A 71631-nucleotide genomic window follows, 5' to 3' on the forward strand; every position below is an offset into this window, starting at 1 on the left:
TCCCCTCGGTAGAGAAGGGGTGGGTGGGATGTCCAGAGTGCAGCCCCTCGACCCCATCCCGTCCCTGTCCCATCCCTGTCCCCGTGGCTGTGTCGCCGGTCGGAAGCCGCCAGCCTGCGCTGCCCCCGGCTGCGGTAACACAAAGCTTCATTTGCATTCCCCGCCCGAGTCGGAGGGGAACAGAAAACGTGTAGGGGCAGGGGGCGATGGCATGGATTTGGGGTCGGTACGGGGGTCGGACACACGAACCTGCCCCGTACAAAGCGCCGTGAAGGAGCTTGCCCTGCCCCAGCTTGGGCTGGGCTGGCACTTGGGACAAAAATAAATAAATGAAAAAGAAGAAGAAAGCTAAATTCTCGTCTGATCTCATTTATTTAAATAAATATAAATATAAGTTTTATATAAAACTATTCACAAACAAACCGACGTCCCAAACCCAAATGACTTGAGCTTTATTGCTTTTCTTATTCGCGTTAAGGAGTCCGTCCGGGGGGGTGTCAGCCCTACACGTTTCGTGTTTGCTTTTCAGGTTCCGAATATGCTTCTTCCTTCTTTCCTTCCTTCCTTCCTTCTCCCTTCAGACTGCCCCGGGAGGACCCCTGGGCAGTGCGGGTTCTGTCCCGCGATGCAAGCTCGGAGGAGCAGGTGCCTGCTGCCGGGCTCACGGGGTGGCTGAAGCATCCCCAGGGGAACACCGGCGCCCCAAAAGAAGGCTGCTGCCGGGGTGGGGGACCGAGCGGCCCCAGGTGTGCCGCCCTGCACCCCGGGGCTGCGGGGGGCTCATAGCGGGGAGATCTCCTTCTCCTCGGTAGCCGATGAGGGGGATAAAGACTCCTCGTCCTCCGACCTGGGGTAGTGCCCCTGGCCGGTGCTGCACTTGCAGCCCCCATGGGAGTTTCGCTGGGTGCCTTTGCCTTCCTTCTTGTGCTTCACCCGGCGGTTCTGGAACCAGATCTTCACCTGCTTCTCGGAGAGGTTCAGGTAGGTGGCTATCTCGATCCGCCGCAGGCGGGACAGGTACATGTTGGAGGAGAACTCCCGCTCCAGCTCCAGGAGCTGGGTGCTGGTGAAAGCCGTCCTCATCCTCTTCCCGTTTTGAATTTGGCTGGCGTCGGACCCTCCTTGACGGGAGAAGAAGCGAGAATTGGGGAAAAGGGGAAAAGAGAGAGACAAGCGGCAAGACGCCCTCGCCGGAGGAGCATCCTACACCTGGCGACCCGGGGGGGGGGGGTGGGGGGAGGGGGGCGCGGGTCACCCTGGGGACCCCCCCTTGTCCCACCGCCCCCCTCCCGGCCCTCCCGGTGGCCGCATGGCCCCTACCCATGCCGAGGCAGTGAAACCTCCGGGGGTCGCTGACGCTGTAGGCGGTGGCGGCGCAGGCAGGTGGGTGATGCGCTGGGTGCCCCAGGGCGGCGGCGGGCACTGCGGGCGGAGGGTGCTGAGGAGGGTGCTGAGCGTGGCCGGCCCTCGGGCAGCACTGAGCCTCGGGGGAGCCGGAGGCGGCGGGGAACTGGCCCTTGAGCAGGGGGATGGCCCCGCCACCTCCTCCCCCGCCGCCGCCGCCGGCACCGCGGGAGGAGTGCAGGTGCGAGGTGACACAGAGCGGGCAGACGCAGAAAGCGCCGCTCTTGCGGGACGGGCAGCCCGGCCCCGCCACCGACATGACGAGGGGGGAAGGCACGCCGAGGGGGATGAAGAAATCCTGGCCGTGGTGGTGATGCTCAGGCAGGGACGGAGCCGGCCTCGACGAATCCTTGATGATGAGGGAGTCCACGTAGAAGGAGCGGGACATCGCGGCGGGGCTCGCCGGGGCCGCTCGGCCAAAGTTGCCGCTGAAGTCCCGGCGAGGCGAAGAAGGTGCTTATGTTCGAGAGCCAAACAAAAGGGTCCCTGGAGAGGGCTGGTCTTAAAGTCCCCCCGCCTGGCTCCCCTGCGCTGGGGTTTTATATCAACTATTTAAACACGTGATGGCTGAAAGCCTCGCAGATCTAAATCTCCCCGGCTTCCCAGGCCGGCAGGAGAGGCTGCCGGGGGCGGGGAGGGGGCAGAGAGGGAGGGAGGGAGGGAAGGGGGGCACAAAATGTGCGTGCTCTTTCGCTGCCCGCTGACTTCAACCCTGAGCCTCAGTCCCAGATAAATTCTAGTAGCAGGGAAGCCGGGGGGGAACACGGGGGGGACACCCCCAGGGTGCCTCTATCCCCGGCGGCACTTCCTTACCCCGCACGTGATGCTCTGGAAGAAGCGGGGCATCGCTGTGCCCCCCGAGTCCCGGGTAAAACTGGGGGGCTGCGAGGTGCAGGGAGGGGGGGGACCCGAGCATCTCCTCGCCGGGGGGGTCCTTTCGCATCAGAGGAGCGGATAGAAAGTTAGGGATGCTTAGGGATGGGGTGCTCGCATCTTCACCTAGGGCTTTTTTCGCCCTCCCTATCCCGACCGAAGTGGTAATCAGAGAGCGGACAAAGCCTCCAAATCTCTGCGCCCCCTTTACCCAAACGGTACCGGAACGGCAGAGTTCCCAGGGGACTGCCCCAGCCGCTCCGGGGCTCCGCGTTAATGAAAGGCGAACACGTCAGGGAGGGGTTCTTTGATCTCCACCAAGCCTGCTGAAGCAATCATTCAAAGTAAAATTGGATAAACAGCTAAATACGGTCGGTGGCTCCCGAGCACTGCAGACTGCGTGAAAAAAGCCAAGGTATTTGCAGCACGTTACGCGATTTTCCAGTGACCTGTTTTAGGGCGGTTTAAGAGGAGACTCGGCGGTCAGAGCAGGGCAGATGCGAATGCGTTTAGAAGGACCGCGTACCTAGTACCACTGGACTGGGGAAAGGGAAGCGACAATTGTGCTGCAAAGCAGAAAACACGGAGCACGCCTGATTACCAGGGGCTGAGCGCAGGCTAGGAAGCGAACCAGGAGCCTTACCACGGCTAACAGCGGCTGTCGCGCACAAGGGCGGCCCGGGACACGCTCAGCCCCCAGTTCCTCCTCTCGCACTCAATCCCCTACTGTTTAAAGCCAGGAGGGAGAAGAAGGAGGAAAAAAAAAAAAAAAAAAAAAAAAAGTGCCCAACTTCTGGCGTTTCCTCTCTGCAGCCCGGCCGGGCGCCGGGCCCCAGCTCTCCGCGACGGCCCCGGCTGGGCGCGATGCATCCCAGTTTTAGGGACACCCCCATAGCCCGTGAACCTGAGGATTTATGGACGGCAATTAAAGTTTTATGAATTGCAGCTGAGGCTGGTTATGGAGCTATTTGAATGCGATTAGAATTCAATTAGAAAGTGTTTACCGGACGGCGGGGCTCCGGAGTGTAAACAGACAGCTATTCCAGCAATGCGCTAATCCCGCGTCTTGTGACAACAATTAGGGCTTTAGGCGAGTCAGCTCCCATCTCACCTACTTTTCCCCCAAACTGCTGCCGAAACCCCAGCCGAGGCCCCGGAGCACAGGCCCTGAACCTCGGGAATGGGACCGGGAATGGGGCCGGGGTCCCGGGACACGAGGGCTGCTGCCCCTCCTTGGGGCTTTGCCTCCCGGTGAGAACTAAATCACGGTCGTGGCACTCAGCAGTGGGATTTCGCCCAGCTCCCCCCCTCCCCGTCAAAACGCAGTTCCTCCGGCCGAGATTTGAGTTCACCTCTTTTTCTTCCTTTAATTATTTTTTTATTATTATTTATTTTTTTCCTGTAAGAGGCCCGCCGGCCCGGGTGGAAAACCCGCTGTCTGCAGCAATAGAAGCGGATCCGAGGAGAAGCTGTCGGACGGGAAAGCAGACAGAGCGCGAGTCGGATCAAAATTGCGATTTGTAATTGTTATAATAAACCAAGCGCAGTGATAAAAGAAAAGAGAAAAATAAAATAAAATAAATAAATAATAAAAAAAAAAGGCAAAAGAAAAACCCACCCCGAAAGCGGGAGCAAGAAAAGAAGTCATTTGAAAGCAAAGATATCCCAAACCAGGCGGAATGATGCAAGGCGTGCGCCCACATCACATCGGCCTCGTTACAATTTTATTTTTCAATAATTCTGTCCGATAAAATTTCATTGTCCATTAAGTAATCCCCGAAATGAGAGCTCTTATGAGCCTATAATGAGCTCTAATTGCTACGACTGGGAGAGCCACGTGGAAGGATTTAGAAGGTATTAAGCAGTTGGGTACAGAGCACAGGCTGTTACCTAGCCATTACTTTCATAATTCAAGGAGAAAATTAGTCCTTTTAAGGGAAAATCCTTTGATTCCCTTCATTCTGCTCGGGGTGACAGAGTATAGCTTTGTCTGCCTTTAGTTCAAGACAGTGTAACAAATGAGAATGTAACGAAATTGCCCCCTTTTCAAAGTGGAGCGCTTCAAAAAGAACAGCAGAGCCGCTCCCCCGGGCTGCGGAGCGCAGGACTGGGTGCTGGTTCCTCTTTTCTTCCAGATGTCTCGAACACCTTTATGTAGGGGAGATTCACGGCTTAAACGACAAAAGCAACGCTTTCTCTTCCCTCCCCCCCAGCCCTCGCTCTGCTCCTGGCCGCCCGGCGAAGCTCCCAGGCGCGCATCTCCGCCCCGATGCGGGCAGGATGCGGCCCCGCCGAAAGCAACGCACCTCGGGGAAGTGCTCCCAGGCAGAAAAATAAACATTAAAAAATAAAAATAATTAAAAAAAGAAAAGAGGGAAAGGGAAAAGGAAAGAGAAAGTGGAAAAGAAAAATAAAATTAAAAAAAAAAAAAAAACTTCACAGGGCGGCTGCGGTTTTGCCAGCATCCCGCGGGGGCCGTGCGGTGGCTCCGGGCAGGATGCTCCGAGGAGACCCACGAGTGGGTACCCCAGGGGACAAGGGCTCTCCTGCTCTTTCTTCTCTAACCTACCATCGATTTCGGATTAGTTTCCAAAGCAATCAGCGATGTCGGAGCCGGGTTTTGTGAAGGGAGCGCAGGCAAAAGACAGGACTTGCCCCCAGCTCCCGTTAATGAGGTCATTATAAAAGCGTGAACAAGTCTATTAATGTTTTATTGAAAGCGCATCGTTAACTTGTATCCATCCTTTTCTGAAAGTGGCATTGTGATATTGCTGTCTGTGGCACATCTTACCCAATATAGCCCGAGATTTCTCCATTATCTGTAACCAAGCAACACTTTCTGAATACCAAAAATTGAAAAGAACCGCTTAGTCTTCAAGAAAGTCCTCAATAATAGTGGAAAAGAACAAAGATCCAGGAGACAACAAAATGCCACAGGGGTGACTTTTCATGAGCAATTATCTCTCATTAATCAGCAGAACAGCTGCAATATTAATTTCCTCTCTTTCTTCCTCTCTTTTCACAGTCCCCACCATTTGAATAATCATAAATTTTGATTTCATGGAGCACCAACATCGCCGGCGACTCCGGGACACAAGCTACCTACGCGGGGCGGGCGCTTTGCAAAATAGCTCCTATTTTTAAGGCTGCCAAAGGGATAAAAAAAAAAAAAAAAAAAAAAAAAAAAAGTGAAGAAAAGAAAAGAGAGGGAAAGTTGGGGCCGGGCTGCTTGCCCCCCTTCCCCCGGAGCAGGGATTAAGGCCGGGAGCCCTGGCAGCCCCAGTCCTGCCTCTTTCACCCGCGGCCAGGAGCGGGGAGCGCACCGAGCGCTGCCTTCAGGCGTGGGAGTTTCAACAACGTCGCTGTCCATTTAACTTCCAAACATGAAGCCAAGCGTTGTAGATCTGTCCAAAGAGACAATCTTGGGGCGTAACGCGCATTGTGCGACATCAAAAGGCCCTGGCGTTATAGGCACTCAGAAGTGCTTTCAGGGAGGAGGGTGCTATGCCTTCGCTTTTCAGGGGCTCCGCCGCTGATTGTTTAACAAGCGACGTCGCCGAGGCAAGAAACCCGCGCTCCTTCCAAAGATAAGGATGTAGCGTTCAAACTTCCCTTTTTTTTTTTTTTTTTTTTTTAGGGATTTCAGAGACTCTCAGAGACTCTCATTAGCCGCGCTTTGGGGATGGGAGCGCGCAGCGCTGCCCGCCCGGCTCCCTGCTGCCCGGGGGCCAGCTCAGAGCTCCGGCTGCGACCCCCGTGCCCCCCGAGCTCTGCCCGCCCCCAGGCACCCGCATGTCCCCGCCCGGCCCCGGGGGACCAGCAGGGAGCAGCCAGAGGGCTCGCCTGAGGCGTGCGGGATGGCAGTGTGCAGGGGGGGAGCCTGTTCCCCAGGGGCCTTTCCCTTCTCTGCGGGAGTTTCTTTGCCCACAGCCCCCACCAAAGATGAGGCAGCCTTCAGCATGCTCTCTTCCCTCATGGCTTGATCCTGCATCTTCTACTTTTATTTATTTTATTTTATTTTCATTATTCATTTTGCAAGGCTCTTTCTAAGTGAAGCAGGTCTTCTCCAAGTCTTTTCCCTTTTCAACCCTGTTAGAAAGTGTTAGCTTGTTGCTGGGTTCCCTTCACCATTGGGATGCAAAGGAAGATACTTGTTTTTGCTTTCTTGCCATGGTGAAGTCAACATCTGTGTTTTTGCACCATCACAGAGAGGAGCCAAGGGAGGAAATGTCCTGTGAGATTACTGTTATCCACAGCCTTGCCTGGTACATCTGAGCCTGGTTTTGCCACATCCCTCGTATAATACAAATACAAGACAACATTGCACCAGACACTCCAGTCTGGGCATTGGTTTCAGTAAATGACCTTTGCTTTGAGCTCTAGCAGCTAAAATTGTTGCAAACTACAGGTGATGACACATACGAGGGGAAAATATGCTGATGTGTCCTTAATGGAGATAAAGCTAAATCTCTGCAACAGCCTCAGAGAAGGTTTATGGGGAAAGATGGAGCTGAAACCCGAAGTTCATGTCAGTGAGCACAAGGATTCAAAGTGCTGATGTGGACTGTGGACCACACCAACCATGGCCAGTTTTGTTTTTACACTGACATATCACAAAGCAACACAGGAGCATAACACTTTGTAGTAATACAGGTACTGATCCAGAAAAGAACAGGAGCTTCTGTGTAATGTTAAACATCTTGTTTCATTTCCAGCCTTGAATTTCCACCCTCACACATTTTGATCCTTGTAGGTCATGCTTAGGTTGAAGCATTTTGCTTGGCAGTGACCAAAAAGTAGTCTTTTGAATTTGCTACCAATGGAAATGCTGTTTTTTTAGACACATCGACACAAATGGGCATTAAACATGGCTTGTAAGAAAAATGAAGAGCTTACCCAACATCTCACAGTAGTGCAGGAGCTGCCAGTTTCCCAGTCTGAATATTGTATGAGTTTTGAGTCCACCTTATCCAGACTAAATAAATAGAAGGGGTTGTGTTTGTTTGCATTGTCCTGGAATGCAAGTGTGGATATGGGATAGTCCAAGAGCATCAGAGGAATGAAGGAACTTCCTAGGAGAGAGATTATACTACTCTTGTAGGCATAGCAAACAGATGGGAATACAGTAAATGATGGAATTCCTCAAAAATTAGTCTCAGAGGCAGTTGAATTAGTTTGTTTCTTGCCATGGTCCATAGTAGTTTGCTATTCGCAGCAAAGTGTGTAACCACTGATACTCATGCGTATACTCCTTCCTGTACTCTTTGCCATACACTACAAATTGCAAAGAGAAGTCACGATCTGTGGAGACTGGTGTGCTGTACTGGAAGAAGTGGATTCCCGGAGTAGAGGAGCGACAGCAGTGCAATGACAAAGCCGGTATAAGCACTGGCACATTAATCCAAGACTACGAAATATCACTGTGGTGTGGCAAGTGACAGGTGAATGCAGTCAGTGAGCACAACAGGCAAGGTCATTCCACTAAGGAGATGGAAATATATTAAAGCCACTGTTTTGGGGAAACCTTGTCTGGGGTAGTGTACAGCTTTGGATGTCCGTGCTCCAAAAAGACCAAAACAGAGAAGGTCTAGAGAACAGTGTTAGGAGTGTGAGAGAACATGGACCCTCATGAGAAGACAAGACTCAAAGAGACTGGCTTATTTGCTCTAAGAAAACACTGGGTTATTTACTCTAAGAAAATGAAGGCTGGCAGGAGGCACGCCTGTTGATTGTAGCAGAGATATACGTCCATGAGAGAGAAGAACTAGTCCACCTGAAGAAGAGTATCACCTCAAGATCAAATGGATATACTCTGGTCATGCATAAATTTAACCTGGAAATTATTATTATTATTATTTAAGTCTGCAAGTATAAGAGAAGTGAAGTTTTGAAACTCTTTGTGGGAATTACTAGTGGGAACATGAAAGTTTAAGAGAAAACTTGATACATTTCTGCCCTGGGTTATACAACAGTGATTGAAATTATGGGACTTATTCTGGAGTGATGACATACATAAAGAATGCTTAATAGCTATTTTGACATGGTCAGTACTGACTTAAAATTGAGTAAGCTGTTGATTATTTGAGTGAGCTGTTGATTATTTTGCAAAAAATGTTGCTGGGTTGGTGTTGCTGGGTTGGTATTGCTGGGATCTAAGGTCCACTGAGCAGCTAGAGCATGGGTGGAAGCAGCACCTTGTTGCATCTTCCCTGCCTGTACCATCCGTGTTCATTGTTCTGGGTACTGCTCTTCATCCAATGTAAACCAATTACATTGTTTTCTGTTTGTTTGTTTGTTTGTTTTCATTTCTTTTTTCTCCTTTTAACATTTGCTGTTAAGATAATGGAAGGCAGAACCACGTGTGCTAAAATGTTCCTTTTTTTTTTTTTTTTTTTTTTTTTTCAGTTGTCAAATTAATAATCAGTCTGAATTTTGGTATGAACTTTAAACCTCTACAAGAAAAAAACATACCATCTCATTTCTTTAGCTCCCTTTTCACAAAATAGACTTAGCTTTGCCTAAGCAGCTGCTATGTGAAAACAAATCTCTATTGCATGTGGCTGGCAGCAACCCTTTTACAGTTTCATCCTTTTGATATCCATTTGTAACCTCCCTTTTAGAAAAAGTAACAAAACCATGTATTTTAGGAAGAAGAGTAAAGTACAGGCTAAAGTCACTCAATGTATCACTCAGCTAGGAAGAAAATGTTTTTAAATAGTTTTTTAATATTACAGAGCATGCTGAAATGGAAACCAAATTCAGATTTTTTAAAAAACAATATTGAAAAATTTTGCATAGCCTGCCCTTTCTTATTTATAATGAATGTATTGTCTGAGCTTGTGTTCCAAGGTTTCTCTTTGAAAAATCATAGAAACAAATTAAGAACAAAGTAAAACAAATTTTTTTTTTTTTTTAATGTAAGTATATTATTTCAAAGCTTGTTTATTCTGCTGTAGCATTGAAGCTATAACAAAATCTAATGGAAAAAGAAAGACAGAAGTCCTGACAACAATTTTATAAGGTTCAGAGCACTACTCTAGTGGAAAGCAAAAAGATTGAAATAGGAAAAAAAATACAATGTCAATCTTCTGAAGGAGGAAGAATTACTGGAACCTATACCACCAGAATATGCGACTAGGAAGGTGTAAGTCATGATTTTAAATGGCTAAGAAAATCTAATGACCATTATAGATTGACCAGGTGAAGAAAACATCAGCCAAAAAAAAGAGTCAGATGCTTGAAGAGCAGCTCAGACATCTACAGCAGTCCAGGTCCTCTCTGCTAACTGCAGCTTAGAGGAACTAATATTCCCATTAAAACACCTGTACAGCTAGAATACAGCTAATGCAACGGTGTGTAAGAGGTAAGGCTATCAGCATCCTCAAGTGTACCGAGACATAGACTTGTAGCAAGTCAGAAGGTTGAAGGTTTGGGTAAAATACTACTCTCAGTTATGCAGCTGTAAGACTGAGTTACTCTGCAGCTATTCTGAATGGTGCAGTAGGAGTAGAATTTGGCCTGGTGTTTTCAAAGGTTAGTTAAACAAAATATGACCTTTTTCAGGCAAGGGGAACAAAAGAGGTCAGCTCATTCTCCAGAGCTACAAAAGGTCTTTCAAGGGTACCAAAGAAATAAAAATAAAAGCCACGATCACACTTCCTAGATGCACACATAGAAACAACGCCTGTATGTTAAGGTATAGACCAGTGGGGAAAACCCTGAAAGCTTGCCTGTCTATGACGGCTCTGCCAGAAATTCACCTGCCACAAGAAAGGTGTCCAGATTCAGACCGTCAGTTTTGTCCATGGGCCCAGAGCAAGATCATTGCAGGACTGGGGTTAGATCCAGCATCTCCTGTCTTTCCTGTTCTGTGGGCAAGAATTTATACAGCTTGTTCTCCTGCTCTCAGGGAAATTCTGATACAAGCTCTCTATGTTGTACAAACAGATCAGTTACCCAAACTTACCAGTTGATTCCCTGCTGCAGGCTGGAATTTTTAGTTTCATCTCTTCAAGGAGAGAAAACAACTCTACTCCAGAGTCTGACCAAGCTGCAACAAGATTTACAAATCTGGTCACCAAGCACCTTCAAATTACATGAGCATTTTTTTTTTCTCTTGTACTTGTTCACACATGTGGCAAGAAATTCTATCTTTTGTATGGTGTTGGGATTTTTACTCTGCTACTCAGGCCTGATGGTCCAGGCAAGACTGCCAGCAGCTAAAACTGAGCTGGAGCCAAAGAAGGAACCAGATCCTGGAGAAAGGCAATTCCTTTTCCTTTTTTTTTTTTTTTTTTTTTTTTTTTCAGGCTACAGATTGTTCCCAGTCTTTCATACTTTACCACAGAGGTTGGAACTGTTAATTGTTCTTTACCTCCCTTGAGGACCTCATACTCTAGGAACATAATGTATTCCTCTGTAAGTACTTTTAGCACACTTTAAACAATTCCCAGAACAAGAGCATCTATTTTTTTTTTCATGGTGTTAGACCAATTACTGGTCAAGACTCATGCTATCAGAGAGAAAAACATTTCATTGGAAGTGGGAAAGAAGTAATTTAAAGATGATAAGAAAGAAACAAAGTTGTTCTATCTGAGAGATGTGTTAGAAATACCTCTTTGCTTATATGCAGTAGGTATGAACATGTTAGCATACCCAAATATTAATGAAGGTTGGAGAAATTTTGGGAGAAATCTTAGTTGTTCATGTTTTGATGAATTTACATGAAAGACATCCTTTCTTATTTTCTTTAGATCAACATTTGTCACAGTAATTAACGAGGAAGTAATTATAATGTAATTTGTCAGAATAATCTGACAGGCAAAGAATTATGTTCTCAATCCTAAAGGAATACATAGTTCTAGTTTTCCGACTGATTGGGTAGATGTGGGTGGCATAGCAGAGGGTATTTGCCTTTAAGCAGGATAAAAACTTTGGCACTCTCTATTCTCAAGCAAAAATAGATGGAGGTATTGTCTAATTATCTCAAATAAGTTACATGAAAACATTTTATCTTAATTTATGTTTCACTTATTAGTCAATCTGATTCTTAACACTTACTTCATATAAAAGCTACTTCATGTTATAGTGAAGATTTGCAGTTCACTTGCAGTAGCTAAATAGTCATCAATATTCATCCTAGTCACTCACTGTTTCTTTGAGATAGTGAGTAAACACCTTAGTCATTCAGTCATATTTACCAAGAAAAAAATACTGTCCTTGAAATAAATACAAACTATCAGGTGAGGCATTAAAGGAAGTAAAAACAATGAAACAAGAAAAAAAAAAAAAAAAAGATATAAAAAGTAAATCCCTGCTCTTGCTGATGTTCAAAGGGGTATGATTGTTCACGTCAACAGCAGCTCGAATAGCCACAAGTTTTTTTTTATTATTATTATTTTTATTTTTTTTAAGGAAATAAGTCAACTACAGTTTTACCCAACTAACAACATCTACATCTCTATCACAGCACAGAATTCAGCCACGATACTCTTTGGTTCTTTTATTAAGCACTTCCAACAGATATTTTTCTTAAAAGTGATCTTCTGAAGAAGATTTAAATATTGTACTTTTGCCATTAAGAACATCTTAAAAACCTTGAGCCTGTTGTTCTGACTGAATGTTTATATGGTTTTGTTTTACTTTTATTTTTAGTGGACTTCATACTTCTGTACTTGCAGCATGGAAAACCCCCATCAATTTCAATGCTACATTCACCTCACAAAATGACAAATGGAGACTTGGGTATTTCTGTTTAACTGTTGTGATTATATTATATTTAAAAAAAAAAAAAAAAAAAAAAGGCAAGAATTGTGCTGTATTAGATTCTCTTATTGATGGGAAAGGATGAAACAGGTCACCACACACATTTCCCATGTCAGTGAGTCCTATTGAAGACAAGGAAATAAAGAGTCATATCTAAAATCATCCAAGATTTTATCTTGTCCACAGCTTATGTGGAACATAAGTAGGTCTTTAAGTCTAGCATATTCCAAATTCTTCTTGGATTGGGAGAGTGCCTTCAGTAATGCCCTGTCTTGTGTTCTTTGAAAGAGCAGAAACCCAGCTGCACCCATCCCCAATTTGAGCAAACTAGAAACTACAAGATCCTTATTCTTCACTTTTTTATACGTCCAGGAAATTTGGGGAAGGAAGTATCTGCTTTTCTCTTTACATGATATCTATACTTTCTATAATTTATTTATGGCTTATAAAGAGCCTCTTTCAGAAATCCTATTTTCTACATAGAGATGTTTTTTGAACTCTCCTCACTAGCATCTCCTCACTAGCATCTCCTCACTTGCATCCTACAAATGCAATATAGGAAGTTGTCCCCAAAGGAAAACAAAATAAATTGCTTGACAGGGGGAAAAAAGAGGCTAATAAAAACAAAAAGTGAAATGGAGCTATTCACCATCTCTAGCTAAGAGCTCACTCAATTCTGTATCACAAAGTCAGTAACAAAACTGTTTCTTATTAGCAAGGTTTGGTGTCAAGCCTTTTCCCTTTGCTTTTCGCACAGAAAACCCTCACTTGTTTACCTGTAGTTTCACAGAGATTTTGCAAAATAATCAGTTCAGAGGAACTGGTGCACTCTCCTGGTTCTAACCATACGTTCTTCTGTGTTAATTGTATCGACTCACCCCTCCCCAGGTTCACCTTTCCACATTTCTACAATACCGTTAACTGAAACCTCATTCTTATTTTTGTTTTGCTGAAACTCTAGAGGCTGGGGTGACTGATACCACAAGCAGAAATGTTTAAATTATAGGCAGCACTTTAGATAGCCTTGTGGAGAGCAAAGGGACATTTAAGCAGGACAGAGGAGCCAACCCAGAGATGAGAGGCTGTGTGGCAATGGAAGGACTGATCTGAGAGGAGTTACAGGTGGAGAAAAAGCAAAGCACACCCTGATGTATCTGTGGAAGTTTGCTACAGTCCTGTAGCTTTTTCCAACTCTCCCTGTGGCATCAAGTGAGTAGTAGTCTACTATTTCCATCTTTCTGTCTCTGGCTTCTTTACGTCCTCCTATGCTCCCCTGCTTGCTCTCATCCCTTGCTATCACCACCCACTCTTGTTTTCCTTCTTACTACCTCTCTTCTCTCAGTTAACCAGGGAAAGAAAAAGACAAGATGTTCTTCCAGCTTTGCTTTGCTGTCTGGTGGTAGGAGTTCAAAGAACCAGGTTACTCCTGCACCTACTGCTTGTTCTTTGATGCCCTGTTGAGCCCTGTTGGGCTTCAGAAGCCCAACAACACACTAATTAACAAAGGAAAAGACAGGAGGAAACAGGTCAAAGAATATGGGAGCAAGTGACAAGGGAGATGTTTGAGGGAAATAGTGGGAAGAAGCAATGACAAAGGAGGAACTTGGAAAGAAAGACAGGCAGGAGAGGAAAAGACAGTAAAGAAAGGAGAGGAAAATAAATATATTGGGTGGCAAAAGAGAAAGGAGGGAACGGGAATAAAGAGCTGAATAAAAAGAAATGTGACAATGATTTAGAGTCTCCTTAGATTATGGTATACAGCCCTTACAGAGCAGCTCTTGAGGACAGCAAGTACTTCAGTCAAAGAGAGTTTTGTGTGGCACCACTTCTATCCCACTAAACTGGCAAGCATTCCTGCTTGGAACAACAGCAAAGTACTCTTCAAAAATGGACTTTAAGCCTACCATGTTGTAGTTAGATATAAAGAGAATAAGTGGTTTAAAAAGACAATCAGTACAAGACTGGCATTACTCATATTGTTCCTGGAGAAAGGTCAGTGCATAGTAATCAGGAGAGGTGTCCCACCATCTTGGGTCAGAGTATGCACCAAAGCAGTCACAAGCAGATGCTGCCATGTGAAGGCACGGACATGTTCTGTGGTGGCTCAGAGCAAATGCCACATGGCTGACTGACTCGGGAGCAAGTGGCTGCTGAGGGTCTGGGCGACAGCAGTGAAGGGGTGACTACTTGTGCGATACTCGTGAAAGAGAGGAGAGGCCCAAGGCAAGACCTTTGGCAGTGTGGTAGGATAATTGCTGCACAAACCAGGGACTTTACCTACTGTGTCCATGAGTAGTCCAGGAGGTGGCTGGTGAAGGTGTTTGGCAAAGGAGACACAAAGACACAACAATCTCATGACTAAGGCAGGTCATTTCTGCCTGAAAAACAAGCTCCTAACCATGCCCACGTGAGATGATGAAAATGTTACTTAAACTGAATATTTCATAGGTGGTTGCTAGCTGTATGCACTTTGGTGTTAGTGCCTGTCCCAGAAGTCAGAGATACCAAAGTAGCTTGCGCTCACTATTACCATCAGTCATGGTGCTTTGAGCACATCAGTTGCTACAGAATGGACAGCGTGCTGAAATATTGTAGGCAACTCAAACTAGAAGTTTAATATTTGTCATAGCTCTTCCTCTATATACAGCAGAACAGCTGGAAATCCTTGAACAGGTATTTGTTAGGTGAGTAATATATATCTAAGGTGATGATAAAGAATCCTGGGACTTACTTTTTCCTTGTCTTAGCTCAAACCCACCAAATGAGTTAACCAAGCTTGTTGTTCCATGCAATGCAGGGATCACAGACCTCAGACAGGATAGCTGGCCCATGCAGCTCTGCTACAAGGACTCATGTATGATAAACTCACCCCTTCAAAGTAATCTCCAAGATTTCCAGCACGGTGCTGCACAGCATTAACTCCAATTATCTGGTTGCTACTGTGAAACAGACATTTGGAAAAAAAAATGAAGTTACCAAATTCATTTGTAGAGTGGGCTTGCATACGGAGGCATATCTTCACTGGGCTTTCACCATCTTTTGCCAGTATTAAATTTGGTCCATATTCTCAATTTCAGGACCATTAGGCAGAAGCAATGAGTCATCAGAACCACAGACTCTAACTTCAATGTGCAAGATATATGCAAGAACAGTAATTACATTAAAAAAAAAAAAAGCACTCCTAAGCATACTGTTATGAAAGTAAACTATTACTCAGGGGAATTTTGTGTTATTCTGCAGAATTTTGTTATTTGGGAAATGAAACCTATTACAAGTAGGTCATGACACAAAAATACTTAGCTTTCCAGTGTGACAGTGATAGATACTATTTTTTTCCTTTAAAGACAGCGTCACAGAACATCTCACAAATACACTGCTTCTACCCTGGTTTTACATAGTCAGTATGCACTATTACATATTTGTATAGAGTTTATTCCTGAGAAATACACCACAAACATCTCTATGAGTAATGGAGATTAAGTGGCAACGTAGTCTTTCAGAAAACAAGCCGATCGGTACAGACTGCAATAACGGTACAGGAAAAAAAACCTGTGGGTTTCAGAGGAAAAATGATCGAGCAGTGAAGTAATGTGAAGAGGGGACTGTTGTGATTAGGATGTACAGAGCAAAGAAATGAGGAAAGAAGGGAGGTTGAGTTCTCGTGCTACTCATGAAAAGCAGGCTTGGACCCAAGCTGTCTCCTGAAGTCTTCCATTAACTGCCATATCTATGCAATAAACACCTCCTCGAGTATATGATCCACCAGTTTTCTGTACAATGATAAAGATTGCCTCTCCCTTTTAAAATGCCACCTTGCTACTGCTAAATCCCATGCCAGCGCTGCCTTCCTGTTACCAGAACAGCCAACAAGCCTACCTGATGCTTGCTGGCAGGCATTTCCCAACTAAATTATAAGTTTTGGTTTATGAGAAACACCAAAATTGAAGGGGGAATGACAGCCCCGTTCACTTTCCGAGCTCCCTGGTGTGGGAAGGGAGCCTGAAAGGGTCTGCTCCTCCCGATTCCCTGTTTTGGTGTAACAATGTTCCTGACAGGGACTGCTCCCCCAGAACCGCGCTCTGAGGGGAGGACTGGGAGGCTACCAGAGGGCTGCCGACAGGGGCCGACCCACACCACTTGCCCAGCCCTCACCCCAGCGGGCTACCCTCACAGCCCCTCAACCGAGCCGAAAACCCCATTAGCCACCCCTCGGCTAAAAGCAGCCGTCCCTGCTTCCGTGAAATCCCCAAAAAGGGACCAGAACAGGACGGTGACACCCCCAGACCCAGCCGCAGAGCGGAACAAACCCCCCGCGCACGCACCGCCCACCCGCCACTGCCCGCCCGCCCCCTCGCAGCGCCGGGCGGGGCCCTCCGGCCGGATGTTGTTGTTGTTGTTCCTGCGCCGCCCCTGGCCCCGCCCCCCGCGGAGGGTGACGGGCGCTTCCTCGGGCCCGGCCGCCGCCGCCGCCCCGCCGCGGCCCCTCCGCCGCCCGCCCCGGGGCTCCCCGCCGCCCCCTCCCCTCGCTCCCTTCCCCTTCCCCCCCCGTCCCTTCCTCCCTTCCGGCCGCCGGCCCCTGGGCGAAGCCCCGTCCCCTCGCAGCGTCCCCGGCGGGGCCCGGCCATGGCGGACTTCGACGAGATCTACGAGGAGGAGGAGGACGAGGAGCGGGCGCTGGAGGAGCAGCTCCTCAAGTACTCGCCCGACCCGGTGGTGGTGCGCGGCTCCGGGCATGTCACCGTGTAAGGGCCGCGGGCGGCGGGGACGGGCCGGGGGGGGGGGGGGGGGGGGGGGGGGGGGAGGGGGAGGGGGAGGAGGAGGAGGAGGAGGAAGGGGAGGAAGCAGGTGGGGGCCCCCCGGCCTCGGGGCGCTCGGTGCCTCCGGTGCAATCCCACAGGGATGCCGAGGGGGGTGGGCAGCCCGTGGGGCGCACCTGAAAGCGCGGCGAGGCGCGGGTAACGCGTGTCGCCCGCCGTGTTTGCCACGGGAGGGTTTTGTTTCGCGAGTGAGTGGAGTCGCGCCGAGGATCCAACACCACGGGTTGCTGCGGTGCTTCTCAGTAATCTAACAGGTCAGGGGGTCTTTCCCAGCAGATCAGGGAGTCTTTCCCTCAGTCGTGCTCGCCCTGCTGAAGTGTGGTGCTTCCACTTATGATGTACTCCTTCAGGTGCTGAAATATCTACCTGGAGACAAAGTGCTGCAGTGCAAACCTTCATATAAACAACTAGTGTATACCTAAACACCAAAAAATATATATGTGTGTACGTATTTATACACAAATACATATTTTTTCACTGTTCAGGGGACCAGGCTCGCAACAGCAGCATAGAAGTGTAAGGTATCGTATCCTACAGCCTGGACTCCCACTAACTACTTATTCCCAGATCGGGACCTGTCCATAACCTGGCTTTAAGTTCAGAACAGTTTGGTGGCACTCTGGTACATCGCTGCTTTGGTAATAGGTCGATGTTATGAAACGCTAACAGCGAGGCGGTGCAGTGTGCAGGCTGGTTATAAACAGGAAATAAGACGTGGTGGAGAGGCTTGGAGGCTTGAAAGGATGTGGAGTGGACAGGAGGCCGTGAAGGCCCGATGAGGGAACAGAAATGTCACCTCAGAAGTATTCAGCGTGTGACTCTGCATTCCAGTTTGTTGTGATCAAAAAGTTGTTTTCATCCAGTGGCTGTCTGGCTTCTGTGAAAACACTCTGGAAGCCTTACAGTGTTTCTGGTGAGCAGGTCAAGAGCACAGACAGTTGCCTTATTGGCAAATGCAAAAGAGTATCAAGAACAGAAATGGAGGCAAACGCTGGTATCTTCTCCGTACTCGAAGGCAAGTGTGCAAGACAAGATCGAGGCCCGTTAATGGCACCATGAGGAAGCCTGCATACCGTGCCCGTGACTAGCACGGCCTTTGTGGCTGATGGATAGTTGCTTCATTAATTGTTTATTAATATTCACTGCCTCGTTAGAACATTAAGATCTTCCTCAAAATATTAGTTTTATAGGTTTTGGGTGAGTAATGAAATGTGAACATACACCTGCAAAATTAGGCAATTGGATCTTCATCTACTTTGTCATCTTGGGTGTGAACGCTGAATAGGATCAGCCACTTTTACCTTTGCACAGCCTATAAGATTTTTGTCAATGATTGAGAAACATATTATTAAAAGTTAGATCACTGCCAGGATGCTCTTGTGGTGAATTTTAAGGAATAGATCAAGCTTTATGTATATAATTTGTCTTGCCTCGTATAAAAGCATGGATATGTCTCGAAGGCCTGGCAATAATTATCAGTAAAGTAAAGCAAATACTGTATTGATTTCCACTCTGCTGTTTAAAGAGTTGCTGTCTGCTTCTGCCGTGTGTGTATTTAAACAAAAGCCTTACTTTCATAGCTTCCTGTCATATCCTCTCTGATCTTGTATAGAAGTCATAATGTTGAGTTTGAAACATGTCATTTCCATGACTACAGATTAATGCCAGAAAGGCATTTACTATTACTTGATTTCATCCAACAGACAATGGAAATGTGTGAGAGTCCTTTCTAAGCTGAGTAGTTAAAACCAATCAAAAGAATTAAGGTAAATATTATCCAAACAAAATGCATGAATGCCTTGCCTTTCCAGGGTTTGGGGTTTTTATTTGGAACAGAGTTATCTTAAGCTCATTATTTGGAGCCTGCTGCACACAATTATAAAGCCTCTTTTTTAATCGTTTTTTGAATATTCAGGTAAGCCATTTTCACACCAGCAGAACTTAGATAGTTTGCTGCTCAGGAGTAGTATCTGAGTTGGTCATCGATTACTTGAGGTGATCTCTTCTAATGTCAAGAAGCTTGAAAGCTGGGAAAATACAGAACTTTACTTATGTTACTTAACTGAATTGAAAATCCAAGGTATTTCATAATTTTTTTCTAAAACACTGTTAGGGTGGAAGGAAAGGTACATGATGACTGAAATCACAGAGACCATTTCTGGTAGTTTGCTGTGTTTTTCAGTGACTCTTTTCCTGGGCTTCCCAATTCGTTGACCAGCTGAGACAAACCTGCCTTATTCCAGGCTGTATTGGCTAGTAAAATTGGGTTTGGTAGCCTTTTGCAGTGCCAGACTGACAGAGAGCTGTTGTGATGTGCTGGTCAATGCCTTCCTGTGCTGTTTTTTGTCCTAGTGTATCATGTGTTGGTGCAAGGTAGCTCTAGGGAGCAGGAGGGGAAAAGCCATCACAAAGTACACTTTTTCACCCAAGTAACTTTCTTTAATATGAATTCTGAGTCTGTGTGTGTATTTTTGCATGTTACTTTGTATCAAGGACACGTGAGGGAAAGGCCTATGTAAGAACTATGGCTGGGAGAGTTAAGACTTGTGGAGTATGTGTTTATTTTGTAAGAGCTGTGAATGTGTGGAACTAAGGAGTGTAGATGGGAACAATAGAAAAATGGCTTAATGTCTTCACGAGAGATGACAGGAAGAAGATAACGTCTATCAGTTTTATGTGTCAGGAAGATAAGAGCTGCAGCCTGTGAAAAGGTTAGAGGTAGGCTGAGTCCTCTGCTGTAATCTGTTATCCTTTGAAGATTCCACATCTCGCTGCTTCGTTCCCTCCACTGCTCACAAGGTCAGGAGCTCAGCTGAACCTTTCAAGCAGAGACATGTTCGAGAAACATTTTTTTTTGGTTCCAGGAAGGTTTAAGGAAGTACTCTTGTATGAGGTGAGCATGGGTCTGCTGAGGACATGGTGTGAAACGACGAAAGGTGTAGAGAAATGTGTGCCTCACTGGGGATGGTGCCTTGAACTATAGAAATTTGGTGCTATGTGAGGACAGCTGTTAGAAAATGCAGCTCCAAAATACTGATTTCAAGTGTTTGATTTTAACACGGTTTCTGCTGCTTCTCCCAGAGCGGCTGTATCTTTACACTGAAACTGTATTAGTGTTGCATGGAGTTTCTAATATTTTAATTTCCAAATTACAACATGTAGCCGAGTGATTAATGTTGGGATTGTATCATTTACTTACCAAAGCATTTGAAGTATGGAGTCATACTTTGTTACCACCTACATATGGTAATGAAACTGTGAAATGGAAAGCTCGGGATGATGGTGGTAGCTGGTTAGCTTTGATGTTTTGGCTTAGCAGCTCCACCATGTATTAAACATTGCCACAAGACTAAAAAATGGAGTCTTAGTTTCCATATTAGTTTTAGGCTTATAACTTCACCAAATTGCAACTGTATTGGTTGGAAGTTTCTGTGCTAGGCATCTGACTCAGTGAGATCGTAAAACCTTACTAAAGCAATGTGACTATTTCCAAACAGGAGGCTAGGGAAACTATTTTGTCCACACTAAATTCTGGGATGCTTTTATTAAAAACAAGACAAAAAATCTCAGGTAACTCTTAACTCCAGAGCTTTTTAGCTGGGCTGTCTTTGTCAGGTGTATCTTCTGTGACCTCCATCTGTATTTGCTTGTATTTGATGAAGGTGTCAACTTCTAAGTACTTTTGGATCACACATTCACACAAAAGCCTTGTTTCTGTTCTGTTGATTTCCCAGCCGGACCTGAGTGTGAGACTGCAATTATGTCCTTCTGAGACTTAACTGAAAGCAGGGGGACTTCCCTGGGCCTTTGCCCTACCTGCTTATGCCTCAGGGTAAAGGGCTTCCTCAGCACTGCAGGCAGAGGACCAGCTGAAATTCTGTCTCATCTCCTGGTGTGGGACTCAGCCTCATTTCAGTTTGTGGGCCAAGACTTGCTTTGGACTGAATTATTCTTACTGTTGGCCACTCCCCTACTACTCATTTTTGTATTTAATGCCATTATTCGTAGTAAATATCTTCTAGATGCTGAAGCGTCACGTGTATGAAGTTCGTTTTGTGATTCATTCTTTGAAGATAAGTCTGTTCAGAGAGAATTTGTCTCTGGTGTTGATTTGATGAATTACGTGGTAGAGTGGTGTTACCGGGCTTGGCTGTTTGAGGTATGTGTGGATCCAAGGGATTTTTTTCTGGCCTTGGTTTCCGCTGCAGCATACTGGCAGTTTTAAGTAGCTTAACTGATAGGGCGTGACACTTCTTGCTGACATTTACATAACTTTTGCTTGGGCATTTGGTTTCACTCAGGATTTTGGAGAAAGGTGGGCTGTCTTCTTGTCATGGAATATTCAACAGGGTTTTCAGTGGTGGAGGTGTGTTTACAATAAGCATGTGGGTGTTTGTTTGTGGGGGAAGTTTTTTTTTTCTATTCTGGGATGAGCTGGCAACCTTGCCACATATTTCTCTGGTTAACGATTTTCACTTGTTGCTTTGTTTTGAGGGGTGTGTAGGAACTGCAGAGCTACCATTCCAGTTATGAATACTCTAATATGCCAGTTGATTTCTGTGTAAGTAAGGTACAGTCTGCAGTTAGCGGCAGGGAGATGACCTCTTTAACTTTTCCTGAAGAACATACGTAGAAATTACCTAGGCATAAGATCAATAGTGCATCCTCCAGCACAATACGCTCTTGCAAACTCTGGCAGCAGACTGCTACCTTGGGGTTGTGTGCAAGTCTAGCTGTTCCTGATGTCTGTTCTCCCTGTAGCCCTCTGGCATCTGCAGTTGTGTAGGGGTGATGCGTACTTTAACACTGTCTTTCATTTTGGTGTCTGTCTGGGAACTTGCATGACTTCTCTTAAAATCTGTTGGTGCAGTTTGCCTCCATAATCTCAAGTGGAAACAAACTCAGAAGTTTGCTACTTGCTGTTTAAAGAAGCACTTTCCTTTATCTGTTTTAAGCCAATCTCCTACTAGTTTTGTGAGTGCTCTCTGTTGTGGGATTTGGTGATTAACAGTTAATCATTCACCTTATTCACTGCTTTCCTGAATCTGTGTACTTTGATCATATACCTCCCCCCCTACCCCCCCCAAGCCTTTTCTTTTCCAAGTTACTGTCTCCCTTTCAGCCTCAGAAGGCAACTACTTTATTCCCTCAGTTAGATTAGTCTTCCTTCTCTCTGCTTTCTCTTAACTCCACCAAGTCCACAATGAAATGTTGGTGCCAGTATGAATATGTGGGTATGTGAGTGTTCTTCAGAGGGTCCAAATGGTGTCCTCTCTTGTTCTTAATCACAGACCTAGTGGTGCTCAGTGCTTTGTTGCCACTTCTGATGGCTGCTGCTGTCAGTGAGCTGATGGTTCAAGAGAATCATGAGGGGCGATGAAAGCTCTCCTTCAAGACCTGTAGCTTCCAAACTGAGTTAAGCATCATGTAAGCGTAGTTTAGATCACCTTTCCCTAGACTCAGCACCTTTTATTCATCTATCTTTAAGCTCACCTGCCACTTGGTTTTTGACCAGTTGGTTTTGTGAGGTCCTCCAGCATTGTCTCTCCACTGGTACAGCACCTAACTGCCCATTGACCGTTTGATGACTTGGACAAAGGTCTCCACTGACATGCAGCACACTCAGCCTAGTAAGAAAAAGATTATCTGGGGAATACCTTGCTGCTCAATAATTGTTTTGTGAATGCAAATTACTTCTCTAAAATCTTCAGCTGTGAAAGCTCAAGTAAGCTTTTCTACACACAGCTGAGTTGTGTGATGGATCTTGCTGCAAGCGCTCAAGTCGAGCAGTTTAATTTCTGATTTGGGTTGTTTGAAGTATCTGATGGTGAGACTGCTCTTCTGGTTTATATTCAGGAAGTTATTAATTGCAAATTAAATTTTACACTGAGTGCTGTTTACCAGATTAGTGCCCAGTCACACAGTTTTATTAGTGGCTTTGCTCATAGAAGTGATACCCCAGACTGCATGCCAGAAAGCATTCAGGTTTTCTTTGAAATTCATCCATTCATAAATCCTGCCAGCGGACTCTGAGATAGAAAACAGACTTTTTTTTGAAGACAAGGTGAAACTCTTATAATCTGGATCTTATGTAACACAGAATAGTCAGTCAGTAATTTTGGCCCATCTTAAATTACATCATAGCTTTCCATTCTCAACTGGTACTGCTTTTTTGGAGAGTAAAATTTAAACCACGTTTTGTTAAGTAGTATAACATTCTGAAACTTAATAGATTTTTTTTCTGAATAAGCAAGCTGGTATCAAACCCCTTTTTATGTTTAGAACAGTTACGTTATTTTACTCAGCGCCTGCTAAATGAGCTTTTCTTCAAGATACATTTATACTGGGCGGGTTGGGGGGGATCCAAGCCATGGCATTAACTTAGTTCGCCTCCCCTTGTATAAGTATTTACCAGTTTTCACATTTGATACTTTGTCTTATAAAGATTTTGCTGAGTTTGGGGAAGAATCAACATTATCAACAGAACTTCTAAAAGCCTATAGGCGGGATTGGTTTCAGACGATTTATGGTGGTGTGCTTTTGTCTGTTAGGATAATCTTAGCAATTATTTTTAATAACAAATATTTTTCCTTGAGCTGATTTTGTTTTCATAATACTCTCAGGATTCACATCAGATGTTTGTATCTTGTGGCATGGATTGGGGTTAAAATGAGTAAATTATCATTGGGGTTAAATGGGTAAAAATGATTCTCATTTTTATTTTTACAGGTTTGGACTAAGCAACAAATTTGAAGCGGAATTTCCTTCATCTTTAACTGGAAAGGTGAGTATTGATGGAAAAAAAAAAAAAAGGATTTAAAACTTTTGCTATTAAAAAAGCAAGAGTTCAAGGTGTAATCCATTCTAGGAGCAATAACTCATGCTGCTGTGGTACTAGGTAGTTTTTTTTTTTTTTTTTTTTTCTGTAGGTTGCACCCGAAGAATTTAAAGCCAGCATCAGTAGAGTTAACAGTTGTCTTAAGAAGAACCTTCCAGTTAATGTACGATGGCTACTTTGTGGATGCCTTTGCTGCTGCTGCACTTTAGGTTGTAGTATGTGGCCAGTTATCTGCCTCAGTAAAAGAGTAAGTTGAACTGTTTTTTTCATTTTTGATGGTCAGAATTGTATTTGTTTTGTTCTCACCTTGTTTTTTGTTTCTTTTCAACTTTAAAAACTGTATGCTAGAACTTGCTTAGATGGGTTTGATTTCAGACATTTTGGTCTCAGCTGTCTGTTGTACCACTTAAAGCTACAACAGGCACCAGTCAAAATGCTGAGCTTACAACTCAGTGACTGGTAGTTTTGCTGTCTCTGCTAGAACCACATACTGTACAGCACGTACTGTTATTGAAATAATTCTCAATGTACTTTTTTAATAGCTTCATCTTCTCTGTGGTACCCTGTTTGGCATCATCAGAATTGGGCAGTGACTGACAGTTTGTTGTGCGGAGCTTCTAATTATACTGTGGCCTAAATAGCCATGTGCTTATTTTTTTTTTTAAAGATAGTGATTTGTTTTATCTTCCTTCCAAGATGTAGACTAATATATTTTTTTTCTTATATTAACAACTTGGAAGTGTCTTACTTTAGAACAGAAGGTCCTTGCACGTGCCTGCTTTTTCACCTCCCTTCCCCCAGAGTACATAATTAGGCCACCCTCTCATCTCTTCTGTGTCCACATACATAAAAATTCTTTGGCTAGTCCTATTTTGCTTTTTTTGCAAGTTTTTGTGCCTCTCCATCCTCTCCTCGCTATTGGTGCTGTTAGTCTCTCCATTTTGTGGCAAGGCTTGTGTTTGTTCTATCTTGTGTAATATCCCTTTATACTACAAAGCGTTGTACAGTACATTGAACACCATTGTGCTTTTCTTTATCAGAGTCCTCATTTTACACAGTTGGTAAATCAAACTGTTCTGAAGTTGACAGTGATCATACGTTTCTGCAATATGGCCTTGAAATTTTCTTTGCTCGTCTACTCGATATTTATCAAGCATTTGCAGTTCTGGGCTTCTGCACAAATGCATGAGTGCTCAAGCAGGTGGCGTTACTAAAACCAGAAGTTGGGCAAGCTGCTTTTGTAGTCTTAAGTAGTGGTGGTATCATTAGATGCTGCAAAAGCAGTGTGCCTGAAATCCCCATGTACTGGAAAGGAAAAAAAAAAGGATGATCAGAGCAGAACAAAACCTGTACACATTTATTTTCTCCTCTAACTCTTTGTAGAGCTTAATGATTAGTCCCTCTGAGGGGTTACTTATGACTAGTTTTAATTGCATACAAAATAGCCTGCTGGTAATGTTGGAATCCAATTAAAAAAATATAGTTGTTGTCAACATGAATTATATCAAAACCTTGGTTTTACATCTTCACTCTCATGATTTAATGAGTTTCCTGTAGGATAACTGTATATCCTGAACGTCTACTGCAAGAAATCAGAATTTGTTGATTGCATTAACAGATAAGTTGGTGACCTAACTAGCTTGTAGAGAAGACTACGTTCTCCATTCCAGGCCTAGCTCTGTTCATTACAAACAGAGGTGTGCGTGGCTGATGTCAATTTCTAAGTTATAAAGGAAAAAGCTTCTGGTGCTCTTTAGTTTGATCTGTTTTCTCACATTACAGCAGGATGTAACATGGTGGTACCATACCAAGTGACATCATCAGCTTTTGGCAGGATGCGGCTGATGCTTCAAGCTCTCATTTTCTGATCTGATGTCTCTTAATCTAGTACTAAAAGTCACTAATTATCAACATTCTGATTTTGTTAAACAATGTATTAAAAAAAAAAAGTCAAGGGCTTGTAGCATCTGGGGCTAGAAAGCAGAGTTTGAAGCTGAGGAAGGAGGTTCTGTGCAGGAAGCTAGTGAAGCAACAGAGAAGTGCTTCAGTTACAAGTTAGCTTGGAACAGGAGTTAAGGTAAGCTCTCTTCAAAAGGGAAATTGAAAAAAAAAATGTATCCTCTGTTCAGAAAAGATGGTTTAAGGAACTTCACACATTTTCCAGCACTTAAGGTTGGGTGACTCATGCTGGACTTCCAAGCTTGAGCCTTGGTGAAATTATGGGTAGGACTCAGCTGCCCAAATAAAATGTCTTGTATCACTGTGGATGGCCTGCAGCCTTTCAGATCACACCAAATACATGTGTTTAGGCAGTTTGATTATTGCCCCAGAATGAAAATCCTGTAAGTTAATTAGATTTTGTGGCAATATCATTTATCTGTAACAGCAATGCAACAAATAGATGCCTGCCTACAGGCTTGTCTGTTAGACTGTTAGAGAACTCAGAACTCAGTGTCAGTTGGACATCTGAAGGGTCCAGGGGGTATAATACAGGGAAGAATTAATTGACTGCTTTTCTTAAAGAAGAACTGAAAGGGACAAGAATGCTTTCCCAGATTTAAACTCTTAATACTGGACCTGCTTGGGAAAGATTTTTTTTTCCCCTGGTTGAGCAGATAAGGAGGAAAGTTGTAGAATGTTTTCAAGGATATAATTGCAAATTCTAGTACAAGAAACAAGCAGAGGAAATTGTAATGATTCTAGTCAGGGCTACTACTCATGGAAAAGCAGTGAAAAGTTACTGCTGCTTGTGTTGCTTGAATAGGTATGTATGGTTTCAATCTTGTACCTTAGTAGAACAAGATCAGGCAACCAGAAAGATTTTAATCCTTTAAATTCCTTATACATTGAATTACAGGTTTTGTACCCCCTAAAATATCAGTACTGACTTGTGTCCAAAATTTTGTAAGATTTTTCTTTTATACAGGACTTCCTATCAGTTTGCGTCAAAGTGCTGTGACAAGTGCAGGAGATGACCCTATATTTTTTTTTCCCAAAGTGGAGAAAGTAAGACGCCTTGGTGTGAGTTACCTGAAACTGCACAGCAAATGACAGCCTGGTTCATCTAGGTTCTAATCAATGAACTGATCAGCAAATTCCAGCAAAACTGAAAACCGGCAATTTCATATTCTTCCCCTAAAAAAAACTTCAATCTATGGACTGTCCTGATGGTGTCACGGTTCTGTTTATATACAGCAGACAAATGTATTTAGTACAAAGTAATAACGTTTGAACTCTTGTACTACTCGTCTCTGACTTTACTGTGTCTTGGAAGGAAGTTCTATTGCTTAAATTGATCTTCCATACTTGGACTTCTTCAGATCTCCGTTCACTGGCATGATTCCAGCCAGTCATAGGTGTAGTCACAGCAGCCGGGTAAAACCAGGGATCCAGGCTGATGTGTGCCTGCTTCTTCCCTTCTTTTAGGCATAGTGGATTCTTCCCTAGTGATACAGGGTAGGAGTACGTTCACATGTAGAACTTGTAGAGCTTGTCTTAGCCACTCAAGATAAATATACCAGCTTTGTCTTGGCCCATCAGATGGCTTGCATTGCTGGCAATTCCTAGCTGCAAATTGTTTTCTATGTAAGTAGATGACTAACCCACTTGTTTTGTTCAATTGCATACACAGTGAGGTAACAAGTGGGAGTTTTTCTTAGGCTTAAGTTTTTATTAAATGAAATGTCAGTTTCAACTATAAAATTGTGTATTTTAATACAGGAGAGTAATTTTTCACAGAATGACCAACAAATAAATGTGTCTTTTCATAAGGTTGAATCAATCTGCCATAGTCTTAAATTTGTGGTGTTCTTTTCAGGTCTCTTCTTCAGAGAAACAGTTTTTTAAGGTTCACGTAGGCAAAATGAATACTACAGTTTCATAGTTTTAAAAATGTGAATAATTATTTTTCTCTGGTATGTTTACTACTTATCTCTTTACATTCAAATGTAGGAATGCTATCACAAATGTAAATGACTTTTGAAAGTACACACTTTCAATGATTGTCCATGTAATGAGAATATGTTTATTGTGTGGTGAAAAATAAGTTACAAGTTTGTCTCCTTAAATCAGCAGGTACTTCCAAATATAAATTTATTAAATCACAAACCGTAAGCTTTACTGTTAATTATAACACTTTAATGCATTTCCACACAACAAAAGCTTTCCCCTTGCTGTATTTTTCTTCTCATTGTTTTGTTCAATGCTAGTATTGGAAGTCTTTTTACGGTATTGTTTCTTTTCTTCTTTTGCATTGAGGTATCTGAGAAAAAGCCTGGTACTCCTCACCAGTAGAATAAATGTTTAATTTGATTCAGTATCTGACTGCCTCTTTCCTTTTATGTGGTCTTGATTGGATTTAGATGAGTAAAAGCTGCAAGGAAATTACAGGAAATACAGTCCCTCATTTGCAGATCTAGATTGTCAATGATCTTCAGCGGTTATGCTCAGATTGTACCATCCTTTCTGGGACAAGTTCCAGATTGTACAAATGGACATTAAGTCTTTAAGTTTTTGTTCCTTAAATAAAAAGAATGACATAGTGAATTATAATTCAAAAAGCACTACAGGCTGAGGTGCCCATTTGAAGCCAAAATGAATTGACGCTCATTTTCAGTATTAACTAAGTGCTGTAGTTCCTGATGTGTAAATGGGGTAAATAATTTCAGCAGAAACAGTAATAATGAAAGCTATGATAGAATGCTAGCTTTTAAGAAATCTGGAGGTACTGCAATTCTACATGTAAATTGCATGTTTTGGAAGGTGCATGCAATCTCTTAAAATGAGTAGAATGAGATATTTAAGGGTGATCTGAACTAATACTTTCAAGAGCTGCTTGTTTATTTGTGAATTCACACAAAGCTGATGAATACTGCTTAAACCCCATTATTAATTGTCACTTACATAGCAGTTTACATCTTCAAAGTGCTGTATAAACATAAGCTAATTACAACTTCCAAAGCGTTGATTAAATTAAATATGCGGTGGAGGAGCTAGAATGAATTTGTGGCTGATAGTGATGTTAAAACACATTAGCGCAGTTTATTGCAGCTATGAAAACATTTAGATTATTTTTAAAACTAAGAAAAATTTTCTGCTCTGCCTTTCTGCCAGGGACTTGGCAGTAGAGATGCTGTGATATGATAATACTTTTCCAAACAGCATCTTGCTTGGGACAATAACATGAAACTGAAAGTGCTTTTTTTATTTTTTTAACCCCTGTTCTGAAAACTTACATTGTAATTTAATTTGGAAGAATTTTTTTTAAAAATAAAATTTTATTTACCCTAACTTGAGAACATGCAAAATCTATTTTGGGTCTAATCAGCATAGTAAAACTTCTTAGATTCTGTATATATTGAATATACATTCTTGACCATTGTCTTCAAATACATTCACAAGTTTTTAAAATCATCTTGTTTCTAGTATTGGTTTTGAAATGAAACTGGTAAAAAAAAAAATATTAAAATTTTTTCTTCAGTATTATTCTAGTCAAAAGAGTCACTAAATCCTCTTACTGAACTTAAAGGAGCAAAGTGTTTGTAGAACATAATAAATGTAAAATCATCACTTGTATAGCTCCATATTTTTTTCTGCCTCTGTTTTTCAGAGGTTTTATTTACCTCAGAGTACCCCATAAAGGCTTATCACATTTTCACTTGCTTTCCTGACGGGTGGAGTAGTGAGTTAGTGGGTAACGTGATGTGGGAGCAAATAATTCTGCTATGTCTTTTAATTTGCGAACTTATCTGGAGGGTAGGGCAATAAGCTTGGCATGAAGAGTACTTACAAGTATATGTAAGTCACACAATATTAGTTTGTTTCTTTATAGGTCAAATACAAATACGTAAATATTTCAAAAACAAATATTCTGAAATTAAATTCGTAGTTTCCAGGATTCTTAATTATAGGTTTTATGTTAATTGTAAGTGTAGCACATATCTTTAGTTTCCATGGTGAATATTCTAAATGCTTTAAAATTTAATAGAATTTATAAATGAGAAATCTCTCAATATTTTAATATTTATTAATATAATGCTTTCCATGCTACAGAGCCTTTTCTATTGTGATGGCTAAGGTATATAGAGGGAGACACAGATTATGTCTCATATTGGTTTTAGTATTGCTTTTTGTGTCCTGTCTGACATGTTTCTGAACAAACAAATACGAACTGGCTGAAATTCATGTAGTGAAGGCAGACCATTCTTATCATGCTTTTTCAGAATAACTAGCTGCTTGTCAGATCTGGGTGTCAGGTTAGGAAGGGCCATTTGTAGGGTTCTGTCCTTAGCAACTTGTAGGTGATGCCAAATAAGGGAGCATATACAGACACTCGAGGGAAGAATTAAACTCCAAAACTATCTGAAATTCATATGATAAACTAAATAGGAAGCATTTCATTGAACTTCATGGACTGTGGTACTGAAAATAAACTAGAAATGGTCTGATGTCAAGCATGAGGTAGTGACGTTTCTGTGCCTCATCTCTTGCTTTTCTTCAAAATGGCCTTGCACTGGGTTATGTTCTCTTTTTCACTTCATTGAAGCGAACTGGGATAAAATGATTCTCTGCATAAATGGAGCACTCCTACTAACTCAAACACTGCATATAAAAAAAGGTAACTTTTTTATTCCAAATGAGAGTGAACAAAACATGAGTGAATAGTTCAAGAGACAAGGCTGCTAAGGAAAGCGTTGGGAGGGTGAGGGAGGCAGTTCTACAGAAGAAAAGACTTCAGAAGGCTGTAAGTCTTATACTGTACCAAATAGACGTGGAAAGTTACTAGTTACTGTTCATTTTGTTCCCCATAAATATAATTTTTGAAATTTGGAACAAATTTGCTGACAGCAATGATAATAGCGATGGATTTTTTTAATTTTTTTTTTTTAGAATAGACAGATCTATTTTTTCCAATTTGGTTAATGAGCTATGGGATCAACATGCCTGGGATTCTTGTGGTTAGGCCCTAGACAGGCAGGACACTGGAAGCTGTTCCTTTCAGAGGGGTCATCTTCTTCAGCATGCACACTAGTAAAGTGCTGGATTTTGTGGAGCCATCTGAAGTTAGTTCACTACCTTGTGCTGCCTTTCATGTAGCTTCTCTTCCATTCTTGGACCCTTGTCCTTTGATGTTCTTGACAGCAGGAATCAAATGCTTCCTATTAATAAATGAAACCTGGTATTGTTCCTAGGAATTGGAACCTTATAATTTGTACTCTGAGGAAGGTCCATGGCAAGTGTTGGTCCTATATTGTATGTATAACAGTTCCTAGGTGTTATCAGAATGTTGCAGACACTGTGGGTGGTTTGGAAGTTAGGAGAACTTTATAATAAAGATGTAAGCTCTTCCCTGCCAGCTGGCTTCAAGTGAATGGGAATATTTCTGGGCACAGTTACTTTTTCTAATACAGACATAACCTGAGATTCTTTAGTTTTTCCACCTACTGTGGAAACTTGAACTATATTCTACTATATAGTTCACTACTATATAGTGAACTACTATATTCTACTATATACTATATTCTAGCATTCTACTAGATACTTTGGAAATAAATGATCTAAACTTAACATCTTTGTAACTTTAAAAAGGGGATGGAGGTAGAATTTTCATCTGCGTTCAGTTTGACTTGACTTCCCACAGCAGACTGTACCACATGAGTTACTTGGTAGAGAGACAGTTCTTTTTTCATTCCTGCTGTGGTCTACTCAATCTTCCATGTTCATTTTCTGTGGCCCTTTGTAAAAATGTTCTCCAGCAGGAGGTGAACACCTTTCGTTGTCATGCCCAGTTGTTCCCTTATAATGACAGATTTAGAGCTGGAATTTCATCCTAAAACAAAAGAGTTAAAAACCTTCAGGTTAACAACATTAGTTAAGATCTTGATGCTTCAGAGATCAAATAAACATGTATCTGCCCATAAAAAGTGTTTTTCTACAACCCAGGCCATCTCAAGGGAAGTATGCTAACTTTGTCAAGGTCAAGACCATAAGGCTTCTCCATGGCAGGGAGTGTCCAGAACAGTTGGCTCTAGTTACTGTCATTTTATGAAAAGAAAGCTAGCTATACCTGTTTGGTGACCTAACTCTTATGACATAACTAAAATATCTATTGGCCTTAGCATCTTGAGTCTTTTGGATTGTCTGTATTTGAGATGAAATTTATGAAAGACTCTATCAGTCAACTTTTAGGAGCTTTCCTTGACAATTTCCCTCTCTACCGTGTTTCTTCTGCAGACCAAATTATGGATGTTAATTGAGCTTTAGAAGCAGTTCATTGCACTGCTGTTGATGTGAGCTGACTTGGTAACTGCTCATTCTGTGCTGTGGATTTAGATAATGTTCATTCAGTAACCGTCAGTACATTGTACCAAAAAATCCATCAGTACATTACAAAAGCAATGGCACCAATGGACCGATGGTGCATTGTAATAATGAGATGTATTTTCTCTATTGGTCTTCTGGATAATAGAGTGATTCTATGTACATTCTCCTTTCTCTACATCTTTCATGATTTAGTGCTTTCTTAAACAGTCTTATAGTTTGGGAATCAAGGTCATCACAGTCTGAGGGAATATGTATTAGGTTTTTGGCTTAGCTTTTCAAAACCATTACATGTAATAACGTCGAATAACACTGCTTGTCCTCTTTATATCAGCAGACAATCACAGGATGGTTTGGGTTGGAATTAAAGACCACCTATTTCCAACACCCTGGCCACGGGCAGGAACGCCTCCTACTAGACCAGGTTGCTCAAAGCCCCATCCAACCTGGCCTTGAACACCTACCTCCAGGGATGAGGCATCCACAGCTTCTCCGGGCAACCTGTTCCAGCGCCTCGCCACATTCATAGTGAAGAATTTCTTTCCTCTATCTAATCTAAATCTACCCTCTTTTAGCTTACAAGTTTTTTTAGCTTTCTCCTTGTCCTGTTGCTACGCTCCAGATTAAAGAGTCCCTCCCCATCTTTTCTGTAGACCTCTTTAAGTACAGGAAGGCTGCTGTTAGGTCTCCCTGGCGCCTTCTCTTTTCTTCACTAAATAACTCAAATGTGGTACAAGAGGCCCTTTCTGATTTTATTAATTAAACTTTGAATTTGTCTATTAGGTACCTGCTCAGGGCTGAGAACAGCAACCATACCACTTAGGTTAGCTTGTGGTTCATGTTTGGATTTGGGACAATATCCTCAGGGCTGTCTTTTAGAAGGGGAAGTTTCTGGAGGTCAAAGTGATGTCTCCAGTTGCTTCTGCTCTAGAATTCTCGTGAATATATTTCTTTGCCTCATCAGGAAGTTTGATCGTTGGGCTCACTTTCTGCTCAGAATCATCTGTAAGATGTGATGTAGCAGTAGTAATACTCTTGGGCAAGGCAGTTATTTTAAGATCTTATGAAAAGCACGAGATTGCTGCATTTATTTTCAGATACTCTTCAATCCGTGTAATACGGGTTTTGCTCGCGTTCTTGCATAGATGCTGCAGTGGCTTCTGATATGAGCACACTGAAGCTAGTCTTTAGTAGGAAGTGTCCTAGCTACTAATATGAAAGATGGTGCAAGATACACCTATGTGGTCTAACAGACCCCTTTTCAAACAACCGTATGTGCTGAAGCAGGTATTTCAGGATGTCAGGATCTGAAATCAGCTCATTTTTCATCTACATCCTCTTTGCCCTTCACAAATAGAGAATTTCCCAGTGAGACGGGAATCTTACCAATTTAAAGTTCCTGAAGAGTTTGTGTGTGATGTAGTCTTGGCACAGATAAAGATGCCTGTAGTTCAGTTACGTATGTTTTGATTACAATATTGACATTTCTGACATGCCACCAAAGTAGGACCTTAAATTATTTAGACCTCTTTCATAGTCCACGCAGTACAAACTCTACAGATAGCATTTTTTTAGTGCTAGGAGCAATCAGCTGTGTAGCAGCACTATCTACAGTATCGGGACTTTTTTTACATCTAAGCTGTACCTATAGTTATGTTCGTAGTTCTCTAATGCAAACATGGTTCATCGATACTTGATACTGCATCAGTGTCAACTATGTACCCACACTTTTGATCCAAGTGCATTTTTTCAAATTCACTGAAAATATTAAATATCTGAAAGCATTTGGAGTGATAACCTAATTGCTTGGGTATTAATTTTGTAGACCAGTCTGTCTTTGCTTGCAGAATGAGCAGAGATTCCCGTTTCCACCTTTTTTCCTTTGAGTGAAAGGTGATGGTGTAGTTGGGAGTTCTGACAGGATCCTCAGCTTTTCTTACATGGGGTACAATACAACTTTAGGTTGTATGACAATTAACAGAAATCTCCTTAAATTGATACCCTTTTATTTTGAAATTTGAGCATGAAGTATATTTTTTCAAGGCGTTATTCAAAAGTATTAATACTTCATTGTGGTAAAGTTTTTATAAAATAATTTGAAAATCTCCATGTATGGTTTATTGGACTAGTGTAGTACTACATTTGCATAATTTTGGAGGTTTTTCAGATGTGAAGTCAAAGATCAAATGCATGTAGAGAGAGATTTTTCTGTTGTTCCCAGACAATTATGAATAAAATCGATAGCGGTGAATTGTCTTACTATTATTCATGTTGTTTCCCCACTTAAATAAGGCAAAAGAGGAACTCAAATTATCACCATTTTGGGTGTCACGTAGGATCTTTTGTTTAATACTGTCCAGTCACTCAGTGATTTACAGCAGGAGTTGAGGGAGCTTTGGCCCATTCACTAGCACTGTTCGGTGCAGCGTGCACATTCCAGGTGGCTGCACAACCTTCCAGTCCAGATCACAACTGCATCTGGAACTGCAACCTAATTTCTGTAGACACTGCAAAGACATAAGAGACATAAGAGAAAGATCTTTCAGTTGATAATACAGGTAGCACTTTATTTGTTACTGCCTTATTTCTCCATTAAAAGCTCATAGTTAATTTTCCTAGTGTGTTTCATCTTTAAGGGCAAAACTTTTTTTTTTTTTTTTTTTTTTTTAATTGGGAGCAACAGAAATTGGTAAACATGTATTATGAGTTGGGCTCTTTTGGTCGTCCAGTTTTTCAAAAAGGGGCTGTCATACATGAACATCTCAAAAGAATCAGACATTTTACAGAAATGTTTCATTAAAAATTGCATCTAGAAGAGGCCTATTTCACAAAATCGTGTAGGTAACGTTAAATACTATCTACTTTTTTTACAGAATATGTGACAAAGCATACTTTCTTATCATTGGTATACTAAAAATATACTTGAATTGCAGTTTCAGTTTTGTTCGAATATTGGTGTGAATTTTTTTAAGAAAAAAAATGTAAAAGCTGGTTAGTATTAAATCTTCCTAATAAGCAAGTCTCTCTTCCACTTAATTTGTGCTTTTGTTGTGGCTAACAAATAATTTGCTGTATAGGTTTTTCTGTACACCATTGATAGAATATATAAGCTTGTCATCCTAGTGTGCTGGAAATGCTACACTCAGATCAAGTGTTCCTTTCTGGTTTTGTATATCCTCACCTGCTCCTCACTGTAAATCATTGAGATGTCAAGAGCAGTGATTAATTAAGCTGCACGTGCAAGTGCTTTTTTTCACCTGTCAAGTAGGAAGAAAACTTACTATAGTGAATTGTGGGATGCTGTTTAATTCATTTCTTTTTATTCCAAACTCTGAGGTTCACAGAAATATTTTACAGTCTAATTTTCATTAACATTTCAGTTTATGGATAATAAGTCCTGATTTTATGGCCTTATATCCCAAGTTACGCTATAGGAGGAGAAGGGATTGGATGTGAGGCTTTGGGAACACACATAATCGCGGTCGCGAGGCTGCCTGGGTTTTTATCTAATGCTAGTCAAATGACTTTAAACTGGCTTCTTGTTTAAATAAACCAATTAATACTGCATAACTACCTATCAATTTCTTATTTATGTGTATGTATTGTAATATATGTGTAATTTTATTGGAATTTGAAAAGCTTAGATGTTTTTCACACTCCTTTGGGCAAACAATGAAATTAAATTGTATAGTGATCTTAATCTATTATTAAAAGGTCCTGGAAAGGAAGATTACAAGGTAGATTCAGGTTTTGAATCGGTTTTGCCATTGGTTTAGCAGCGGGTGGGCAGGCAGATGCCTGCTCAGAGTAGAACCTATTGCCATTTTTCACCATTGATAGAGTAGCCTTTCAGAGTCAATGAGCTCTGTCAATGTGAGCTTGTCAAGGCTACAACTTCATAGACCTGAGAGGCGGTTTGAGAGGTCAGCCCTTTTCAGGTTTGCTGTGATGCAAATGAACTTTAATGCTTAAACAACTATTGGAATTTTTATGTCTGCTCCTTGTTCTTTTTTCTTCACAAAGTCATTGACGAGACATTCAGTGCTTTTTAAATTGGAAGTTGCATTGTGCTAAAGACCTAGTACAGATTTACGGAGGGCTGAAAGCAGTTAGATCATGTTCTTTTCATGGTGCGATTAGAATCAAATCGATTTCCCTACAGCCTTCAGCATTCAGATGGCAATTTTAACAAAGCTTGGGGGCTAGACAAGGGACAAAACGACTGAACTGAATGTTAATTACACTCTGCAGCCTTATTTTCTTTTGATTTGGAGCTGACTGGCAACTAAATTAACAAAAGTGTGACCATAACTGCTGCCCTATTTTCATTTAAAAGGAGAGCAGACTCTAAAAGGCTATCTTTACAAAGAAACAAGTGAGGTCTGCTGATTATTGTTAAAGGGCACTGTCTTTAAAAACATAATAATAACAATAACCCTCAAAATACTCAGTTCGGAATTGAAGTGATAAATTAGTCATTGGCACATCCACCTCTGGATAATTCCTTGACTTATGCTTTTTAAAATACTGTGTAATAATAATTCAGCATACTGATTATTTATACATAGCCATGATCTAATTTTTAATCATGTGACCGCAGTGCATGCTTAGATGCTACTGCAGTACTGCACCGGAGGCTAACTGGGGTTTTAAAAGCAAAATGTTAGTATTTGATGGGAAAGGAATAATTTGTTCTCCGATTCTTATTTTGTTCAGATGTGCTTGTTTGCCGGGCCGGCATTTAGTTTGATTTGTTAAGGTTCATTTACAGTACTTGTATTTTGTAGTAATAACAGCAAGATGCTTTCTCATCCCTTCCCCTCACCCCTCTGTGCCTTGTAAGGAAGCTGCAGCTGCACAAAGTTGTATTTGATCCTTGTCATTGCTCCGTCCTTTTGCACCTGCAGCTCTGTTGGTCTCATCTTAACACCTGGCACCATGAATTATCCTCTATTTATTCATAGTCAGTAGCAAATCCCATTTAGAGCTAAGCAGTATATATTCTGGCAGTCAAATGACCATAAATGTCAGAATGTATTTCTCAAATGTAAATATAACTGAATAACTATATTCAAAATGCTGTGAAACTTCACAGCACAGAAAGTCCTTTAATGCTGGCGTGTGTAGTCTTAAAGCTGTGAAGGAACAGATTTCAGAATCCTCTATCTGAAGTGTCAAGTGTGGTAAAGACAGGCAGTAAAACTTGGCTTGAGGCTCTTAAATACAGGGTTTGCTCTTTATACAAATCCTAAATTTTGTAAGTTAAATTTGTGCAAGTTACTGCAACTTTCTGCATTTGGTTATTTGCTGTCTAGGATCTGGATATAAATGTAACTTTTTTTTTTTTTTTCCCCTCAAGTAGACTGTTGCCTATCTGTACTTGACGTGGGACATTGCAAAATGCTGGTTGTAACATTTGTTGGTTCAAATACCAGCCTTGTAAGAAGCAGTGTATTGAGACCACTGGTATTAGGGAGCAGCATTCCTGCATTTATACTTGGATCACTTTAAAGTTTCTGCAATAGGTTTTGAACCCCTAGCTGCTATAAAAACATATATGAGAAATGTTTTTGTTCCAAAATGGTTAGATTTTTCTACACAGTTTTGAAGATAGTTATTTGGGTGTCATGAAAAGTTGTTTTCTGCGCTGGTTACTATTTAATACCAAGGAAGTTTTGATAGTACTGCAGACCACCCTGTACTCAGTCACTGTCCTGTACCTCTCTCCTTTTCACACAAAAGCAGCTGCAAAACAAAGTTTTTCTAAAACCACTCAAGAGTAAAATTCTTTCTCATTTGTCTTCCAGACACGAAGATCGATTGAGAAGTTATTAGAATGGGAAAACAATAGGTTATACCACAAGGTGAGTGCCGCAGGGAGCAGCTTCGTACTGTTGGAGTTTGAATTGCACAGTATGGAAACAGATGCTTTTGTTGAACGAAAAATATGAAAGGTGGACAAATGGGCTAGTCTGTGTGCTGCAATAAAATACAGCTCATTTTTCTTCTTTTTCTTTCCTCCTTGTCTAGCTGTGCTTGCATTGGAGACTAAGCAAAAGGAAATGTGAAACGAATAACATGATGGAATATGTAAGTTAAAGGGCTGTTTTGTGAGTTTCTCTATTAAATGATCATTTATTTTGCTTCTGATCTTATTCTTTTCATGATTATTAATCAGCAAAGGTGTCAGGAGCTTAATCGCCTGAGTGCAAGGATTTTCTACGGTTCACAGATGCATGGTTTCATGTGCAGGACTGATTTATAAAGTTATGAATGACTTGAAAACAAGGCTTCACTGTGTTCTAAAAAATAATAAATTAATTGCCAAGATAAAATAGCTTGAACATGTGCTGATGGAGTGTGAAATTTTAGATGCTGTATAAAGAATAACCACAACTTTGGTTACGCAGCAAGTCAGATATGGCTGTTTTATATGATGCTAATCAAGTCTAGAAGTATGGAAGAAGACCTTTCAACTAAGCTGTTGGAGCTTAAGAAACCTTTAGCCTTTTTAGATTTTAACTGCCCCTTACCTCAACTGTCTTTGAAAGTTATCTTTATCTCAAATTGGTGTCACTAAAATATCTTTAAGTCAGTCTAAAATTAAAACTCCAGTCTTTGGCTGAGACCCGATAAGTACTTCTTAGAAACATCCAGTGAGAAGTTACATGCAGTTTAAACTGAATGATGTCCAGTGTGGGATTTGAGTTTGTTTAGCTAGCAACCTTCTTGCTCTTTTTTTGGTGCTGTTTGTGTTTCCATTTTGAAAATCTCTTGGACGTAGACAGAAGGTACTAAATAGGATGAATTTAAGCTGCTGAAGTGTAAGAAACATTAGAATTTGCAGAATTTTTGCAAACCGTCTAGGAAGTAGGAGACAGGAAGGGTTAACTTTGTAAAAATAAAGACTAATCTTTGAGAAATATCTGCTATATTAGTTCCAACTTATCTGTGATTTTTCATTGTATGAAAAGTTGTCTATTCTTTGAAACAACAAAGGTATCATGCATGTAAAATTGATTTTAAAAACTGATTAAGTAGTAGGAAATTAAATTAAAATGATCTTTTCCTTTTAGCCTTTCCTTTTTTTCCTTGTTTCTATGTTAGGTCTTAATTCTAGCCTGAAACAAAAGATTTTTAAATGCCTTTTTGTACAGAATAGCTCTATTCAGCTCACTGAATAAGTAGACACTTTTTATCACCTTTTCTACAAAACTTGTTAATTTAGATGTATGATAAGACACTACAAACAGCATACATCAAACTTTGGAAAGTAGATTTGAACTTCACCTAAATGAATATCTCACCTAAATATCTCACTGAAAATCATCTTTTTCTAAAGACATTGTCACATCCAGTGTTTTGCAGAATTTAAAACAAAACAACAACAACAAAAACAAATTAACCAAACAAAAAAAACAAACAAGCAAAAAAAACATACAATGCTAGTTTACTCTGGCTCATTCATTCTGTTAAATACAATTTAAAATTAGTTGAACTATTTGCATTAATACTGTGTAAGCATGGACATGCAGCTTTACAGGATAAAGATCTGAGACTTTATTTTCAATTTGTGAAACATCTAATATGCAATCTCTGCATGTATTTAATGAGAATTGTTTTAATAGACTCCCCTACACCATTTCCTCATTTTCAGTTAACTAACTTGCTAGTCTCTTTAAAACTGCCCTTAATGTCATGATTTAATTTGAATTAATAAACTCTTAGCCTCAATTTTTTCAAAGTGCTTTCAATTAGGCCCCTGTATGCAAAGTATGGTTCTTTGTCCACCTGAGGATCTCCGTCCACTGTCAGAGATGCTAAATTGTATATAAGGTGGCTTTACTCTCTTGGTAGAAACACAGACTTCCAGCTTTTCTTCTTGCTCCCTTTTTGAAATCTTGCCTGAATATCGGATGTGCTGGTAGCTGTGAAGCATCCAGTGGTCAACTTGTGTCAGCAATCAATGGATTTTGAGCAGTTTGCATCCCTGCTGAAAATCAAGCCACTTCTGAGTATCTCTAAAAACAGACTTATAGACGTGGTTTCAGCATTCATTATTTCAAAAGCGTTGGCCTCAGAAATAAAATGAGATGTTTTTTCTTTTCTCATGTTCAGTATGCTATCACAGATAGAAGCACTTATTCTCTAAAAGACAAGTTGCGTTCTTGTTCAATCAAAAATATTTAAAGTTCTTTTAACTTTGCAGAAACTCAAGCTCCCCGTACGAGTAAATAAAAAAATCCTTAGTTAAGCTACCAGATGAAAATATTATTTTCTTTATTTTTTTAATTCTATTTATTAATATTTTTATTAATACTCTCATGCTGCTGTTTTGGTAATCTGTCTCTAAAGAAAGAAACTGTATGCTGTGAAAATGTACATGTGAACGTTTTCTTTAAGATTTCTATTTAAATGTAAACCCGGGGTAACTACTTGGGTTACATTCTTGAGTTTATGTCTATGCTAACAGATCTATGTAGTTCTGCAAAATATAGTTAAAACTTGAACTGGGACCTGAGGCATAATCATTTAGAAACACTAATCAAGTTTATTGTTAACTACTTGAAGACTTGTTTGATATGCAACTACATTTGTAGTAGTTGAGATCCCTTTCTATATGAATTTTTGAAGTATAAAAATGATTTTAGAATCTTATATTAAGCAGAATCAAATTTGAAATAAAGGAAATTGCACATATAATTGAAAATTAACTTTGGATGCATTTTGCTTTGCGTTTTTTGAATTAATATATTTATCTCTTTAATAACATGTTCCTAATCATTTTTGTTAAAGAACACTTATGTAGTAGGTTCTTTCAGTCTGTTTAGATGTGTTCAGTATTAGTAGGCAAACTTTGTCAATTCCATTTGATTTTTTACGAGTTTTGGGTTTCTGTCTGAAAATAATTCTAACATGACTTTTCTACCTGAGGAAAGTATTGTGATTGTCATTACAACTTAATGTACTTAAAAAATAAATAAGTATATAAATAAAAATTATCATTGTGACAAGTAGGATGGTTGCCATCTCTCAAATAATATATATTTCTTTTCTTTTCTTTTTATACAGGTCATCCTTATAGAATTTTTACCAAAGACACCGATTTTTCGACCAGATTAGCATATGATTTATTTATAGAGACTTACTCAAGTATGTTGTCTTTCCAATGGTGCCTTGCTTGGTGCTCTCCTGGTGGTGACATAGCATTGGTTCTACAGACTCTTGTGGTGTTTCCATTCTTTTTTTTCTTTGTTTTTTTGTTTGTTTGTTTTAATAACAGCATGTTCTAAGTGCATTTGGTCAAAATGTGCAAAGTCATTTCATGCAAATGTTACTACTTAAGTTATTACTTTTCCTACTTCTGTTTGTTAATGTATCCTGATTTTCAAAGAGTCTTTTATGTGTGCGTGCGCGTGTGTACATATATATACTACTATAAATACACAGCTGAAAATGTTCTACAAGTGAGCAGGTATTTTTTTTTAACCCAAAATGACACAACTGATTGATTGTACATCATGTAAGTCCTTTGAATTATTAGTTTGTGCTGAAGTACCTTCTAAGATCTACCTAAACTTTTGTCACTGACTAGTCAGTTGTAAATATTTTTATTTCTTTTTGGGTTATTGCCTAGCCTCTTCCAACAAAAGAAAGAGATGATTTTTTTTTTTTTTTTGAAAATGTACTTTCTGGAACCCAAATGCCATTGCATTAGAAATCTCAGTGCTTTTCCTGAAGAAGTCATGTCAGCTGGTTCTGAAGAAGTTCTAACTTAAATTTAAGAAAAAAAAAGCAAAATAGAATTATTTTACTCAGTCTAGAAAAAACACAGAGAGTTGCATGTGTCTGATTAGTAGCACTCAAGATCTCAACAATATATAAGTATTGCAGTTTATAATGTAGCTGTTTTAATTCAGGCTAATGCCATGTATCAGCTCTATTCCTACTGTTTACCAGATACAATATATAAGGGTACAGAAGGACTTGTTTTGCTAAAACGTATTGTCCAAGAGGACCTTTCAGGGTTGTTTCTTATTTTTAAAGCCACAGAAGCAGAAGAAAGTTACTGAAGAAGTCTTGACCAGTCCAGTTCCAGATACAAATGCAGGTGCCATGTATCAAAAGTAATCAAAGCAGAGTACACTGGACAACAGTGTAAATCTAAATGTGTGAGGTAATTAGTTGCTGCACCCTTGCTTCTGCTCATTCTATGCTTTTGGTTTACAAAGCTTACTTTCTGCACAAGTATAAAGACTTTTTTTTTTTTTTTTTTTAACTGGATATATGATGTATGCTTGGGTCAGGCCAGTTGTATTTTATTTCTTCTGCTTGTATCTTAATTGTACATATCTTCACACACAGCTCTTTTTTAAATTGCTACTCCATCATATTTTAAGGTTTGCTTTATGTATCTAAAATTACTGTACATGAACACTTACGTAAGCTATGAATATCTTCCTTGTACAGTTGTGGTAGCAAGCAATAATGTGAATATATGAAAAACAGATATACTCTGCTTAATATTTGTATGAATGAAAAGTTGATACCACTACAAGAATAATTTTCTCTTTTTAATCTTTTAAACACAAGTTTTATTTCAAGGTAATATATTACAGGTACCTTGATGCTGTGAACTATTTTTCTATGTCTTCAAAATATTTATTCTCTGTAAAATATTCTCTAGTGAGTATTATATGTTTGATAGTGGGAGTGGTCTAGAAAGTTTTAAATTTTCTTAAATCCATGCCCTCTGTATCTGCTCCCAGAAAACATCCTTTGCTCAGTTTTTGTCTGTGGATTCCTGCTATTTACTTTGAAAATAGCTCAACTATGCTTTTCAACAAGCCTACAAGTGTGTTTTTTTGACCTGAATGAATATGATTTTTAATTAACAAATATCTGTCTTGTGCTGCGTTGGTCTACTGGGGCCCACAATGGTTTCTCTCCAAAGTAACTAGTTACAATTTTTTTTTTTTAAATTGATTTCAGCCTCTTTAGCACAGATCTGGGTCTGCAGCACTCCTTTACCCACTATTAGTTATAATCTCGGACCAATTTCAGCCTGTGAAGGAGGACAGAAGCCTAAAGTTGATGGCAGCTGAGGTTCTGGAGGTTGGAGGTGCAGGGGAGATGTTGGAACTGAACAGAAGTAATAACTGGCGACCAGAAATATATATTGATCTCTTCAAGTCTCCGTTTTCAATAGAATGAATATTGAATATACTACACCTAGACTTTATTATCAAAATTCTCAGTTGGCTGTATAGATAGGTTTGTTTCATGGATGCAGTTTTTTACTGGTAGCTCTTTACTGCAGAGGGATAGGTTGGGTATGGCTTATGAGATGCTCATAGCAGCGATGAGTTCAGCATTAGCTAATGACCTTAATTTACTACCCAGTCTTCCCATACTACATTCTGTGACTCAGTGACTACCTTGCCAGCAGCACCCAAACCTGCTTATTTTAAAGTTAATTTGAGTGTGATGTGTGCTGAAACCAATGCAATGGATAAAGTGTGGCTTAACGATTTACAAAGAGCATCTCGTTAGCAAAACTTCTACATAAGCACTAATGCTATATAAGAACTCTTCTACTATAGGTCTATCTATTGTTACGTACTTGGTTAACAGGCATTTCTGTATTTTCACTATGGCTTACTCTCTGAGAATTCTGTTATAGGGGTCCAAAGTAGGGCTTTGAACAAATAAAAGCCTAAATCCCACAGTAAGGCAGACAGACAAGTTGCCGCTTAAAGTATTTCTGATATTTTATTAAAACAATGTCTCTGGTTTAAAATATTACCAGAAGACCTGAGAAAGTGGATTTATATGTGGTTGAATTTTGCTCAGAAGTGCTATTCTCCTGCTGAGGTAGTACACTTGTCTGGTAAGAATGCATTAAAACATTTTAACACAATTCCTTTCAATTCAGTACTTATAACAATAGAAATTGATCATAGCAAAAATTTAATAAAACATCTATTTAGTGCCTGCAGCAGTCAACAGGATTTATTCCTTTGTTGTTTCTAAAATATTTAAATCTTGTTATTTATTGTACCAGTAAGAAGATACTACTTCTCTTGTCCAACTGGCAAAGGATGAAGTTGCAATGGTTTGAGCAGGCCAGAAGTTATAGTAGGACTTCTAAGATGTAGACTGATCTTTGCTAAAGTCATTATTACGTTAGTCTAATCTGTTCAGCTTCTAGTAATGTAGCAGTTCCTATAAATAATCTTATCTATTTCCAATTTCCTTGAATAGTGAGAGAGAGCCACTTGATATTAATCATTTCACAAATGATCATTGCTAACTATGTCACCTTTAGCCTGAAAAACTAATGGTAGAGGCATCAATAACTCCCCGTGAAAGCTAATAATTGTTTGTAGATATAGTGGCCTCCAACTGGTCAATAAAGATCTCTTGCTTTCTGTAATCAAGATTATTCTCTTAGTGATAGCTAGAAATAAGTTGTGAAGGAGAAAGGTTTCCCTTCTGACCCTCTATGAAGAATTCTGTAGAGTCTATCCATCGTTAAATAGCTATGATGTGAAGTTTATACTGGGATTAGCAAATTTCACCAGAAATTAAAATGCTTGTAAAGATAGGTTATTTTTTGTAATAGCTCAGTAAGTCATTTTAATAAACTATGTATGTAAATCCAAAAATGTCTGTGGCAAATCCAAAATTTCCCATGATATTCAAAGCCACGTAGAGTACATTGTTTAAAAAAAATAAAAAAATTACAGTACTTAGACTTAAATTAAAATCTGTAAATTCTTTTCTTAAACGATACTTACCTTTTTTTTCTAAATCTCAAGACCATGGTGTTTAAAAGTTATATGCTTGCTTAAGTCAGTTTTTATTTTTCTAAAAGTCATTTTATCTAGCTCTGAAGGCTATACAGGAGAGCTTTAAAACGCAATCTGTAAATGTTCAGAAGCCAGAAGGCAAAGAAAAAGAACTTGTCTTTATTCACTCCTCCCAGCCTCCACCCCAAAGTCTTAATTTTAAATCAGCCCCCTTGTTTTGGGAGCCCCAGCTTGTTTTTTTGAGCAGCTGGCAATAATGCAAATTGTCCACAAAAAAAAAAAAAAAAAAAAAAAAAAAAAAAAAAACAGCATTTGAATTCTGAACAATTTAAAGAGATCACTTTAGCTGAAGAGGCAAAAGACTTGTTAAGCAAAGAAAATCCCTGGTTCTTTTAAGTTCTATAAGCGCTGCTGTTGAGTAATTAAAAGAAGGATCATGATGACCCTACATTAGGTCAAAATCCAGATGATTTTATGTAAAGGAAATGCTCAATTAGAGAGGTCTCAGAACCCCAAATGTCTTGGATTCACAGTAGTGACTTATTAAAGAAGGGTAGGAGGCACTGGCTAGTGTTGTATCTGTGACTAAAATAATTTGTGTTGCTCTTCAGCTACTTTGCTTACAAAAAGAAAGCATTTTAGGAATAAGACCTGCATTCATCACCACTAATTTGCTGTAATTTCTGTGCTGCTCCTCCCTAAAGCCCCATTGCATTTCCATCACAAACAGCCAAGTGTAATGATGGTTATAATGCCTTTAATAGCCATATGGTAGGTAGAAATATTAACTTCTCAGGGACTAATAGGAAATATGAACATGGAGTTAATGAGCTGAATGCCTATCTGCATGAAGGCGTATTTTGCAAACGGCATCGTAGGAAACTTCTGATTGTAATATGCATGACCATTACGAATGTTATCAATATACAGCCATGAGAGCTCTCTTTACCCTGTATTATTAGGCTGCTGAATGTCTAACTATGTTGGATAAAGATAAATGATGCTTTTTTTTCCCCTCCGATTTGGATAGAGTGATTATTTCTAACGGTGCTACCTTCTTCCTTCCTGTGTTTGTTCTTTATATAAAGTCCTCTCTGCCGGTTGGACGAATCGGGATACTGGTAATGAGAAAACTATCATTCTTAGGGAAGTAGAAAAGTTTCAGGGGGAGAAATGCTCAAGAAGCAAACCCTTTCACTGCAGAAAACGACCTGCATTTATTCTTCATTAGTTAGGCATTCATTCCACTTATTTTATTGGTAACACTGTTCTGTAGTTCATTAATTTTTTAAACTGAATCTGATTGCACACTGATGTTTCGGTCAGCGTTATTAAATTAGAAAGTATTTTTGCAAATTTTAAAGAGGGAGTCCTTGCCTGAAACTGTTTCTTTACACTGTGCTGATGTGTGTATTTCTGCCACATAACATTTGGATAATACATCTATTAACTAAATGTTATTGTTTTTATGGTAGATGTCCTTTTAAAAAATCTTCTGGTTCATTTAGCTCATTAATATTTCATTAAGACTTATTTTCTTGAAAAAGATTCATAAATGCTTGACTCTTGAGAATTCAACAGCCCGTTAGGAAAGATTTAGTGGGATGAAATGTAGAAATTAGGAGAAGCAACACCCAGAAGACTGAACTCAAGGATTAGGTGTGAAATTCTCTGAGTGTGATGGAAAATGGTTTTGAAACCTATGAAAGGGTATTGAATAATTAAAGTTAAGTAAAGGCTAGCTATCCATTTTGGTAATTAAAGTGTCTTCATTTCTATTGTATTTTTATTATAACAAGTGTGTTATCCATTTCTTTTGGTTATGCCCTAATTGATAGACTTCTGCTATTACACAGATACGGAGGTAAGCATCCTTAACTCAGCGTCTTTTAGTTTAAAATATCCAGACCAAAAAGGAATTGCTGATGAGAGCTGTGCAGTGAGTACAGACCAGTCTTCTCGTAGGCTGGAACCTGTAATACATGGCTAATTGTTTCCAAAGAAAATTTTTGACTTCCCCAGACAGCTCCTGTCATATGAGAGTATATCTGAGGGCCAGGAGTATGATCCAGTTAGGATAATTTAATTTCAGGTAAGTAAAATAGACCTTTGTAGTTAGTTTTAACTTTCAGGAGAAGGGAACCATTGACAAATGCTCACTTTTGGTGGGCAGATAATAAATCTTATAATGTTTATTGAAGCACACTTTTTTTTCCTCGTTTATAACTTTACCATTAAAAGTTTTTTTGCCTCATGTTGAAAATTAGACTTCATAATTAGCTGAAGATTTTTTTTTCCATTACAGCGTTTTAGGTTTGTGAATCCATTTTTAAAATCATGGTTAGAAATAGTAAAAAAAAAAAAAAAATAAATAAAAATAAAAAATAAAGTCAGATATCCTGATGCAATATAAATGATATTTTTAGTGGCTGTGTGTTTAAACTGATTCATTTTATCAACATAGCATCTTGCTCTTCCACTCTGAATGTTTTTCTCCGTTCTGTGCTTGCAGCAGGCTTCCTAACTTGTTAGGATATGCAGTGTACATATTTGTTAGTATTGCCAGTGAGCAGTTGGGTTCAGTGAGGTAGCAAGGAACACAGAGTAGTTAGAGATTTGAAATGTGTAACTTGATTCTTGTTTCAGTAGAAAACTGAATATGGCAGTGAGAATACGAAACTAATTCCAAACGTAAAAAGGAACAATAAATGACAAAAACAGTGCCTAAATGTTGTGTGCTAAATCAACCCTATGTAATTCATCTTGCTTTAAGAGTTTGCAGAGAACTGCGTAAGACTGTATGTGCTTAGGAAAAACGTGTTAAACATACAAAGCAGTAACAGCAAATAAGTCACTTACGGGATGTTATCTTTCAGGATGGCAAACTTTAAAAAAACAATATTTTGTATCTATGCTAAAAATCCATTTCAAGCAGAAAATGCATAAGCAATAATTTAACATGGAACTGGATATTAAAAAAAAAAAAAAAAGCTGCTATTTATTATAGACTTGATGGTAATTATGCCTACTGAGGATTCCTTCTAATAAAGAGGTTAGAAAGATAGGGTTGCTGCGATTTCCAATATTGTAACATTCCTCTTCAAACATTTTAAGTCCGGGTGAGAGTCCGAAAGCTTAGAGGCCAGTACTGTGTTCACAGGGCTTTGGAGAGAGAAGATAGAAAGAAAAGGACTTTTTTTTTTTTTTTTTTTTTTTTTTTTTAAGGCTGCACAGTTGTAAATACACATATTTAAGACTATTTAACCATGTCTGCTAAATTACTGAAGTTAATCTATTGTTGAATTATAGAATATTATTTAATACATCAGCGTTGTTTTTTCTGACCTGACCCAGAATTGGAATGGACTCCAATATAATTTTTTAAAGCGTTTCTTAAGTTGTATGTATTACAAACTAATAAAATATTTGTTAACCTGTCTACTAAGCCTTACTGTTTTTCGCCTCTGCAGTATTTGGGGGGAAAATAACCCAGATGGGGGATGAAAAACCCCAGAAACTTCTGCCTTGTAATTCAGTTCTCTTCTAATTAGTTTTCTTCTAATTTCCAGTCAATGTTTGTCTGATTTAGAAGAAAAAAAAAAAAGGGGGGGGGGGGGAAGTGGGAGGAGAATGGTTTGGGGTAATTTAGGTGACTATAGGACTAGAGTTACTAGACTTAGAGGATTGACTACCTCAAGTGTTTCAAACTAGCTTTTTCTTAAGTCTGCATTTGGAGTTCTTTAAGCTTTTCAAGCTACTAATGCCAGTAGGATTTATTATAGATATTAGTGTTATTGGGCAGTAATGTTGAAGCTGTTCGTACACATTTTTTTTAATATACTAGTACTCTCAATATAATATATACTAACCAACTCGTTTGTTCCCAGAGGAATCATTCCCATCCACGTATTCAGGTATTTGTATGACTGTCAGATACGAACCGTGAGTTAACCTGAACCTTCTGAACAAAACTCGTCCTGCGCTCTCTGGGGCTCCAAAACCGGGGTCGTTTTTAACAAGCCAGCTTCTTTTTCCTGTATGTGGAAGATTTTACAGCTTTTTGGCTACTCGAGCATAGAAATCTTTTACGAAGTGCCTGTGTGCGATACCTGTGCGTGTCTGCGTGTATGTATTTTGTGCGTGCACACATGCAAGACGTGCGTGCGCGCGGGGAGGGGTGCTGCTCCTCGGGGCTGTGAAGCATTCCGGCTGTTGTAATTTGGGCTTGCAAAGCGGTATGATACAATGTTGCTGAGCAGAAAAGCGCACGATAGATTTAATGTAGCCAATTGTGTACTTTTGAAAAAAAGAGTAACTGTTCAGTGTGAGTTAATTTTGGATTTTTTCAGCATCTCTCTTTTAGGCTTTGTGCTGCATTCTTCTAGACAAATGCGTATTCCATGTGGGCCACTGTTCTGCTAAATGCTCTCAGTTCTCCTTTTGCAATCAAGATTATGTTGCTAAGGAGATTTTGCTTTTATTGGTGCCATTGATTTGTGTTAATACGTTTTGAATACCTCTCGGTATTCTTCCGTAGACAAGGCCAAAAGAAAAACTTCCCTGAGTTTCCCGATTTACATTACAAATGGAGCGGTGGTGTAATGAAGCCGATATAAAGTGGGCAGTTGAAAGGGAACTAAAGAAGGGCACTCAAGTGAGAAATGAAGAAATGTGCCGAGAGCGGTCTGCGGGCCGCCTTCGGCCCAGCTGCAGGAGCTGGCTCAGGCCGGCAGCCGGGGCCGCGGGGAGAGCCCGCGCCTCCGTCCCGCAGACCACCCACTCGCTGCGGATGGCTCCCCGGATTACCCCGACGCTTCCGACCACGACGGGGCTGCCGGTGGCCACAAAGCCCCAAAGCCCGAGCCCCCCAGCCCTGGCCTGCCGATGGGGCCCCGACCTGTTGGAGACACAGCAGCCCCCTCTCCTGCTCCGTGCAGAGCAGCCGCCTTCAATGAAAATGCGTGGTGGGGAAGGGGCTGGATTTTAACGTAAAAAGTGAATTGGAAAGAAAGCAAAGCTACTTACCCTTCCCCAAAGACAAGTTTCCCTTGGTTTCATAGATGGCTCCCCAGAAGACCAAGAAGACCAGCTCCAGGGGAATGTCAGGCTGCCTGCCCTCACGTGCACAGACACAGCCTCCCACAGCTGCTCTCACTCTTCCATGTTGTGTGGACAAGCTCATGAAGGCCTCTCAGACCTTGTAGCCCTACATGGGGAGACTGGAGAAGATTCACACCCAAAAGCCAGAGTGTTCCCATCCTGCAGGGTTTGCTGTTGTGGAAATCTTCAGCCCCTGCTCCCCACCTGGCTCAGGTGAAGGGGCCTTGGCTGGGTGATATCTGTGCTTGCCAAATGGACGGTGGTCGCACTGCAAGCATTCAGATGTGAGGGCTCCTACAACACAGCACCTACACAGTCACAGGGAAGCTCTGGGAGCCCCATCCCTTCTGCCCGTGGCTGAGCTGCGAAAGCAGTTTTAGGCAACTCTTTGAGGCTTTGCTTTTCCTCCGATGTAGGGAGGAGACCCAAAGTCCTAGGATGGCCTGACTTCTCATCCAAAGTAACAGGCATTGCAGTAGAAAGGGTTACTTACCCTTGCTGTATGTTGCTTACTGGGAAAATGTCCATTTGTGTTTACAGGGGCTTGGCTTGCTTTTATTTTTGATATTGCTCCACAGAGCTCGTCACTGTCAGACTGTTGATCATATTTGTGTAGTATGAACTTACCCTGTACACTCATAGCCCCTGTAGCAGCAGTAAACCGTTGCCTGTGAGATGAGCCTTTAGGGCTGCTGAATCCATCCTAGGGTGGCGGCAGAAGAGCTCAGCCTCAGCCACTGCCTATGGCCTTTTGAGGAGTCCAGGTATTTAGGGACTTACTTGTGTTTGTTTGCCTTTGAAGATCTGGATCTGGGATAGTTAATGAAATGAATGAGTGACATCAGGAGAGCTATTCTATCCAAATTCAGCGAGTATTATTTTAACAATGCATCTTGCAATTTTGTGCTGTTCTATATTAGTGTCACAGTTCTAAGTGAAATCCTTTGTAGCTTTTCAAGAGCCTGTACCCAAACACATTGTCTTTCATATCCTTTTTCTTCGTACCTTTTCCAACACACTCTATGTAAAGGGCTGGTTTTTATATGAGATAATGAGTTTTGAGGTTAATGAGGATAGGGCCCAGCATTCCTACTGTATTGTATGCCATTGAGTATACAGTAGAAATAAATTAAGAGAGGCAGACAATGTTTTAAAATCCTCTTTCATTTAGGCATTTTGTTTAGCATTCAGAACACAGCCACATTACATGATTAGCTGATTTTAATGAGTGTCCTCTAATCAGTTAAATGAGAGTGTGTGGAAAACCTAAAAAGATTACTTTATATTTGCAGAGACAGTCTGTTTACATTGTTATACCTCAGCTAAGAGGATACTTGGCATGTATGATGCATCTAAGAGAAAAACGTGGAAGGCCAAAGAAACCTTGAAGACAATTGGATCCAGCCCATTCTCCCTCTCCCCACAATGCAAGCTCTGATGACTTAGTATTTTAATTAATGTCAACCCTTACCATCAGTGCTCATGGGAACAATCATTAAACCAACACAAAAACATTTTAAATGGCTGGCAACCTACCAGATACTGAGCTAAGCATTCCCATGGTAGAGTGGATGGTTTCATAGCCAATTCTGCACTGGATTAAATACATTCTTTAATAGTACTGGCTAGAAAGCCTATTATTTTCATACTAAACAATGGAATACAGTTTCTAAGTTCTTCTATTTTAAAATGTTTTTATATTTACTTCCCAACACTAGTATCAATGTTATTTACATGGATGTGGTTGAGTTTTACTCTTTGTTGCCACTAAAACTTGTTTTTCTTTTTCTTCCTTCCCCCCATTTTGGTTTTGTTGCTGCTAAACCAAAACCATATTTTTTTTCTCTCAGATAATTCACATGATGGGGCATGGCCTAAACCAACAATCAATTTCCTATGCAACTCTAAAAATCACTGGCTGAGTGAATTTTAAAACAGGACGACGACTTTTTGTATTTTTAGTTTTGCATTATGTTACTTTTGCATGGTATGAACTCAAGCACACCTCTGCCTGTCCAGCAGTTACTCTGCTGTCCTCACCACTGCAATATTTGCTTGCCAACTATACTGAGCAGTCCAATCTTTCTCATTCCTCGAAGGCCTTTCCCCCCTCCCATCTTCTGTGTTTGCTGTTTGCTCAAATTGTTTAAACATGGAGCTCAATGACAGGCTATTAGTGCTGACTAGAGCCACACATAATGTGGCCACATGTTGTGTAAGCTTCACAACTTGTCTGCTAATTCGCCTCAGGCCTGACCTGAAATACCCTTGCTATTCTGGTTCTTAGCCCTTCCTGAGCAGAGGCAGACACTCCTGCTGGCTTGCATGACATGTCGGGGAGCTCTCCGAATGGGGTCCACATCCCCAAAGGTGGTGCTACAGCAGTCATGGATCTCCCCATGAAGGGGAAGAGAATAGAGGCAACCATGTGGTAAGGACAAGGAGGAATAGAGCTCATCCCCCTCTTCTAGTGCTCCCCACAGGGTGGGAAAACCCACCGCCATGGTGCAGGCTCCGGCATATCTTCTCAGAAAGGCTACGAGCTGCAAGGAAGGGAGAGCTCAGGGGAAGGCCAGGTGGGCAAGTGGAGAGGAGACCATTCTCCATTTAATTCCTTTCATCATGATATCTGATGACATGGGAAGGAAGGAGATTTGGGCTGTTCTCAGAGGGCAGGAAAAGGGCAGCCCATTTAGGACAAGGATAATGAAACATGTGAAGAGCTGTGGCTCAGAGAATTTGCTCAGCAGAAGAAACGCTTGTTGGGCAATAAATAAAGGAGCCTGGAAGAATCCAAGAGGTGGAAAGTCAAAAGATCAATGCAGATGGACTGGTATCCAAAAAGGAGATCAGTTAGAGATAGTTTAATTAATGGTACATGGTAGATTGAGATACAGGACTGATGGGTTGATATGGCTCATCAGAGTGGCAATAAATTGAAGAAAGCTAAAAAGGCCTTGGAAGCCCCAGCAACAGTGCATAAGCAATGGTAACATAGACTAAAGTCAAGAGCAGACTAGAAAGGGGGATTAAGAAAGTTTTGGGAGGGTGGAATTTAGGAGAACATGAAAATTAAAATTTAATGAAAATCAGTGGATTATGAGCAAGGGAAGACAAACTGCGTAGGAAAAAGAATTCTGAAAGGAAATTACAAAGGTAAGGTAAGAAGGAATTTATAGGTGAAATGGGGAGAGTTAGGTGAATTAAAAACACGGGGAAAAAGGTGAGGTGGTCACAGAAAAGGGCAAAAAATGTGCAACAGTATACACATGATATACAGTTTGCATCCAGATTTCTTTAGATCTTTAAATCTTGTAAAACGTGAACAGCTTTGAAAACAGAAAATTCCATGGTTACCATTTCCATTTCAGTGTGTCCACCTTCATCCTACAGGATGAAAAATTACTGTTCCCAATTAATGAATGTACTTCACACATGCTTTTATTTATTTATTATTTTTTTAAAAGTTATAGGAAAAGCTCTTGCTCCATCTTCTCCTTTCTGTGTCCTGTCACCCTGGTACGCTTCAGCTATTCAACGTCCCATCCATCCCCGAGATCAAGACCCAGAACGCACTCTTCCGCTGTGTCTTCAGATCCTTCTCAAGCTTTTCCTAGTTCACTACCTGAATTCCCTGACATGGGGAGACAGAGTAGCAGAGTGAAGGAGAGGAGGCATTTTACCCACCCTAAGCTGCTGCAAACAACTTTCCCATTAAAGTGTGATTTTCCTGGAGGATGAAGGGCTGTTTTTTAAAGCACTGTAAGGATCTAAGCACTTTTGAATTTTTTTCCCCCTTCAATTCAATTTATGACCCATATTACAAACAGGCTGTAAAACCTTCAGTTGCTACAATGTCCAGAAAGTCTCTGGCAAAGTCATCATCTGTTTTGCGAAGGTGAAGTCTGCTGTAGACAGATGAATAGTTTCTTTAGCCGAGGCACATAATTAGACCAACAGAATTTTCATGCAAATTCCTCCCCTAGGAATAATGAACAAATATACAGAATTTAGTATGCCATGCCAGACCACTGGCTAAGGACAGATGTTCAAAGGATTTTAAAAAATTGAGAGCAGGCAGCTAAAAACAATTTAAAGTTGATGCAACCAAGCTTGTGTCAAAGATCTTGTCTCTTCTTACACTTAAGTATGAAGCATCTGGTGCTCTCATTTACATGGCAAATAGGTGTTCTTATTTATACAGTAAAGCTGAAAAGTTCAAATTAGGATAGCAAGCTTATTTTTCTATGCACTGTACAAATACTCGTCTTAGAGATGGGCCTTGTTTGAAAGAAAGTGCAAGCAGTTACACAAGAGAGGCAAAAAGAAAACCTGACTACAAGCAAAATGTCCTGTTAGTTCCCTTAGAAATAAGGACGCTTCTTCAAAATTTCCCCCTACTCATTTCAAGTGTGCCAAAGCTAGCCCTGCCTGTCACAGCTAATGCATACCAAGCATCCTCTGTCACCCCCACAGCAAGGATTTAGTTTGGTGTGTGTGCTAATCAACAGGATCTGTTTTTTTTTTTTTTTTTTTTTTCCTCCTCCTTCTGAGAAGTAATTGTCTTTCTCAGGTCCAGTATGAATAAAATGAAAGAGGAAAAAAAACCAGCATAGCTGACACAAAAAACTCAGGACAATTTGGTTTTCTTCCCAAAATGCAAGGCATCCCAGCCCTGGGAAGTTTTGCTTCTTTCTAGCAGCGTATAGATGTCTTGTTTTTCCCCATTCAGGTTAGTTGAATGTTAAAACTGATTTTCAAAGATCCTTTTTCTTTCTCCCTAGTCAGCAGAGAACTGACTCAGCATCCCAACAACAATGCATTTAGAGCAGGCATTAGTTTTGAAGATGTTGATTCAACTCTGTGAGAGACCATGGCAACAAAGATAGGATGAAGACCTTTGAAGAAACCTTTGAATACTGTTTGGAAGAAGGAGAATGGATAGGAAAACAGAGGGAAAGAGAGATGGATTCAGTTGCTTCTTAGTGATGCTACCATTTTAAGGGGCAGTACTAATTCCTATAATAGATTTCACTCCTGGGCAAAGAATGCTACCGAAAAGCCTCGAATGAGTGCCACTTCCCATTGAGATAATGTCTAGGGCTGTAGCGAGGGTTTTTTTTTCACTGTGTTTGTTTTGACAAGTAGATTCTTTTGCTTTATCTCTCTTAAACAAGAAAAGTTTTAAGGCTTAAAGGTTTGAGCCCTCTGAGAAATCAAAACTTCAGTCTTTGAGATTGCGCTAAGTATATTTACTCAAGATTTATGACAAATCCCACAGAAGGAAGGAGAATGCTTAATTCAATTCAAATAGGCTGGAACTTACCATCTAAATAAGGACTAATCTACTGCCTGCCTGTGCTTCTCTAGGAAGGGACACCACCGCTCTCGGTGTAAAACAAAAGAGGACTTCAGGGAAATAGAAAGTCTGAAAATCCTTGTGGTCTATTCACGGGTTGTCTCCTTTTAACTGATGTTTCAAAAGTTATGCCCGCTCATGACAAATGCAGTTTTCAGGTCTTGCAAGTATCATTCTTTTTATGATTTTCAGTCCATGCTAAGAAAATCCTATAATACTTTGTCTTGCTCTAGCTATAAACATGGAAGAATTTTGATCAAAGGAGACTATTTTAACAGCTGTCTTTCAAGGCAACATGTGCAGCTCTCTTGGCAGCTTCAGCTATTAAATTTTGAAGAAAACAGAAGTCTTTGCATGTCTAAGGTGTCAAAAATATTGATTATATTGCCCTTCCTTAGTGCTTTCTGGGATCTCAAAGCCATGGTCAGGCAATAAAAAAGCCCTGCAGCAGGAACCCTTAATTTAGTTCAAAGAGATCAGAATGATTCCCCCCATTTTTTATTTTTAAATTTTATTTTAGCATTCATAATCTGCCTTCTCCAGCTATTTGTCAACAGAAGTAGAATTTTATTTTCTTGGTTAAGCATGGTCTGGGATTAGTTACGGGAGAAAAGGAGGGCCTGTTGCTCTTTTTGCCAAAGCAGAGAAGAGGGACTCCCCTCCCATTACCTTTTCACAGCCAGGGAAAAGAACACTTCCATTATGCTGGACAATGAGGAGCAGAAGTAGCAGGTGGCGACTGCTACTAATCAGGAAGTTAAGTAATAGCAGTACTTGAGCACTTTCTAAAGGATTACTGTTTATGGGAAGATTTGTCCCCTATCTAGGCACCACTGGAAAGAAAACAGTGAGAAAGATGAAAAGGTGCCTATTAGTTACAGATTTTCCATCCCCTCCCCATCTCCACCCCCCCACACACATACACCCACGTAGGCACGCTGCCCACTGCCCTCCCTCCCCTGCCCCAAATTACTCTAGCAGACATCCCATAAACCCATAAGAATAGGTTCTCCACTTAATCCAGCTCCTGCTTCTTCTTCCCCACATAGAAGAAGGTGAGCCTTTACCTACGCACACTGGCCGGTGCCCATGTGATCTGTTGCTTGACTGACCAGAAAGAAAAAATTGGCACACTTTTTACACTACCTGTAACCACACTTTTTGTCATTGAAGGAACAGAAAGCCATTACTGGCATTTTTAGTCCAGAATTTACATATTATCTGACAGATACTCCATAAAGAGGCTTAGATTTGCTGAGGAGATGCAACCATATATCCCAAACCCGTCTACGCAAGGTGCCACTATTACACGTACCTTCTTGAATTTATCCACAGGTCACAGCTACCTCATGAGTGTTTTGTGAGCTCTTTTTTGGGGGTGTCTTTTTAGACCATGCTCCATGAGGCTGAGGTTTTTAGTTCTTGGATCAGTACAGGGCATGCCATTCCTTCCTGTCATGAAGTGCCGTTTTTCAGGTCACACCTCTGGAATAATGTGATTTCTACAAATCAAGTATGACCCCTGGGCCTTGCTGTACTGCCAGCTTGTCCTGGAAGCACAAAAGACTATCCTGAAGATCACCAAGTACAGAGCCCTCTACATTAGCCACAGCTCCTCCAGGACAAAACCCTTTTTAAAATACTGTTTGCTCCAGCCATTTCAGTACCACTGTTTGCTTTCTTATGTGTTGACATGGTAGCTTAGCTTCCTCAGAACATTTTTGTCTGAAAGATCATTATTTTCTTTTCCAAGAGTCCCATGAACAGACTGATTGTACTTCATCAGTTTTAAACTGACTTTGACTGTCTGCCAATTGCTTTCACATCTAAAGCCAATCAAAATTAAGAAGATTCAGAAAACAGTAAAAGAGGAGCACATCCACTTCAAAGAAGGTTACCCAACTGTTAGTTGTTGTTGTTTCATTTTGTCTCAGGCTTTATAATGATGGCTTTCAGCATCTTGGCTCCACTCACGGGTCCTGGTTTAAGACCCAGCTCTGTGCCCACCCTTCCCCGGGGCAGAGGCACACAAGCAGGCTGCTGTGCGGCTCCGCGTTCACATTCGGTCCCGCGCTGACTCCAGATTCTCCTCTTATGAACAATTGCCAAGAAAGATGCCTTCTGCAATTGTGTGTGGGGACTTCGCTTTCACAGCTGCTAATTATCATAAATAACATGACTTCGAAATGCCATAGAAGGGCTGTAGATTTTAATAGATGTCTAATTTTGCTTTGTTTAATTGACTAAAGGTAAGCCTGATGCTTGGTTATAGATATGTCATGATTAAGACTCTAACCTAGTTGCATGCCAGGGAACAAATGAATACACAGAATAACTAATGCTGAATGTTGCTTAGCTTCTCAGGATGGAAATTATTCATGCTGTAACACTTTTGATATCTTCATCAACAGATCCCATAAGGATTTGTTTGATTAAGTTTTTCACCTAAAAATTAGAAACTTTACCAGAAATCGTACGAAATAATGTGGAATCTCACAGTTGTATCTCAGGTTTTCACGCTGTGCTGCTTTTCTGACCTCAGAGCCTACACCTTGTGAATGGGTGTAGGAGAGGCCATCACCTGCATGAACAGACCTGTTGGCCCCTGTGGTTATTGGGAAACGTCGTACACGTAGGAGGTGTGGGCAGGAGGCTTCCCAATTGACAGTGACACCTGGATTTCTCTGCTGGTCCATACTGGTGCTCCATAGAGAGTCTGAATGATGAGTGCTTCACTGCAGTGATTTGTAGCTGTTTATGTTGTCCAAACTAAGACAAAGATGTTTTGATTTTGTACACACCTTATTAAATGTCCAGCATTTCAGTACTGTACATTTGAGACCAAAATTTTAGGAAAATATATATTTTTTTGTTGGATTAAAGAGTTACTTTCCCCTTCCTATCAATGGTTTGGAAGGTATTCTTGCTGCCAAGTTAAAAACAAATGGCAAAATGGAGTTGATGCTCATGTAAGATAGGCTTTTGCCATATTCTTCATATTGAATAAAAAAAAAATGTCCACAGAAAAAAGACTAACATTACTAGCAGTTTACTAATTGATAGTGCTAGTAATGCCATTACTGCAGTAGTCGAACCACACAAAATGATGAAGTTCATTTTTGGGGCCAGAGGCAATAAAAAGTGACCAAGGGAACCAGGCTCACTCTGTGCTCCACTTGCGTGGGTAGAGGCAAGGTAAAGGGCAGATAGGAGACAACCTCAGCTCTGATAAGTCAAGTTCTGTACATGGAAGGTGGACTTGCATGCCAAGAGAGTGGAATCAAAGTGGAGAACTACTTTTCAGAAACCGGCTTATACCATAAGACTGAATCTACGTCCCTTAGGGGAGGAAAGAACTGCATCCTGCTGCACTACTTCTGCCAAACTTTGAATGACAAATGTTGCTCAGAGCAGGTGCCAGTGTCCAGAGAAGGATTTCCAGGCTGTGAGCCTCAGCCTCAGAGAGGGGAGGTGAGCTCAAGCTGCGCGGAAGAGCTGGTGCCGCAGAGAGGGCTGAATTGCAACCACACTCCTCCCTCTGGTATTCCCACCATGTTTCTGCCTGGTCAGAGTGCCGGCGGCTGCAAGTCCCATTCAGGTACTCTTAGCTCTCCCTTTACAATGTGTTAGATTATTTTCAGCAGGAACTATGGGGTCTAACTCAGGAATTTAACTCTGGAAAGCATAAGCTAGAAGTTTTGAGTGGCAATGAAGAATATAATCCTTGTGGTTCAGGCCGTAAGCCAAGGTAGATGTACTGTGACTGTGCATGGTTTGCTCTAGGAAGTCAGGCTAACTCCCCTACTTTTTCTTAGTGTTGACATTGCTTAGAAGAGAAATAAGGGAAGAGTACAAAATACCTTGAAAACTGAATGGTGTGCGCCTTTAGTTATAGTTTATTTTTTAGCAGAATAAATGAAACGTTAATGATCCCAAAGTGCCTCCTAAATAAGTATTTTTATTTACATATTTCAACTGTTAGTTTGTGGGGTGCTGTCTTGAAGTGCTGAGGTGAAAAGATGACTAAAGTTATAAAGTGTTTAAGACAGAATTATATAGGTTTCAAAAACACTCAGAAGGAGACCTCTTGATTTCATAGAATTAATGGACCTCTACTGAGGGTATAGATGACTTTGTCTTCACGAAGCATTGGGTAACAATGATCAGATTTTGTATAGAAAAAGCAGAACAGGCTAGAGGAACAGAAAGGTTGGGTTTGTTTTCTTTGGAAGAGTCAGTTTTGGCCTGCCTCTGACAGAAAATGACAGTGTTGTTTGGGCTCTTATTCACTTATTTCACTGCTGGGGTTCTGTACTTTCACCCTCCCTGGAGAGCTCTTTCCTTCCTTCTACTATTGCTGTCTCTCAGGCTGTTGACAACATCTTTAGGAAGGTCTCATTAAGCACAATAACATTGCTTAGGAAAAAAAAAAAAAAAAAAAAAAAAAGAGTTGAAGCAGCAATTGCAGCTAAAATCAAATACAAAACTGTAATGTTCCAAGGATAGCAGGGTTATTTCATAATTGCACTGCCAAGCTAACCACTAAGATATAGCTTTTAAGTTTTAAATGTGGGACTGCATTGAATCAATATTCCATATATCCTTGTTAAAGGATGTTTTGCAATGCTTTCTGGGAAAGACCAGCACTTAACCTATAAACCAGCTATAAAAATATTAATTGTAACTGTATGAGAAACCTTAGCTTGTTTTTACCATTGTGTGAAGTACAAAAACCTAAACTTATATATGATTTATTTATTTATGAGTACATCACATCCGATGGTGATGTATGATACAGTGGGAGGCAAGCTCTCATTAGCATCCACACATTAAGAAAAAAAAGTGTGAATCTTCCACCTACAACCTTAATTGAACTTAGAGGTTACGAGCCTGCATAGACCACCAGCATCATCTAAAGAAAAAAAAAGAAACAAATGTTTAAGCCATTGAGCATCCCACCCACACTTCCACTCATTAGTTCCACTCTGCCTATACTAACACTGCAGTTGTGCATCAGTGGTGCACTGCGACCATCTGGCTTCCCCCAGAAAGACATGTGGGCAGCTTATCTTCAAAGGTGAATACCGGCTTTTAGCAACAGTACTAACAGCTGTATCAAGCCAAAGAATGGAAAATAGATCTCCTAAGTTCATCTTCTTCCATAAAGGACTGAATGACCCATGTTTGGCAGTGCCGTTCTAAATGAAGACACTTGGTCACATTTGCATGTACTTCCCTGTCTCTTTGTAAAATGTACTATACAGATGATTTTAGTTAAAGAGCATCAATTACAGAGTGCATCTATAGGACATACTAGCAGATGGATATTCTTTCCTTGCCTAGTGGAAATGAGGAATCCTCTGTAGAGATAAAAGATGGGAAAGTTACCCATTAGAGTTCATATGATCTTTAGCTTTGTCTTCCTAGTAAGCACTACATAATTACTGTGAGATGTTTGCCTTTGGAGATGTCTCCTTTAACTCCTGCAATATCAAGAAAATGGTTTTGGATGGAAAAGTAGAATTTATTTTTCAAATCATGGCCATACATCCCATTCAGGTATTGCATTGCTTCCTAAATTACTCAGTGTCTTTAATTCCTGCTTACCTATTGAGAAACTAATGTGTTCCAGAAAGGATAGAGTTACTTGAGCATCTGAATTCCTACAGGGAGCATGAGGGTGAAGTACTATTTAATTGTTTTGACTCTACAAATGATGCAAAACCAAGTACGTGAAGGAAGGACTTATACATTGGGAAGTATGCTGCTTCATTCATCACTCTAAGAATGGATTGTGAATCATGCACACAAACTGAGATTTGATTTTTTCTGTCTCTTGGCCATGATATTATTTTTCCCCATTTGTTTTATTTGGAACAGGAAATTACTTGTCTTCTCCCTTAAGAGAACACCTTCATGTCATTTGCTTTGTTAAATGACTCTTTAAGATTAATTCTCCTTGTGAAAGCGTATCCACAGCAAAGATGCTGAATGCATACTTACCACTGATGGAGAATAAGGGGCCTGCAGACTTGTCCACAAACTTTTCATGAAATAAAAGGGAAAAATGCTTTTCATTTTTTTTTTTTTTTTTTTTTAAAGGGGAATTGCACTGTTATGTACATATATGGTCCTGAACAGATTATAGTACTGGGAACTTGCAGTGGTTTTACAATGACTTGGTCAGCTACCCTATAGAAGTATATGTACTAATGTATAAATGTTCTCGGTACAAGAGATATTTCCAGTGACAAATTTGCGAATAGGTCATTATTCAGGCAAAGTCACTCCCTGCACCTAACCAAGAGACAGATGAGAAAAATAACATCCGTAATACTTTGCTAAGCAATTCCTTTCATCTTAAGGCATTCCCTTTCTTCTAAGCTCCAGTATTAGCAATACACATGGCAACTACAGATATATGGTAGTGTACTGAGAAGATAAAGGGCAGGTAGAAAAAAAAATCCTCTGATCTTTTCTTATCCCCCTATCTACAGGGTGCCTTGGAAGAAGCAGGCGGAATAAACAAAATATGCAGATCCACCTCCAGAGTGACTTTCTGCAGGCATGACTATCACCAGGCCCTGCTGATGTTTCCCAAAGAAACCACAGCTAGCACACACATCCAAATTCACTATCTTCAGCTATGATAACACACTTTTTCTTTTCTTCTTCCAGCAGACACCCCCAGCCTATAAGTAACTAACCACAGACAGACTGCCCAACTATGACACTGACAGCTTAAAACCCCCTCCCTTCTCCCCTATCACTTGTCTTCCCACTGCCCCCAAGCCCACTACTGGCAAAGCCATGATTGTCTCCCTGAAGGTGACAAGGTGGAAATACCTCAGTGCTGAGCATCACTTCTTTCACAGAGAGCAGGAAGGGATTCTTCCTATCTGCAGAATATACTAAAGGCACAGACTAAGGGCTGGGTTTTATCATCAGGTGTATAGGCTAATTAGTAATTAGGCACACATGGCATGCTCATTTAGGAGGTTAACTTGCAAACTTTCTCATCAGCTCAATTTGCTTTAGCAAGCTTTTGGTCACAATGTAGAGATGCAAAGAAGCAATTGAATCTGAATAACTTCTGAATAAATAAATACAAATCTGAATAAATAAGAAACTGAATAAAACAGTGTTAATTACTGCCTGATAGTCAATGTGGTTTACGTTGCATAAAACGTGAGTTGAAAGATCAAGGAGTCAGAAGCTAGAATTGCCTATATGGCCATAATTTGGTATAGCTGCAATGGTGCTCTCTCATGACTTACAGTTGCATACTGTTAAATTTCTCTTTCACCCTTGCTCAGAACACTTCTAAAAATACTTTGTTGTTTAGTGTGTAATCTTGTTTCATGTCAGGACTCTAGAGTAGAAGTAAAATCCAGTATTTGGGGCAATATTCAGTACCTTTAACTATAAGACCATCTTTCTCTTGCGCAAACTCACTTATGACAGCCACTTGTATGGAGTTCTGCTGCACTGCTAGGAAATGCATCCCATGTACCGAGGGAGGTACACTTGTATTGACAAACACTTGTATTGACTTTAACTGGTTACGGTCACTTTTCTGTGTGTGGACTTATCTGGTCTTAGGAAGCAATAATTTCTGAAGAAATTCTAAGTAGCTTGTGACTATAATTTTTTTTGCTCTTTTGCCCCTTTTTTTCCACAATAGAACACAAATATGATATTGAAGATAATGAATTCTGTCATTTGTTGCACCGATTTATCAATACCATTTTGTACCAGGAGCTTTTCCAGGAGCAGCACTTGTGTAAGCTGAAGCATTTCTGGAAATGACAACTGCCTGACTTTCTACTTTGGTCCAGAAGTGCTCTAACTGGCAGGGTGGGCAGGTATCTTACCACCTGAAAGAGTTATCACCTGCTTTTAGGATGCCATCTTTTCAGCTTTCACATCCCTGAGAGCATGCATTGATTTTCCCCAAATAATTGTGAATGTGATCTGGTAGCATCATTAGTCACTGTGTGTGAACTTGCTGCTTTTCAATAATTTGTGTGGTACTTAAAGAGATAAAGGAAAATGAATTCTTCAGTAAGTAAATTACTTTTTGTTTGTTTGTTTTTTAAATGAAAGAAATCTATGAAAGAAATGCTTTCATTTCTGGGTCATTTCAACATAACAACATGGCCATTTATACAAGTTAGTGTATACACGATATTACTTTCACTGCCATATACTGATATCACAGCATTATTTAGCACTCAAGTTTCTTTTTCAGTTGATTATTATAAAAGATTCTACCTAGTTTAAGGTAATAAAAATTACTATTCAAAGTATGTTCTAATGGTCTTATTTTTTTTTACCCTCTTTGAAACTTTACCCAACAAGTGTCAGTACTGCAAAAAGTAGTGATTATATACTACTCTTACCTATAAGCACCGGGTAAAGTAATCCACAGAGATAACTAGTGCAACTTCTCACCTACTGTCCACGCATCTGCGTGAATTGCACAGCTTGAAGTAAAAGGCTTCCTTTCTCCAGACTTGTGCCTCTGTGTATGTTAGGCAAATTCACCACTGGGGAGAAAAGGGAATTAATCTCCAATATCAAAACAAGAGCAATTGTGCTCTCAAGCACATTATGCATCTGAGCAGTGAGTAATTCTTAAGTAAACCCTACTTGGGAATATTACAGACAAAGGCCTTAAAAAAAAAGAAAAAGAAAAAGAAAAAAAAGAACAAACAAACAAAAAAAGGCCTGTGCAAATGTACTCAGATTCTTCTATTTTTGAAATAAAGTACTTCCATGTGTGTCAAGAGAACCATTTCTAGGTGGACCTCCTGAAGCTATTCCAGTATAATTCACTTCCAACTTATATAATACATTAAAAATATCTCATCTGCTAGTCTATGTCCAAACTGACCCAGCACTGCATACTGAGGACTGCTTTATAAGGAAAACTTGGTTGAGCGAAGAGAAACAGATGTTTCCTCCCTAGTAGCATGAAGTGAGTTGTGTGTTGGAAAGCCATCTACAGCTAATGGAAGGACATCCAGGATTGCAGTTGCCATGATTTTTCTCCCTAAGCAGCTTCAGAACTAAAGATTTTGATTTTTAGCAGCTTTAGAAGGGAACCAGCATCCATTTTATATGCAATTGCAAAAGCAGATTGAGAGGGAGAGATGAGGGTCACTGGATGAGAAAGCAGCAAAGAGTGACTCCGAGTAGAGGATGGCGTTGGCGTTGGTTAGGGTCAGTCCTCGGGGATGCCGCCTCACCAGAAAGCAGCATCAGTCTCCAGTTAGGGATCTAAGCAGTGCACTGGCTGCTGCTCTAACAGCATCACCACATCTTTCCTACATTGAGCTTGTAATTTGAATAAGGTTCAGTCCCTTTATAATACAGGTTAAAATCTGAGTTTTCCACCTGCACAGGCAGTGACATGGGTGCCTCTTTATATTCACTCTCCACCGTCTCAGGATGCACAGAAGAAAATGTAACATTACTCAGGAAAATTCATGAGGCAACAAGACATGGAGCTGCATGGTTGTTCTGGAGGGGGAAAAGGTTTGCACCTACTTTTATGACTATTTCTGTATTTTATTACATGAATAATTTCAGAAAGGTGATCCTCTACTTGGCATAGAAGTTACTGATTTAATTAAGTAAAACATTTTTTTTTTTCATTTTATTTATTTTCCAGAAGGAAATTTTACTCCAGGTAACTTCTGTGACAGAGCAGGGCAGAGGAGTGATGGGTTCAGAAAAGTAAGTCCTAGCTTCTTCACCAGTACTGTATGCAAACACAGTGACTCCTGCAAGCGCTCACCTGGAGGAATCGTACAGGAGGCTGATGGCTGGAAGTCAAAAAATTAATGGAAAGCCAGTGGGCAGATCAATACTTGAGCTGATATCTAATGAGTTTGGGATTTCTGTCAATCTTCTCTTCCCACAAGGCTTCCTGGGAGAGACTTTACAAAATGAAACCAAGGAAGGAAAAAAAAAATTGCTGAAAGCCTATGTGAAAGCCTATGTGTGTGAGGGCTTTATCTAATGATTGATGGTATGACTTGCAATTATACTTCGAAAATGGTCAAAAGAAAAACAGTGGCTTTGTTGTAGTGTCTCTGTACAGAATAGGAAGTAATCTAGTATGACTATTCTATATTATTTTATTGGGAGAAAAAAGTCTTTCACTTTTATAATGTGTGCAGGCCATTATTACTTTCATTGTTTTATGGCCATTTATTGTTTTAAGAGCTGAGTATTAGGTACCTGGTAAAATTGTGCAATCTAACTGTATTACATTGAAACCAAGTGTGATTTAGGAACAAAAAGAGTATTTTTTGGTTTTACCTGTGAACAGTGAAGTGCATTTGCTTTAGCTGTGCTACACTACATAAAGAAGGAGAGGTTACAGTTGGGAAATTGCTTAGAAGGGTTAAGAGACTGTGAAACTGTTATTTTTAGACTCACGTTTTCTGTTTTTTCAATATTTTGTCTGGGCAAGAAACCTGGAAATGAATTGAACACTAGGGATTCATGAAGAGAAGAGACTGCTTGTAACATCCTAATGGGACTGATGAAGTTTCATGAATTGCTACCAATTATTTCACTTGCTAGACTTTCCAGGGAAGGCCAATAAATGTAAATGGACTTTTAATGGGTGGCAGCTCTCTGCTGTGTTCCCTCTTGTGGGCGTATGACCCCAAGGCCTCCCACCCGTGTAGGAGGGAGATGGTTCCCTCTGAGTTAGCTAATCCGTGCAACCCAATGTTCTCTGGCAGATTTCTCTTTTGAAATATATAAAATAGGTGCGAGTAGATGAGGCATCTTCCAGGTTAAGGAGTAAGCTGGGGATTGAGGGGAGCAGGTGGAGTGATAAGAAAACACAGACCTTTATTTCTAGCCTTGGTTTTTCAGTAGTGCAGTGAGCTACTGGATCCAGTAGGCAGCAGTTCTTAATTTAGGACAACAATAGTAAGTTTGAAATGATGCAAATATAACAACAAAAAAATCTTGTAGCTAACAAATGCTTTAAGAAAAACAAGGGAAAGAACATTGTCTGTTGTCTTCCATTTCCAAACATTAAGATATTACTGCGATTGCACAACTACTTGTTTTCAAAACAGCTCTGTGTGCTGTCACAATAGATCCATCACAGTCTGCTTTCTGCTTCTGGTTTTCTTCAAGTCAGTGACTGAATGGACATCAGTGACTTCTGCTCAGGAAAGCTTGAAGGTCTCTTGTATTAGGTTGAAATGCAGTCTGCTTTCCCCTACAGTTTTATCCTTAGGGGTTCCTGAGGTACATAATGTCAGTGTGGACAACATATCTGCTGCCCTGACAGGTCAGTGGCGGCTACACTTAAGAGGCATCCTTTCCCCACCACAGGCAGGGTAACTCCAGTGCCCTCTCTAGCTATTCTCTGCTCATCTTTCCTAGGATGGGGCAGCTCTACTTCAGTAACTTCAGACCTTATTTCTGTCTTCTGATTCCTGAAACTTCTTAAAGCATTTGTCACTTCTGCCTGGAAGCCTGCAGAGAAGGTAATACTAAAATACAGATGGGATTCATTTATCTTAAGTTTTCCAATGCCTCTTCTAACTCATTTGCCTTGGCCTCATGAATACATGCATATCCAGAAGAAAATACTCCCAGACTGATCTCTTCTGGACTGCCTAACCCCCAGTGCACACTGAGGCTTGTTGCGTTACTTCCCAGTGAGTTGTGCAGCAGCTTTATTACAAGCTCATTGTTTTTTGAGGGGAGATGCATCATCCGTCCTGGTGATACGGAAGAAACCTTATAGCCTCTTGCTATTGCTGCTGGTGTGTTTACGTGGAGGTGGGGGTGTGAGGCTGATTCCAGCTGCGAGTGGTGGCAGTGGTCCCCACAGTGGGCAGGGGGCTCCCAGGGGACGGGTGGGGTTGGTGCCTGGAGCGGGGCTCGGCTGCCCTTCAGCCATCCCCACCCAGGCTGGGGCACGAGGGGGTGGCACCAGGCACCACCCAGCCCAGCACGCCCTGGGGAAAATGCTGGAGAAACTCTTCGAGCAGCTCGTGGGAGTGTGCCTGTGAAGAAAAAAAACAAAACAAAACAAAAAAACCCTTTGCCTTTTGAAGGGTATCGGGAAAGGAAATTAACATTTTACAGTACACAGAGCACAGGAAATCATTAAGTTGTGTGCACCACCTGCATTATGTATCTCTAGAGCCATAAGGGTTCTGGTCACTTAAAATGATATTGATCCTGCATTATTTAGAAGCAATTTGTGCATGCAACCGAGAGCATTACGTTTATGGCAGTTCTGTAAGTCTTTCAACAGATTACTGCAATTAAATGAAAACTACTGCCACTTAATACAGTCTTGAAACTGCAAAATTATTCCAATACTTATCATAATTACAATGATATTAAGTCATTCTGGCTTGTTTTTATTTCTTATAAATGAGATTTAAGCACTGTGTCCCATGAAGATGGCACGTCTAACTGTGTGACTACCAGGTGCATGGATTCTGTTTGTGTGCTAATCCCTCGCTGCCTCTGAGCTGCTTGGCAGCCAAACATTTCCTGGTGTGCACTGTAATAACAGGCAGCTGTCCTGCCATTTCCAAAAAAAAATGGGATGATATGGCATACCGTGTCTGCTTTCTCCTAGACCTGCTTCTTACAGATCTCCAAGCTGACTCAAGCAACTGCTCCTAGCAGAGGATGCTGCTTGTGAAGAACCAGGATGCACTTTAGGGAACAAATTTACAAACTGCTGCAGTGTGCACACTTTGCATTGTAAACACTTGCAAGGAGTCGATGTGTTTGAATGGAAAAATGGTAGTTATATTGTTGGAGATGGGTTGTTTATTCAATTATGCTGATTTTTTTCACCAACTTCTATCTGTAAGAAGTCTCTGTGCGATAACAACAGGCCCTTCTGGATTCTGACTTTCCTTCTCTATCTCAGTCATCTTCTCACCCTGGGGACTGAAAATGAAGGTGATGAGGTGTTGGGTTTTCCGGATATCATGCGGCTTAGTGTCTTGCTGGAGTCCTTTTTGTCCACAACGGAAGTTACTCCTAATGCCTGTGGTGGCACAGAGCCCTCTGTCCTGGCACCAGTTTCACCTGTCATCGTTCTGCCTTGAACTCTCCTCTTCTTGACCCTCTCATGTGGAGTTGGAGGTGCCCAGCGTTAATTAGAGCAGTTTAAATCTTTGATATGTCTGGATGTTAAGTGTTATGGAGAGACAGCATTTCAAAAGGCTAAGTACTCTGAAGTTAGCCATCATCTAAAGTTAGCCATTTGATGTTGCGTGGAATGAGTCCTTTGATTTATGGGTTTTAAGTAGCTAATCCTGATTACAAAATCCCTTCACAAATAAATCCTTTCATTAAAAAAGTCTCTGTATCTCTCTTTTCATCAACAGACACAAGCAAAAGTCTTGTAAGCAAAGGAAGTATGATTTACGTGCAAAGCATGTGTTTCCACATCCCAGTCCATCTAGCTTTTATATCTCTCTTTAAATTTAGCTATATTCTTCTGGTCTGAAGTGAGGTCATGTTGCAACATCCCCTGGGCTGTACCGTCTGACTTTTGCAAACTATGTCCAAGTCCTGCTTGCCTCTAGGGCTGTAGTATAACAACTGACTTCCTTAGACTGCATGAGGCTAAATTAGTGCTTTAACTACCCTTGGAGCTTTTGGATGGAAACCATCTGATACATTATTGCTCACTGATTATCCTTACATCAGCTCTTTCAATACTTGCAAGTTTATCAGTTTACTGCCCTTCTCTGTGCAATGTGTAGGATGGTGTTCACTGTCATCATAAGCTGTAGTGGTGTGATATCTGAAGCACTGATGTTAGCTGTAGAGGTATTCAGCAGCAAAACAATTCTGCTTTGAATTGATGAAGGCCTATCTCCATATGGAATTAACTTGTCTTTCCCTAACATAGACTTGCCTTTGTCCTAGAAAGTTAAGAAAATATGAAGGGATGTAGGATTGTTTCAACCAAAGGACTATTTTTCTTTTCCTTACTTCATGTCTTACCATGTTAATTAACTAACACTAAAGGGGTTTAAAAAACAAACAAACAAAAGCTTGTGAGCATACCTGTGGGCAGGATACAATTCATAAGAGGGACGGGCTGGGGTTTAGGCCAGATCTGATAAACGGGCGGAGAAGGGAAGCAGAGCTGACTTGCCAGCTACTGAAGTCCTCAGAGTTGATTTAATCCTGATGTCAGGCACTCTTTCGAATGTGGGCAAACAGCCCATAATGTAAACTCTGGGGATGAAGCTGAAATTGGTGGTCACTTGCATGTCTTGCGGCATGAAAGCAAACTTGTGGTTAAAGCCTCTGTCAAGGGATTAGGAAGGTCTAAAGTTGAAAGCAATGATCTTCTAGGGAAAAAAAAAAAAAAAAAAAAAAAGTCTGCTCTGAGTAGAAAGCATGTATAGCTGCTCTGCTAAGCACTGGCAGTGCCTATAGTCACCTCATAACGAATGGGTCAGAGCCTGGGGTGGTGTGACATGACTCTCCTGACTTCAGTGCAGCAATACCAATTTATTTGCGCTTCCTGAAGACACAGTCCATTGCATACTCTCCTGGTGTGGGCTGGGGGGAGGTTTAATCTTTCTAATACATACTTTCATTGCAATAAGCTGCCCTCTCTACCAGTATCCTTGTCTGTTCAGACACTGGAAGACAGCCTAAGTCATTATTTCTGGATAGGAAAGAAGTCTGATAGTAGCTCTCTGGTTCCCAAAGAGCACAGCAGTGGGGTAGTGAGATCTTGCTGCCCCCAACGCCTGGGGCATATTGCCTCTTTCCGTCATGTTCACAGCCCTGGAGTTCTGTTTGTGTTTGTGTGTGGCTCAGTTGTGAAGTTAAAAGTCATATAAGAGTCTGTTTCCATTTTTTTTTTTTTTTTTTTTTTTTGTCAAGTGCTTAAAATATCTGAGATACAACTTAGGAAGAAATGTATGAAACTGTCAGAGCTTTGGTCTATGTACAAATCCAGGCCATGTAGATCCTAGATAATTCAAACCTGCATGCTTCTCTCAGGTCAGAAGAAGATCTGCTTAATACTACAGGCTGGAACCTCTCTGTCACCAAGCTTGCTTGTGTGTGAAATGGAGGCTTTGGTCCTCAGTTCTGCAGTTCAAATTTCCTGGAGACCTCAAACCAAAATATGTGATATTGCCATTACTGATTTCCTTGCTTTGGGGGACAAGCCAGGAGCAGCTCAGATGGACTTCTCAGGTATTTCTTCTCAGCAGAGGAGATGACAGCAGTAGTGATGGTGGTTTTGGAAAAGTAGAATGAGAGTTTCTTTGCCTTTTATTGTCTTGTGGTAATTCACACAGAAGTTGGTCAAGAGTTGCCTTGGTAAAATGTTTTTAGTATCCTATCAAACTACCCAGGAAGAGTGCATATGCCTATTAATTTGTTCATACCATGTTCTGCAGCTCTTATGAAATAACAAACACATTTTATCTTGCTTGCACAACTTCCAATGGGAAGGTTACATCTGAATAAACTCTAGTGCACTAAAACAAATGGATCTCATTCCAAATATCCCAGCCAAGCTTCCTTAGAAGCAATTATCTTTCTTCTTACCATAGCTTTTTCTAGACTATCCCTGCAAAACATGAGCTGTGTAATGCTGTGTTCCCTCAGTGCCTTTTCCCCAGATGAAATTCAAATGTTTTGATGTCAGCTGAGTCTCACAGCTGTAAGAGGAAGCAGAGATAAAATTAGATGACTTCACCTACCAATACAGAAGAGAGCTTTCCATTGTGTATCAGAACATTGCATGTGTTGTGAGCAGTTGTGATACTGACACCATAAAACTCCCCTACCAAAGCATTTTCTTGAAGTTGAAATTCAGCCAGAACAGAAAATAGCCTGGTGCCCTAATGAACAGCATGCCACAGCCTTCAGCAGTCAATGGGTTAAGCTTCAGTCCAAAGATTGGACATTCACCTGCAATGAAATTGTCATCTGCCATTGCAGAGGGTTACTTGGTGCTGGTGCAGAGGGAGGAATGCTTAGCTAGGGAAATTTCTGTGTTTAGCAGTGCCCACAAGCCTCGGGGGGATGTTTTATCCAGCAGCACCCTGTTTAGCTTGCGGGTGCTGAGATGACTGCATCAACAGCTCTGAAATTCTGGCGGGCAGCTCTTGCCGGTGGTCTCTCTTGAACTGGCTCGTCTGCTTGCTTCCAGCTGTTGACTGCATTAGAGACGATTGAAAATTTATGGACGCTTTCCAAATATTACTTATCCGTGTAACACACTGTTCTGGTTGCCAAAAAGATGTGCTGGGATCATGAATAGAGAGATGATCTGTGCAAATGTGATGGGAGATC

At 40.7% G+C, this 71631-nt stretch overlaps 2 protein-coding genes and 1 long non-coding RNA gene across 3 annotated transcripts; 2 read left to right on the top strand and 1 right to left on the bottom strand.

The window, feature by feature from the left end:
- Positions 1 to 351: 351 nt before the first annotated feature.
- Positions 352 to 2195, bottom strand: GSX2 (GS homeobox 2). Its single transcript, XM_035323765.1, has 2 exons — positions 1321 to 2195; positions 352 to 1121 (listed from the first exon to the last, which is right to left on the bottom strand). The coding sequence occupies exons 1-2, from the start codon at positions 1790 to 1792 to the stop codon at positions 781 to 783; spliced, it is 813 nt and encodes a 270-aa protein (XP_035179656.1). The 5' UTR covers positions 1793 to 2195; the 3' UTR covers positions 352 to 780.
- Positions 2196 to 3263: 1068 nt separating this feature from the next.
- LOC118165613 lies at positions 3264 to 3837 on the top strand. The gene is made up of 2 exons (XR_004750136.1): positions 3264 to 3371; positions 3684 to 3837. It is a non-coding gene; the product is annotated as an uncharacterized LOC118165613 (long non-coding RNA).
- A 12627-nt stretch (positions 3838 to 16464) lies between these two features.
- CHIC2 (cysteine rich hydrophobic domain 2) lies at positions 16465 to 48267 on the top strand. The gene is made up of 6 exons (XM_035323767.1): positions 16465 to 16784; positions 23589 to 23643; positions 23789 to 23944; positions 37824 to 37880; positions 38047 to 38106; positions 41089 to 48267. Exons 1-6 carry the CDS (start codon positions 16666 to 16668, stop codon positions 41137 to 41139), a joined length of 498 nt encoding a protein of 165 aa, XP_035179658.1. The 5' UTR covers positions 16465 to 16665; the 3' UTR covers positions 41140 to 48267.
- Positions 48268 to 71631: the final 23364 nt, after the last annotated feature.

This window comes from Oxyura jamaicensis, chromosome 4 (assembly GCF_011077185.1).
Source record: "Oxyura jamaicensis isolate SHBP4307 breed ruddy duck chromosome 4, BPBGC_Ojam_1.0, whole genome shotgun sequence".
Classification (NCBI taxonomy): Eukaryota; Metazoa; Chordata; class Aves; order Anseriformes; family Anatidae; genus Oxyura; species Oxyura jamaicensis.

What these genes read in the sequence shown, in the direction of transcription:
- GSX2 (XM_035323765.1), bottom strand. Translation starts at nt 1,792, where the DNA reads ATGTCCCGCTCCTTCTACGTGGACTCCCTCATCATCAAGGATTCGTCG. An exon ending in GTTTCACTGCCTCGGCATGG is followed by an intron (nt 1,122 to 1,320) that starts GTAGGGGCCATG and finishes TCTCCCGTCAAG; the next exon opens with GAGGGTCCGACGCCAGCCAA.
- CHIC2 (XM_035323767.1), top strand. Translation starts at nt 16,666, where the DNA reads ATGGCGGACTTCGACGAGATCTACGAGGAGGAGGAGGACGAGGAGCGG. An exon ending in TTATCTGCCTCAGTAAAAGA is followed by an intron (nt 23,945 to 37,823) that starts GTAAGTTGAACT and finishes TTTGTCTTCCAG; the next exon opens with ACACGAAGATCGATTGAGAA. An exon ending in CGAATAACATGATGGAATAT is followed by an intron (nt 38,107 to 41,088) that starts GTAAGTTAAAGG and finishes CTTTTTATACAG; the next exon opens with GTCATCCTTATAGAATTTTT.